This window comes from Aegilops tauschii, chromosome 6 (genome assembly GCF_002575655.3).
Source record: "Aegilops tauschii subsp. strangulata cultivar AL8/78 chromosome 6, Aet v6.0, whole genome shotgun sequence".
Taxonomy (NCBI): Eukaryota; Viridiplantae; Streptophyta; class Magnoliopsida; order Poales; family Poaceae; genus Aegilops; species Aegilops tauschii.
In genome coordinates this window covers 46,936,671-46,989,118 of record NC_053040.3, presented here as the reverse complement: position 1 = coordinate 46,989,118, position 52,448 = coordinate 46,936,671, and the positions used below count along the sequence as shown (strand labels likewise).

Sequence of the window (52,448 nt, the reverse complement as noted above, 5' to 3'; positions counted from 1 at the left end):
TCAATGCATAATGAAGCAGGCATGGCTTAGCGCGCCAGCTTGCCGTGGAAAACTAGAGAAACTGAAATTCTGACAGTGGCGTCCCGTCCCGTCCGTGCTGGGTCGCACGCCGGCATTACGGTCAAACGAGTGCACTCGAATCATCTCCCTCCTTGTCAATAATGATTCCACGGATTTAAAAGGCCCGCAACAATTAAAGCGCATCTTTTTTCGCATCAGTTAGCTGCCTTAATTATGGCCGGCTGCATGCGGGCACTGAAAATCGCTCGCAGCCAGTACGCGGAGCAGCATGCAACGAGTCGCAGCCGAGGGCATTAAATGATGAACTTTAGCTGGGAGATAAGGCATTTGCAGTTTCTTCAGATTCGCATGGCATTTTCTTCAGAGCAGCTTGTCAGTTTTTTAGAGGTAGGCATTTTTATTCCAAAAACTGCCACTTCGGATCTTGCGTCGCAACTAAAACAGCCAGGAGCGCATTAGTAGGCTAGGTAGTGATCGATCGGTAACTTGTAAACACTGAGCGAACTGATATAAGGAACTGTTAATGCATCTCAATGATTCACAGATCATATACAAATATGTAGCTCCAAAAGCAAAGATTAGCCACAACTAAAACCAACTAGTACGATTCCCATACATAAGATCAACATGTTAATGCATCTCAATGATTCACAGATCATATACAAATATGTAGCTCCAAAAGCAAAGATCTAGAAAAAACATATGTTCTTCCTACTAACATGGATGCTTCTCTTGGCCAACATTCAGTACAGACTGAATGACAAATTTGTTTGTGAAGTCTACAATTTCTCTTGCAAATGTAAGTGGTTTCACCAACAGCTGGAACCATGGGAATGAACCACACATGATGGAGGAACATCGACTGCAATATGATTTGGTCTTCTCTTGATCACACGGCGAGACTATTTTCGGAATACAAACTTTAACTTAGGCAAAATGATGCCCATTGTATAATCAGACCAAAGCAATGAAGCACCTAGTGTTGGCCAATAAATAGTACAGTACTACTTTTCTGCAGTCCATGAAGTGACTATCCAATCTTTCTGTGTCTATTTTCAAATGGCACTGCATGCAGTGACTATACTATTCTCTTGTGCAGTTCAACCAAAATTGCGGTCACTTTGTGTGTTTGCTAAATAGCAACGGGCAGACATCTCTGTCTGCACAAATATCAAGCAGCTAGTAAACATATACCCCACCTTGTATTTTCGGTTTAAACATGTCTCTTCCTCTTAGATCTGTCATGTTTTGCACTGGACAATTTGATACAGTCATGTTTTGCCCTGGACAATTTCATACTGAATTGATTTGCTTGTTCAGAGCAGAAATATAGCGCCTATTCTTCATCAGACCAAGGATATCCATGTTCGCAGTGATGGAAGAGGTGAAATCGATACAACCGAAATTGAGCATCCAGACATTGAATCATGTCCTGCACCTCCAATGTAGGTCCACCCTGCCAATAAATTCACATGCAAACCACTAGTATTACTATCTAATGACAGTACAAAAAGAGTAGCAAGATAGTAGCAAACCATGTACCTTCTTAATGAACAGCTCATAGTGCCACCAATTGGATATAAAGGTTTGGGAGAAAACATGCTCCTAATGTTGAACCAGTTGGACTTTTTGTGCAGTTCCACTAAACTCGAGCATCCCTATTTGCATAGATATTGAAAGTGTGATTACTATAAAAGTGGCACTAGTTGAAGCATAGACTCACAAATATAAGCATTCCAATTTCTTAATGGGAAAAGGTAGCAAGACTGTTTCTAACCACCTTTTTGAAGGAATAAATAAGGCAACAGAGGCTGATGTCAGAAAGGCATATATAGTTCTTTCTGAAAGAATGATCGATTCCTGACCTTTCCTCTTCTTTTAAGCATATTTTGTGCAGTTCAACTAAAATAAAATGCCATCACCGCCTTGACAATTCAGTGACACTGTACAAAAGGAAATGACTTAACATTACATCATGATGTCAGGTATGTAGTCGACAGGCATTAGAGACAAACTTACAGACCTCCTCCGATAACATAATGAACATTAATTTTAACAAAGGTGTGACTAGCTTTACCGGGATAATTTGAGTGAACTCTACACCCTCTGTTCCTTAATATAAGAGGTTTTTGCGGTTCAGTTTAAAGTACCCAAACGTCTAGTAGTATTTAGAAAAACAGGTAGTAGTTTTCTTGAGCACATATCTGGGAAAGCTTGCCAACCTTTATTTATGTCCATACGCTAATGCAACACCATTCGAAATTTCGAATACTACAAATATACACTAATCCAGTGGCTAGTGCAACAGTAGAGTAGTTATTTTATTAGAGGGTACAGTACAATGGTTTTACTGAACATATTTCAATAAACTCTGGCACTGGAAGATTTCTATAAGAATTAACAATACAAAATGTAAAGGTAACACGTTTCAGCATTGGTATACTAGCTGTGCATGAGCATTAAACCAAATACAAAAGTCTGAAGGTAACTAGCATTATTAACTAATGATAGTATAAAAAAATTGCAAACCATGTACCTCCAAGGTAAATATCATTTCGAACTCGGGGGGACCTTAAAAATTGCTATCCCAATCTTGATAATCGATCAAACATGAAAACTTGATCGAACGAATCAAGAGAACAGCCGGAGGAGGAGGTGCCCACTCTTAACCTTTCCTCTTGTCTTCATAATTTTTTGTGCAGTTTAACCAAAATAAAATGACATCAGCGCCTTGGCATTTTGGTGACATTGTACAAAAAAATTAACTTATCTCATGAAAGTGAGGTATGTAATCTATAAGCATTAACAGTGCAAAAATCTGAAGGTGGTAACAAGTTTCATCGTTGGTATACTGGCTGTGCAACATCATTAGAATGCCTTAGTTGAAAAATCTTGAATACATCCACAATCAACAGCTAACCCTAAAATAATCCAGTGACATTAAATGGCATTGCTTAAATTTATCGGTGGCATTAGACTGAGTGCGGCATTAGTTAAATGTGGCATCACTTTAGCAGTAGCATTGCTTGACTTGACTGCTGGTGTTATACTAACAGCAAAAAAGTTAGACTAAGAGCATGCGAGGCCCATTCGGACAGTGGGTGCACCAGTACGATGTACCTCCACGGACGCATAGAGTGGTGAGGGAGGTATGGTTGCCCAGAGCAACAAATATCCAGGCAGCATATGTGGATTACGTCCCATTTTTGTTATGTTTAGCCACCTTTTTCCTATGTGAGGACAACAAACCGATCGACCTGGTCATTCTCTATTGCGTTGTCATGCCTTTCTACCCTTCTTCAACCAAGAGACACGAGACTCGTTCCTTAGCTACTGATTTTCCCCTTCTCAACCTAGATGCGGGTTCGATGCCTACTCTCTTGGATAGTACAGTCTCCCTTCCTTTCCTTATTCAACCCAGACATGGATTAGTCTGCATGAAGTAGGGTTTCCTTTAATAGTGCAAATTAAGGTTTTCGTCTGCGTGACCAGCAGAGCAGAGGATAGAAAATTGGGAAGATGGTGGAGTGGAAAAAGATCCACATGCAGCGACATGGCAGATGGCGCAATAAAACAAGGGTATGGTTCGAAAAGAGGTAGCATACCTGAGGGTCGGCGGGAAGTGGCTTCGCTCGTGGTCATCATCCTCCACACGCACTACGACAGCGAGCTTGGGGACGGAGGCCATCCTGCGTGGGTGCTAGGTCTGAGAGGACGGCCTTGTCGTCAGTGCGTGACCTCGCTCGCTGACGACGCGTGCGTCAACACTGCACGTCCTTTTCTTCCCCGGCGGATCTGTGACCACCGGTGAGGAGGGAGAGAGAGGCCGTCTTTTTTAGATCTGGAGAGAGGGTGATAGTGTGAGAAGCAAGTGGGCAGCCCTTAGCAAGAAAGCTCTGAAGCTCCAGCCTATATATCTTTCTTAAACTACTAGTACTAGAGGTGGAGTAGTGGTAGAGTAGTTTATATTTTCTCTGCAAATAGTACCAGTTAGTCATGCTTCAAAACTGAACGGCACGCCATTAAAAAAATAAAGTCGAGAAATAATGCGGCACCTCGGGCCAACACGGCCAGATCGCATTTTGCACGAGAAATTACACACGATGTTTCGTTGACATGTGGTCCCGTTCCAACATGTCAGTGAGACGACGGCGAGTCCTTTTGTACAATTTCCGAAAGGACGTGTAGGCCGGGGCGCCTCTTCGTGTACCGTGGCAAACTGCAACCGTCCACTGACTCTTCGCCTTTCCCTCTCGATTTGGAACTGCTGTCGCACGCTCTTCCTCCCTCCTCCATTTGCCTTCACCCTTCCTTCTGCCATTGTTCGATCGTCTTCTCCATGGAGGGAACAAACCGGAAATGACCCCGTTATTCTTGCCCCGATCTGAAAGATGACGTGGTGGGGGAACTCATTGATCGGTGTGACATCATCACCTCGGCTAGCATGGTAGGTTCGTTCAAGACCATTCTCGACTGAACTAATAACATCATTACAAGGAACCCAAGGGTCCAGGAGTGGTTTGATCTCCCTTATCTTCTTCGCTATAAGCCTGTTCGCATGGGCGCGGACGACGGAGGCCTCGCCTTGTGCAAGTTGATGCCGCTTGATAATGATACGTGTGATGTCAAGATGCCATCGCTTAAGGGTAAGTCCTGGGCTGGCGCAAATGGAGATTGGGTTGTTTATATTGGGTACAATTGCGAGTGGGAACTTGTGAATGTGTACACTCGTCAGCGGATTCCACTTCCAAAAATCTCCGAGTGCCCTGAGGTTGAGCACACAGATGATCTACGTACGTTCAAATACGATCATGGTGAGTGTCATCTACTGAAGATAGCAATTTTTCGAGTTCCCAACCGCTCTTGGAATTACAGGAACTATCAAGTTGTCGCTATCTTCGACAAGCTTGTTGTCGTCCTTCGTGGTTCGACTGGATGGATATTGCTCAAAAATCAGTTTCTATACACGGATGTGTATTGTGATGCAATTGAATACGAGGATCTTGTGTTTGCTGCCACCACTCGTGGCACTGTTTTTGCGTGGGATCCTCGTAGTTTCGGTACGTTTGTCTGCCACCGTAATTATAATTGTTTCATCCACATGCATGCGGGTTAGCGAGTTTCCCTTTACTAATTAACCTTCTTCTTGTGTTTCCAAGTTCCTGTGAACATTCCACCACCTATACTTGAAAAAAATTATAAGCAAGGGGGAGATGACGATGGTGATGATCATGAGCATGAGGAGGAGCGGAACTTATATACTCAGTGGCGCCTGGCAACTAATTCCGATGGATCACCTCTTCTTGTCTGTATATAGTGCACTCAGACTGTTACTACTGAGGAAGCAGGTGTTGTCTCCCATGGTCGCCCTCTCCTGACCTATTCCAACACCCGTTGCATGGTATTCAGGACAGATACTAGTGTGCTAGCGCCAACACCTTCTCCCTGGTTTAGTATTGATAGTCTTGGAGCAAACTCGCTCTCCTTGGACCAAACTATCCAATGATGGTGAAAGGCGATCCAGCTGCTGTTGACACAATGTTACTACCATTTATGAGAAGCAAATGTATCTATACCTCAGACATTTCGGTGGTTCCCTACCCTGGTCCTGATATATGCCGCTTCAGCCTGGATGATCAGTCATGCGTTGCTCTCGATATTGACAATAGCTGGCCCTTCCCAGAGCACCTATGGTTCAAAGCAAGCGTTTCCAACGCCGAGGATTGGTTGAGTTGAAGTTCATTTCATTGCTTGTTATTTGTTGTGTGATGAAAACTTTAGTATTTGCTAGAATGTTTTGTTGGAAATAATCTATAATCCAACATGTATCCTCGTTGTCGTTGTGTGTTGATGACTTGTTGTATTTAATGAATGATACATTTCAGTTGCGAATGCATGTCATAGACTCAATTTATGAATGGTTTTCGAGTCACTTCTTGGAGTGTGAGTACCGTAGTAGTATAGCCAGCATCCGGTTAGTATATGAAGTTGCCACATCACATAGACCCAACCTAATATTGGAGTATGCTAGTCCTCCACCGGCGCACCGCTTCAAATGGCGGAGGAAGTGAGAGGTCGCGTCACCTTGTGTCCAGATCTGAGATGCCACGTGTACCAGATGAATGACTCCAAGTTCGACCACCGTGATGCTAGGTGCGAGCCCAAGAACACTGTTGGAGAGACCCCCTCATAATTTTCCTACATTGGTCGTTTGATTCATAGGATAGAATGCTATAGGATTTTTTTCTATGTAATCATGTTTTAATTGGCAATCTAGCATCCACTCCAACTTTTGTTTCACTTCCTTTGTTCCTACGAAGAGAGTACTTGCTCTAAATGATGTGCCGCTGCAAGAGCCGCCTATATTTATTAACCATGCTCTAAAAAGGTGGACCAGCTTTGGCTATAGTAGTACTGTACTAGGTTAGTAGGTGACCTTGCGCTTGGCTCTTCTCCTCTTCCGGAAGCCAAACAATAATTATGGTACTACAGTAATACTTTTGGCAATCTGACACCAAATGAACTACTGCGCGTCCACCGCTTGTAAGCAAAAGTTTCTCCTCGTGCTGCGAGCCACCGTGCACGCGTTGGCGAGGGAGAAGGCGTAGTAAGCAAGCTTCTCGTCGTTCTGCGAGTTGACGGGACACATCAAAGTTATTTATTAGTACTCTCTTCAAAAAGGGCCGACCATGTCCATGGCTACCATCCCGTGCTCTGTCATTGAGTACGTGCACTATTCACATGCCATCAAGGAGAAAAAATATTGCGTAGTACTAGGTGCCATCGAAGTGCACGACTCACTTACGCACTGCATATCTGCATTTTCTTGCATGACACGCCACCTTGATGCTAGAGTTCATTTGGTGTCACGCCACCTTACTCATTAAGTCGCCGGAGTTGGTTCCTCGGGCACCGAGCCTCTTAACGACGACATACGAACGGACGGCATGAATGCGGGCAGCTGGCGCCGGCTGGGAACGCACCGCGCGACGGTGCGAGGGACGAGGGTTTTGGTGTGCCAGGGTAGTCAGCTACGGTCGTGGCAACGTTGGAGATGCCCTTTGCTCACATGCGATCCCCGCATGTCATTGAAAAAGCAAGACGACCCGGCATGGTCTCAGGTCCAGAGGATGCAGTTGGCCGTGCTACACCACTCCGCGGACGCGTCGCGACGCCCCGTGCATCCTCGACGAGCCGGGTGTTGGGGTGTGTTTGGATTGTGGCCAAAGTGCACCTTACCAAAATTTTGGTCATGACCCAAAGATTGGTCTTTGTTTGGATGGTTGCCATTTTTATGGCATGCCAATGAACTCTAGCCAACTCTACTTCATTTTTCTTGCCAATGTCGGCCAAATCATGGGCAACCAATACCTCAACCAAAATTTTGGTCATGACCCAAAGATTAGTCTTTGTTTGGATGGTTGCCATTTCTTTGGCATGCCAATGAACTCTAGCCAACTCTAGTTCATTTTTCTTGCCAATGTCGGCCAAATCATGGGCAACCAATACCTCAACCAAAATTTTGGCTACCCGATGCTTTGGATGGGGCAACCTTGGGCACAAACCAAACATACCGTTGGTCGTGCCACAGCACTAACGCCACCCTCGGCACACTGAAACCGACGGTGTCTAGCGACGATATGAGCGTGTCTCTCACCGCGGTCGCCGTGTCCAGAGGCAGTGCTGGAGCTACGCCCCGTTGTTGGCCCCAACGACCCACATGAACGGTTGTCGGTGGCGAGGAGGTCGTGGGCCAGCTCCTCCATTGGACTAGTCTGCGCTACGTCGTCCCGACGGGTGTGCCCCACATGTCAGTTTCCCTTTTTTCCCGGTCATATTCGAGCGTCAGCGCTCCGCGTTGCGCATTAGGCCTTTCACTATGTAGGCCAAGCGAGACAACTTATTGTTTATTTGAGCCGTTCAAGAATAATCATGTGGCGTTTGCTTATTTCTCATTCCTCTCCAACCCTCTTCTCCATCGATCATGTCGCCCTCCAGTCGAGTCCATCCTCCCGCATGCCTCATTTTAACATTCCGCCGAGTATCATTCGCATGTACCCACCCTAGTCCACTTTCAATAGATCTCCGGACCCCGAGATGAAATCAAGAGGGAACGAGTGGGGGCACGTGATACCTAAGGCGGATTCAAATTTTTGAACCGGTGATCATAGCATGCGCAAATCATATATAAAGGGTATTCAATGTTCGTTTCATTTTTGAACGTACAATATACTCCCCCTATCCTTTCTAGTTTACATATAAGTTTTATGTGTAGTCAAAGTATCTCTACTTTGATCAAAAAGGTATCAACATTCAACAACGCCCAATCAATATTGCTAGATTCGTACGTACTCCTAGATTTGTACTCGAGATGGTTTCTAATTTGACTATTGACAAGATTAATAGTACATGAGATGTATAATGTGAAAATTATATCATTGGAAACTCCTTTCACATACAAATTTGACCGTATGCTTTGTGTAAGTTGCATGTCATATATTATTACTCTGACATTTGGTCAAAGTTAGCCTCGAAAAACGCATTAGACCCTGTATGCTTTGTGTAAGTTGCATGTCATATATTATTACTCAAACATTTGTGTAAGTTGCATGTCATATATTATTACTCTAACATTTGGTCAAAGTAGTATAGTGGAAGTGGATCCTCTGACGTAGGTATCCCTGCCTTACCCTCCCTTTCGGTTACTTACTGGCGGACCCCATGCTTGCTAGGCCCCGCATGTCAGTTACTCAATGGGTTCGTCCACGTTAGGGGATCCTCATCCGTAGTATACTCCCTGTGTTTTTATTTACTCCGCATAAAACGGAGGGAGTGGTGGTATAATAAATGACGCGGGCGGGGGAGGGGGAGGGACGTCGGTTTGCTCTCAACTGCGGTCCCACAAGCAAGCGAAAACGCAAGACGAAGCGCGTTCCATTCGGTGAGCGACGTGGAGGGTCCAGCATGCTGGGCTGCATCGCGAACGCGACAACAGCGATGTACAGTCAAAACCGATTGACCGGTCGTCACCGGAACCACTATTCACACCAGAACCTTCGCTGCTCGGCCTACGCCAGCCACTGCCCTAAAACCACACCAAATCTCCAGCCCATTCCCCCACCTTTCGATCCCCTAGCCCGCATCAAGCGTCCCCTAGTTCGCCGAAAAGCCATTGTGCGCCACAAGATCACTTACTACAAGATGCTGACGCCGGAGCGCCGCGCAGAAATCGCGGCGGCGGTCGGCGCCACAGACCTCCGTTCCCAAGCTCGCTTTGCGGCGGGCCAATCCCCGAGTTTTCTGGAGCCAAGCTACGAGGAGGAGGAAGCCGATCCAATGTTCATGGCGGAGGTCGCGGCGCAGAAGGCCCCCGATGGGTATGAGACGATGGACGTCGACTTCGTGCCGGCGTCCGAGTCCCCCATGGTGCAGGCGGACCAGCGGTTCAACATGGCGATACTAAAGGAGGACCGGGAGGCAGAGGCTCAACTCGACGCGGAGCGCGCGCATGCCGCTGCCATCGAGGCTCTCCTGCAGGCGGAACCGGATGTCGTGGATGTGAACCGGGCGGCGGAGGCTCAACTTGAGGCGGAGCGCGCGGATGCCGCTGCCATCGAGGCCCTCCTGCAGGCGGAACCGGACGTCCTGGACTTGAACCGGGTGGCAGAGGCTCGACTCGACGCAGAGCGCGCGGATGCCGCTCTCATCGACGCCCTCCTGCAGGCGGAACCGGACGTCCTGGACTTGAACCGGGCGGTGGAGGCTCGACTCAACGCGGAGCGCGCGGATGCCGCTGCCATCGAGGCCCTCCCGCAGGCGGAACCGGACGTCCTCGACTTGAACCGGGCTATGCTTCGTCCGTGCAGAGCGCCCGCACGCTCCGCTTGAACGAGTAGCTGGAGGCCGAGGACAACCACGGCGCGGAGACACACGTCGGCAGCGACGACTGGTTCGCGCCGGCAGCCAAAGACGACGAGGCCGTCTCTTTCCGCGAGCAGTGATAGTTTTTCTTTATGTTGTTGTTTTTATGGATCTTTTGCTGTGTAAAAACATATATTTGTTATGCAAGTCGCCTGACTTGGGTCAGTCTACCATTTCAGGCGGTTGGATGAATATCCTACGTCTCCTAACCCTTCTTTCCTTCTTCCTCACCTCTTCTTCTTCCCCAACAGACCACCGCACGGGTCGTACGGATACTCCCCAACATGCGGTTGGATAAACATACTCTATGAACGAAAATTATGTGTCAGCGATAGGATGGCTGAGTTTGGTTTGTTCACATGCGACATCACGTGTCAGTGAGGGTGCGTTCCCTTGGTTGGGTTTGCGGCGTGCAGGAGCGACTGTGTGAGGGTGCGGTGCGACCGCGGCGTGCAGGAGCGACCGTGTGAGGGTGCGGTGCGACCGCGACAGCCGTGCGCAAGTGTACCTCCTTCTCATTTTGAAAACTTTTGGCAAGCTTGGCAAAAATGTGTGGCGAAGTTTGGCGATGCAAGGCCTAGACCCAAACAGGATAAGTACGTACGTACTAGGAGTACTAGTGTTATAAAAGAAAGGCGGGGTTTTCCTTCGCGGGATTTAATCGATACAAATCCTCGTTTCACGTGTCAATTAATGCGTATTTTTTTCTCCAAAGACCAAAGAGCTAACCATCTCACTCCTCATCGCTTGATTAATGCAGCGCCATGCAAACCAACCTTCTCACTTCCGCATGCATGCAGGGGATATTAATGTCCTTGGTTGCTAACCCCATCAATTTTGCCTCGATTAGTGTTAGTGGCCCTTTGCAAATTGTAATTTTGATATACTGGCCTTGTGTACAAAAAAAATGGAGGTAGTAACTATATTTTACTTCCTTCCCCATTGCGGTGACGTTGACGATATCTTTTTTTGGGTGGTTTGGCGAAGTGCGTTCGACGGAGAACACCATTGAGGGAGACCACGGTAAGTCGTTCGCAAGTGCCGCCTGCAAGCCGAGACAACCGCCTTATTTGCATCCAGGAAGTCCTTTACTAGTACTACTAGGAGTACTAGTGCGGTGAGATGGTTTCTCGAAGAAGACGATGGAGAAGCGGAGTCAGCGAAGAGTGAAATGATGGTTGCTTCGTCCGTGCTTTTGTGATTTGACACCTCACTGCTTTGTGATTTGTGATAGAAGGGACAGTGGAGTAGACTCTGTGCTCTATACTTTACTACATGCGTCCAAGCATGGGAGAAAGAGGAGAGACGTTGCATTTTTCTATTCCTTCAATCAATCAATCAGGGAGCTTCGGTTCCATCTTTTTGGCTTTGGCAACACCGTCCACAATGGTTCCCACGAGGCCAAAAGCTATTTTCACATTTGGCTACACATTGTGGATGCCCTTAACCGTACCACTTGGTATTGCTCCTGTGTGCTATCTATACAAATCTCAATTATATTGATCTAAAAAATTATAGAATCAAGATTAGTAAAAAGGAGGTGATTTTGCCGTCCGGATGGCGGGGGAGGTTTCTTATTTGAGCAATGCAACATCCACGTAATGGTTTACGTAAAGTTACGAACTGATGTGATGTGGGACTATTTGATTGGATTAAAGGAGAGGATTAGGCCCACCCCACCTGAAAATCAGGGGGGCATATATAGATTAGATGGAAAGTATACGTAGCAGCTACGTAGCCCTTTGTAAGTCTAGGATTACGCTTCTTATTTTCGGAGGACGTTGTCCTGGCGGTTTGCTAACATGCGGTCCCACATGAGGCAGAACAACGGCAGAAGCAACACGTGGTTAAGTTGAAGAAGATGAGGGAGAAGCGGATTCAGCAACGAGTGAAATGATGGTTGCTTCGTCCCTGCAACTTAACTGCGGGAAAGGTGCAGCTTTGTGATTTGACGCCTCATTGCTCATTACTACGCCGGCGCCATGACTGGGGTGCTTCACCCCGGCTGCTCTGCACTGTACTCCGGTATGGCACGTGGACCCGGTAGCTTGATGTCCCACATGTCGGCGAAAGGGACTAGAAGATTTATGAAAGCGAGCGCTCCACTCTTACGACGGAGGAGTAGACGACACGACGGCCCAGTGAACTGTCACTTGTAGTACTGTATAGTACTATAGTTTTGATGTTTCGCACGATCCATCAATACAAACCCGATTAAACAGGAAAGGGCGGGATTTTTCCCACGCGGTAGATGATACTGGCCATACATTTCAAAGGCAATTTTAATGTATGCAAACTGAATAATTATAAGTAACAATATGATATCTAGTAAAACTAAAAACACATATGATTTATTGTGTTAGAGTGTAGTAGTAGTGCTGTATTGCATAATTGTTAGATGTAACATGCGAGAACGTGTAGAGATGTAGTTTTGGAGGGCCTACAGAGAGAAAAGCGTAATACGGTCACCGAACTTCAGAATAAGCTGATTACGGTCACTATATACGTTTTGCGGTGATTATACGGTCACTTGCTCACAGTTCAGCATCGGATTGCACTCTGTTGACCGGCCAAATAGTCTGCGTGGCGCCATGTTGACTAGTTAAATTGACCACGTTCCTTGTGGGTCCCACCTGTCAGTTCGCATAGGCAAAAGGTCAGATAAACACAAATTTACGCAGGCGCGACAAGGCTCCAACCCGTGCGCGGGAATCACCTGGTTGTGTATGTGTCTGTCAGGGCCTGATGTGTGCGCATGCACGTGTAGGTTGAGCACTTGAGCGTGAGAGTGTGTGTTGGTCGTGTGGTGTACTGGTGTGTGCATGCATGCGTGCGTGTGTGCGTGTGAGAGTTGCGTGCGTGCGTGTGAGTGTTGCGTGCGTGCGTGGCTGCGTGTGGATGTGTGAGTGTTGCGTGCGTGCGTGGGTGCATGTGTTTGTGTGAGTGTTGCGTGGATGCAGTTCGTGTGCATGCGTGCGTGTGTGTATAATCACCACACCAGCTCATGTGTGTTAAAACAGACGGCTCAGCATACCAATACAAGGCCACCTTGTCCGCTGTGCCCACGGTCATGACTTCGAACCACCGTCCAAATATTATTTTGTCGTTTGTTTTCATTCTTACTAGCAAGATGCTCGTGCGTTGCACGTAACATCAAGATGCATTTGTATGACTTGTTTATCTTGTGAGAGAAAAGGATGAACGAGGGAAGGCCTTATTTGCAAATGTGGAGAGGTGTGTTGGTACCTTTTTGCAAAATTGCCATAGTTTCTTTCCTATCCGTCAGATATAAATCGGACGGCCTATATTGCAGGATGGTAGGCACACCATCATCACCAACTCTATTTTTTATAAGAGTGTATTTTATGTATTTTATAAGAGTGTAGATGTAGAGTAGATACAAGTCGACAGGTGGGCACGATGGTAGTGAGATAATGTGATGCAACACTAGAGGTTCCACGTGGAGCGTTTAACTGGTCAACTAGTCATGTCATGAGCAAATACAGAGTTGTACGGTGAGCCCGTGACTGTATAATAACCACTAAACGTAAATGGTGACTGTAATGAGTGGATTTTGAAGTCCAATGTACGTATCGTGCTTTCGCTTCAAACCCAATGATCGTCATTGCATATATCGCGAGAGAAAGATGAAACATGCGTGAATTTTCTGGGGGCTTACTTTTAGAGGACCTGGAGATAGTTTTGTGTGCATACGTGAAAGGGGCGTACAGGGGGGGTATGCGATGGAGAGAGAGATGCTCTTCGTTTCTCTTTATTATAACTAACTTTGTATATAGTATAAAAATATACAAATTCACAGTGCGGAATAAATATCATTGTGGGCACCATGCAATGCAAATTAGCGTTCATACTCCTCCATATAACTTTGTAATGTTGTATATATGTAGAAACTCTAAAATAATTTTTTGGCCACACTTTATTCAAAAGGAGTGTTGTATGCGAAATAAACGTGAAGAGAGGGCTTTTTAGATCAATGGGGTACGTGATGTAACATGTGTGAATGTGTAGTTGATGCATTTGGCGGGGCCTAGAGAGGTATGTGTGTGTATTACATATTCGAGAGAGGCATGGATAGAGGGGCCGACGGGGGGTGTGGGAGAGATAGCACGAGAAATGAGAGTGGTCTAGAGAGAGAGAGAGACGAATATGACGTCACGACAAGAGATTCCATTCCCTTGAGTGTGTATATGCAAGGGGGGAGGGAATAGAGGCACCAGGAGAAATTTTCTGTGTGTGTGGTGTTTGTGTTGATATGTGTGGGTGTGAGAAGATAATGAGACGTGGGGGCAGAGGGTGTGTCACCGCGTGAGGTCCGGTGGGTCGAGGTGAGGCCCTTCGTTCGGTTCCGTCCTGCGCCACATTGGTCGGCCCGTGACGCATTTAGGAAGACCCATGGATGACTAGTCGTACAAGACAAAGATAGCAGAATTGTGAAGGACTCTGTGTCCACTGACAAAGCCGGCTAAGATTTGTAACCCTAGGTTATCGGACTAAGGTAACCCCTTTATCTCTGATATTACTATTCATCCAACCCAACTTTAAGGGGCATCCTACAGAATGCTATGTTAGAATCATACTCGTCGATTAGGAAGAGAGGTGTGAGACAATGCATGAGAGACAGGCGTAAAGATAATGTGCGTACATGAGACACGTAGGCAGGTCCATGTATATAGAAAGGGTCGATGAGGATTGTGCGTGTGTATGTTTGCGAGAGGAAGAGTGCTTGTGATAAAGGTTAGTGAAAACAGTTGTAAATGGTTACGAGAGGGAGGGAGGGTTATATCTAGAGCATGTGTGCGAGAAAGACACCTCGGGAGAGAGTGTGTGAGCATGTGTGAGAGACCACCGATGGAGAGTGAAACTACACGTAAAATACTGCTCTACACATTGCTTAAAGATATAAATTGTATCCAAATATTAGGATGGGATCATGACATTTGCAATTCGCGTAAGGAGCGGTCATTGATCCATCAGACATCTTGATTCTATCGAATTTGAGCATGACTATGTTATTATTCGACACAATTGATCCACATAGTTAGTATTTTGAACTCCAGACAATGCATCGCTTTAGCAATCGAATATAAAAGTGAGTATAGTTCATGTTGTGTGTGTAAAGCACATTATACATACGAAAGTTACACAATGGACATTATAAATAGCTACCTATGAACTAGCATACATTTGAATTCAACTTAAGGTGGTTTAAAAAAATCGAATTCAACATGAAGTCCATTCAATTATTTGAATTTGATATCATGGCATTTGTAAACCATACCTAAATTATGGGGGCACCAATCTTTGCTCTGATTTTGTACATAATAGCATATGTAGTCGTGTACAAAATAGATTCAAATTTAGCTCCTACATTCCAAAATAATTGTAGTTATAGGATTTTCAAGTGTCAAAATTTCAAAAAGAAGCGGATAATTTAATGAGGTTTTCAAACATACAAGGTCAAATATAACGTTGTCTATTTAGGTCAATCCTCGTAGTTCAAGAGTACTCTAAACGTGAATGCTTGTGTTTCAAAATTTTGAACGAAGCGCCAAAAGAGCCTCTACTCGCCCGAAACCGCGTGAGACCGATGTTTGGTAGTACAAGGAAATTACTTTTCTAATCACTCCGACCCGTGAAACCTACCGGCCCGACGTCCAAAGGTCTAAACCGGGGTAGGTTTGTAGCTTCATCTAGACGCCACGCAACCGCATCCGAGAAACATTCATACACAATGGCCGCCTAAGCACACATGCGCGCGGCCGAAATCGCTCCCGCCCACTATTTGGGACACCTGGGATTACCATCCTACCCCCGACCCGCAGTAGGTCCGAAATTTAAGAGGGGGGCAAAGTACTTTCCCCAAATTTCAAACAAGCGCGTCCCATCTTCTGTTCAAAAAAGCCAAAAACAAGCGCGTCCCAGACCGAAACATGGTTCCCCCCACCCATCCGATTCCCCGGCGTCCTCCGTCCGCCACCCCATCCCACCCATCAACCGCCCCCCTCCTCCATCAGGCCGGAGCCGATACCCCGACGTCGTCGTCCACCGCAACCTCAACTGCAACGCCCTCCACGGCTAGTAGTTGAAGCCGAGGCCGAGCCGTCCGTACCCGAGCCAGTTTAACCACGCTGTCCTGCGCCTCACCGCTACCGCTCCAACTTCGCCACCCTCCACCGCACCGGAGCTGTTCCTGCTACGCCGTCCTTCGCCGCCTCGGATCTGCTTCCCCTCTGCCGACATACGGCCACAGCAACACAGTCAACAATTTTTCCATGGGTTCGTCCAAGCTTGCACCCTCCAGAACATCGGTTTCCCCGGTAAAAAGAAGAAGATCGGCGCGACATGTGGAGGTGACCACACCGACAACCGAAAAAGGTACTCCTCTTCCCTTATTCGTGCAAATCTTACGTCTCTGCTTGCACGGTATTCATCCCACAGAAGACACTAGTTGACCGCTTCTTCTTGATACTAGACGTTCCTAGTAACTCGCGATGCACAAGGTTTCTCCTCATATACTATTTCACCTTAGCTAGAGGTCTGTCGCCCCCCTGAATTTCAATTTCTGGCCAGTTGATTCCCAATTAACGGAAGCGTTCCCCGGCGTAACAGGCGCTAGTATGCCTATTACGTCGGGGAAGCAGCGCCTTGGTGTTTATCTTAGGGGCGTGTGCGGCCTAGAGCTACTGGCGCCCGATCTGGAGGTCGGCCGGGATTAAAGGGATGGCCTGGGGGCGCTACCAAGCACGGCGGTGGTGTGAGGTCGATGGGAGGGCGGGGCGGCGCAGGCAGGGGTCTGGGCCGGTGGTCGCTCGCGGTTCGAGAAAGATCATCAACAGTGACTGGCGGGAGGTAGACGAAGGCCATCTGCCCGTTCCTTATAGATCGGACGGTTCATTAAAAAATCGACTGGCCTATTTATTTTCAGTCGAATGTTATCTTAGATATGACCACATGTGGTGGTGTGCTGGAGGAGTACCTGCATTTCCTGTGCTCATATATTACAAAATCATACGGAGTAGAATCTAATTTTGTTTGCCATGCAATGTTGTAGAGCTATCATATGTCTCCTGTCATTTATTTTTCAGCCACCTGCTATCTGCTACTTTTACAGTGCACTAGTTCTGCACACACTTCACCCTTACTCTCACTATTGTGTTTTTATGCAAGGGTATTTCAGACTCTGCTGCCATGAGAGAAGCCAAAAAGAAAAGAGAGAAGTCGCTCTAGCTTCGTATGCGGGTAGGCAAGACACGTTACAGTGCTATAAAGGGTGCAGTGTCAGCAGATGGAGACGGTAAACGTAGCTCTGGAGTTGATGACCTCGCTCACAATGAACCACCATCCTAGGTGCTTGCTTTAACTTCGCGGTGTCATATGTGGTTGCATGTTCCATATGGTGTCTAGCTTGTATTCGAAAGGCCGAAGTCCGTAAGATAAGGAAAGATATTTTTTTACATGAACTACCATCCCGTGAGCACCAGAAGACAAATAGCTAGTCAGGGCACTGGCCGAGCCAGTGACAAGCCCAGCAAAGATAGGCATCACCTGGAAGCCAACTAAAAAGCTGTGATGGTGGCGAAGCAGCCCGCCTCCCACCAGGCTCTCGGGTCCTAGATGATCATGCTCACCACTCCAGCCGGATGTCTAGCTTGTATTGCTTCCAATTTAGTTAAATTGCATCTCCTTAGCTTACACATTATACCTTTGAATATGACATGCCTTTCTATGTTTGGTACATACTAGTACATCTGTGTATTAACCATGTTCTTACATCAAACTAATGTTCTTGTGTATCCCTCATCAATCACTTATTACGAGGCAGGCAGGCAAGGGGACTACTCCTCATTTAAAGAATGCAGCGTCAGCCTCCCGACATGATTCTCAAGAAACAGAAATGCTAGATGAAGATAGTGAACGTAGCTCTGTAGTTGATTACAGCATTTCCCCTACACTAGCATCGCGGGTGCTTGCTCTAACTTGGCAGCGTGATATGTGGTTGCATGTTGCATATGGTGTCTAGATTGTAATTCTTCCAATCTGGTTAAACTGCATGTGCTAGTCTGCTTAGCTTATACATTATACCTGTTAATGTGACATGCCTTCCTGTATTTAGTACATAGTACATCTGTCTATTAAGCATGTCCTTACATAAAACTATTGTTTTTCTGTATCCCACATCAATCAACATGACGAGACACCTTTAGTATATGCAGTGCGATATTAGTTGCATCTTTCATATGATTTATAGCATGCGCTGCTTCTAATTTGTTGAAATTCCATTTATGATGGGACGCTTTTAACTTGGCAGAGTCATATTGGTTGCATCTTTCATGTGGTGTCTAGCTTGCATTGCTTGTTATTTGCTGGAATGGTTTCTGCTTAGTTTGCACAAACAGTTGTGAACATGCCATGCCGTCCTGTTTTTCATACATATTCCATCCTGGTATCATGTGTTTGCCTTACATCAAAGTAGTGATTATCAGTATCATGCATGAATGAGTTCTGAGGAGAGAATTTTATTGCTTTTTCTTGTCGGTTTTACTTGACAATTCAAAATCAATAAAGCGAAAGGAAGTTAGCAAGGCAGCGGATAAAGGTGCTCCTTCCGAACGGAGGGCCTCTACAGTTTCTACTCCTCCACACCCCCAAGATGATTTCCAAGACAACACATGCATAGACACTCAACAAAGATGTGTTTATGATGAGCACGTCTCCCCTAGTGCATCATCACTGGTGCTCCCTCTAACTTGGCACTATTATATGTGGTTGCATGTTATGTGTGATGTCTAGCTTGTATTGCTTCTAATTTTGTTGAATTCCATCTGCTTACTTTACACATTATACTTGAATAAGACACGTGTTCCTGTTTCTAGAACATACAATATCTGTCTATCACACCATGTTCTTACATCAAATTACTACTGTTGTGTAACCTGCAACAATCAATTATCATAAGACACGTTTGACTTCGGAGTGTGATATAGGTTACATCTCACATTCTTTTCTAGCTTGTACTACTAATTTGTTGAAATGGCACTTATGACGAGACAATTTTAACTTGGTAGAGTGATATTCGTTGCATCTTTCATATGGTGTCTAGCTTTCATTGCTTCTAATTTGTTGAAATGCCTTCTCCTTAGTTTACACATCATAAGCTGTGAATATACAATGCTGTGAATATGCAATGGCACTAATGACGAGAGACCTCTAACATGGTAGTGTGATGTTGTTTGCATCTTGCATATGATTTATTTCTTGTAGTGCTTCACATTTGTTTAAACGCCATTTATGATGAGACACTGTTAACTTGGCAGAGCGATATTTGTAGCATCTTTCATATGGTGTCTACCTTCCATTGCATTGCTTCTAATTTGGTGAAATGTCTTCTTCTTAGTTTACACATCATAGTTCTGGTTATCTCTTCCGTCCTGTTTTTCATACATATTACATCCTCCTATCATGTGGTTGTCTAACATCAAAGCTCAGTTCGTCTGCATCACGCATCAACTTGTTCTGAAGAACTAAATTGTTATTCGTTTTCCTTGTCGGCTTGACTTAACATGGCACAGACAAAGAGGAAGAAACACAGAATGGCAGGGAATGAGAAGCGGATGAATCCTGCAGATTCTGCTGGTACTGATAGTGCAATAGAAGGTCAAAGTCCAGCGGAAAATTCTACAAACACGGCATCCCATGCTACACGAGTTGCAAAAAAATCCAAACAAAAACAAATAGCTGCCACCAAACAAGCAGAGATAGCCCTAGTTCTTGCAACACCTACCACAGTACTACCAGCTGCACGACTTACTCGTGCGTCAACTGAGCTAGCAGCACGTTCCCAAGCTCCCTTACCACCTGACACTACTTCCCAAGCACTTTTGACACAAGATGAGTTGGCAATATCAGATGAACCTTGTGAGCTTCAACAGCAAGAAGGTAGTTGCTGGAGTCAAGTTATAGTTGCATGCTTCTTTATATGTAGTCTCACAGTTTGATGTACACTAAAACTTCCTATGTTCGTTGTTGGACTAGCACCTAGGCGCAAGAGGAAACAAACATCAGGGATAATGCTCGATAGGTTAACTAAATCTAGAGGAGGAAGAATGGAGATCCGTTTTGAGGCAGGTTTAAAAAGGCCACGTGATGCTATAGAGTCAGCCAAGTTAGTATCAGAGGCAGCGGTTGCCGTTAGGTGTCATGTACGTATCCTCCCAACATGGATTCAGTACAGGAATGACAAAGACGAAACCCAGTTCAACACCTTCCTCGACTATTTATCTGTAAGTATGGTTATGTATGGAAACTACTAATATCGTCTTGCTCTGTCCCATACTTTCTAGGTTGCTGATAATGAGACTCCCATAATTTTCAACAAATGAGGTTCAAGTTGGATAGCCAAGATGATGCAACCAGACAAGCTTGCACCCATGTTTTCAAGTCTGCTCTGCGACAGTATCGGTATAACTTGAGGAAAACTCACTTTGAAGGCAAGGCTAACAGTGAACTTTCCCAAACATCTCCAGTGGAAAATATATCGGATGAAGACTGGAGGGGCCTTGTTAAACACTGGTCTGATCCGAAGTATCAGGTACATTATATATATGTGATCAGATCACATGTTGAAGTCCTATTTACGCATGTGCCACACAAATCTATCTTCTTGTAGGTGAACTGTTCAAAGAACAAGGCCAACCGTACGAAAGTGAAATTCCAACAGACGACAGGATCTCGTAGCTATATTGCACACTACGAGGCTCTTGTAATTAGCTGTTGTTTCACTCTTTTCGCTGTACCATATTATCAGATCTATATTGACTTGTTCGAAATGCAGAGGAAAGTCCGCAAGGACCAAAAAGTACCTAAACCAAATGCTGTGGAAATCTTCAAGGACTGTCACACCAGCAAGAAGAAGGGCATGACTACACTAGTCAAAGCCACTGTTGTAAGTCCTTAATCCTCATGCCTTTTAACTACTACTTACTCTGACTTGTGCCTTGAACTGCATGGTTTGCAGCCAATGTCTATTACTCTTTTCAATTTTATACACAATTGTCTTAGCGTATCATTGCACCTTACAAGGTTTAAAAGAGAGGAGTGATGTTCCTTTGCTCTTGACCCGTAATCTAGTTCCGTGCTGGACTTGCCCACACAACGTTACAATTGCCTGTTTGTCTGTTCTCAGTTGTTTTGTGATATGAATGATGTCATACTATGCTTACCGTATTATAAACTTCGTCTTTTTATCCTTAGCCCTCAATACAATGTGAAGAAATAGACAATACATTAGCGATGGTACATGGTCATATGTTTAGAACCTGGTTTTATTATGTACTTTGCAATAAAACAACTAATATTTTACATGGGTTCACCAGAATAAGTTCTGTATATAGACCAAAGCTATTTTGTTTGGTTTTGCTGCCTCCTTAATATCTTCTGTTCTGGTACTACTAATGTAAAACCTCAACTTTTCAGCGAGCTATGGAAAAAATGGTGGAACCGCCACCTTCTGAAGGTGGCGAGGCAACTATAACCGCAATGTCAGCTCTTGCTACAGTGGGTCAGTACCTGTCCACTAACAGTGCCAAAAGCACGTTCCTGCATAATACTGGGTTGGTTGTTAAGGCAATATCGTCCAAACTGCCTCATGATCAAGATATGCAAGCTCAAAGCAATGTTGTATCTGCGCTCCAAACACAAGTCTATTCCCTAACAGAGACCCTTTGTGAAACAAGGAGAAACATTGCTCAATGTCGTCAAGATATGCATGGTTTTGAAACCAGACTATCAGACATTTGCTATGTTGTTCAGGAGCCTAGGGGAAATGAAGGCGAGGGTTATGGTTCTCCATCGGACAATACAACATGAAAACGTAACAGTCAGGTCAAATGAACTAAGCTTCTGAACTTCTGGTGGTGCATTTATCTGCTAGACTGTTAAGTTTTATGCCAACCTTCCTTTTGTTATATAGTTGTAATTTGTTTTGGTGCGATACAAAATTTTTCTTAACGTGCAGCCACCGGCTGAAGAAAACAGCAAGCCATTTTTGTATAGTGTAGGGTGTTCCCTATATTTGCACTGGTGGCGATCTTTGATGCCGAGTGGATGTAATCTGTGCAATCGCCTTAATAGCCTAGTGTTAGTTTCGGCCTTATTTATTTCCTAGTCTTCTTTTTCCCTGGTTTGCTAGTGGCCGCAACTACCATGGGCCATATACGGGCCGTAGGATCCATGGGTCTCCTACGGGCCGTCGATAAATGGGCCTGTAATCGGTGGGCCTCGGGCCGTCGGATAAATGGGTCTACATGGGCCGTAATCGGGCGTAATTGGTATCGCCCCAGCACGGTAACAGGCCGTTAACAGGCCGTAGGACAGCAAAAGCTTAATTCTGTTACAGGCATAACGGGTCGTTAATGGGCCAGAATATAGGACGAGCTGGAAACGGTGCAACGGGGTAACAGGCCAGAAACGGGCCAACTCTTGCATGGGCCGAATTTGGCCCATTAGGGTAACAGGCCATTAACGGGCCGACTCTTGCCATGGGCCGAATTTGGCCCATTAGGGGAACAGGCCAGTAACGGGCCGACTCTTGCCATGGCCGAATTTGGCCCATTAGGGGAACAGGCCAGTAACGGGCTGGAAGTAATCGAGGGCCGAAAAGGAGCCCAAGAACGTATGGGCCGTCAATAGGTCGAAAGCTAACACGGGCTGGAAACGGCCCATGTAAATCACGGGCCGTTAACGGGTATAAAGAAAATTACTGTTCATTATGGGCTAGAGTCACCCTGGGCCTATAAAGGGCCGAAAGATACGAAGGCCTCATATGGGCCGAAAGACGTCGTGGGCCATACATGGGCCGAAAGTGAAATGGGCTGGTGTTATATTCGACGGCCCACATGACGTTGTTGGGCCGATTTCCTTTAGGGCCTAACGGGCCGTGAGTTAATGGGCCGTAAAATGGGCTATTTGCGAAGAGGCCGTTAACAGGCTTTTCATGGGCCAGCCCATTAACTTTTGACCAAGTCAAACGGACCGGCTTTGTAAGCTAAATGGGCCAGTGGTGGGCCGTGGCACGTGTCGACATATCATAGGCGCCTATCTGACCCACTGACGAGTTGACACGTGTTTCGTCCGGCCAATATGAATTTTACACGTGGAAATTTCCCATTGGTCGGGGCTGTTAACGGGTTATCGGATCCAAAACCCGACCCGATAGCTTAACGGCGTTCCGTTACGGTGGATGCCATGTGTCGGTCACCCTTGACGAAAGCACTTCTGTGACGCGCGATTTATCGTCATGGAAGTGGACACTTCCGTGATGATAATTTTGGTAATGTCATGGAACACTTCTACGATAGCACAGGTATGACTATCTTGATTCTGTCATAAAATCGTCATGGATGTACATGCATGACAAAAAACGCGACCTACTGTGACAAACACGTATCATCACGGAAGTGTATTTTTTACAAGTGATGAGAAGTACCTAACCCACATAGACATAGAAAGCACATAACATGGGTTAGGTAACAAAGCACACCACTAGATCACTTGATCCCACGTGATACAAATATTGCACTTTGTGAGTTGACCATCTAGAGCTTCATCTTGGCCAACCAACATCTTTACTTCATGCCCCATCTTGGTTTGTTGAAAGCCACAATGAACTCTTCATTTCCCTTCATTGCTCCAAGACTATATCACCAAAGACACTCTTTCATGGCCGTATCAAGTTTCGCTATGAATATCATCTTGGTCACCACATGCTCTTCTAAATATACATCGTAATCTCTTGAGAGGCATAATGAATTATTCACTCTAGTTGCTTGCTTCAAGACTTCATCAACAGAAAACCCAACACATGAGATTACCATGATCTTGTCTTGAAACCATAACTTGAATTCTTCTATTTGATTATTCTCTCAAGCTCTTGAACCTTAAAAGCCCACATATGTCAATCTTTGAGATCCTCTAACGAACTCCACATTGAATATATTTGGTTAGACATTAAAATCAATCTTGATGGCTTCAACATAAATCCCCGAAGACCAACTTGAAACCTCACTGGATATGTGACCTCGAGTGCCAAAACCTAGGCCCCGTGTGCATGGGGGTCAGGGACCCCGTGGGCACGGGGTATCCAGAGAGTTGACACTCGACCCCGTGCGCACGGGGTCAGGAAGCCCGTGCGCACGGGGTATCCAGAGAGGGATATCATGAGGACTTCTTTGAATGTTTTGATGGCATTCTTCCCACATAAATCCAACATGCTTCATGCATCACTATGGAACATTTCTTCATATAGGGAATCTTCGGTCTTCGTCATCACCAATTCCATGGTGCTCCCCACCGGGAGTGAGTAATTCTTCGTAGGCTCGCTGGTCGGTGAAGAGTTGGATGAAAGTCATCATGTAATCGAGTTAGTTTTGTTAGGGCTTGATCCCTAGTATCCACTATATTCTGACATTGATGTTGTTATGACTTTGCTATGCTTAATGCTTGTCACTAGGGCCCGAGTGCCATGATTTCAGATCTGAACCATTTATGTTTTCACCATCATACCTATGTTTTAGATCCGATCTTGCAAGTCATATGCACCTGCTACGTGTTATGATCCGTAAACCCCAGGGTGAGAGTAATTGGGATACTTTCCCGTGATGACCGTAGTTTGAGGAGTTCATGTATTCACTATGTGTTAATGCTTTGTTTCGGTTCTCTATTAAAAGGAGTCCTAGACTAAGGGTTCCTCGGCCTGCCGGCCTATATCTCATGGGCCGGATAAGTGGGCCGCTCTGCAACTACTCAAAGGCCGAGCTATGAAGTGACTCCATGTCCGGACAGGAAACCTTTGAAGTCTTGGTGTGCCCTCCGAGTCAAGATAAGAGAATCGCCATGTTTATTCTTTCATGATAACCGACCATGTCTAAACCTAGTGCCCTTGGTGTCTATATAAACCAGAGGGTTTAGTCCGTAGAGGCTAGAACAAGAGAGAAACCGTCCAACTCATCTAGGGTTTAGCTCATCCGATCTCGTGGTAGATCAACTTTGTAATTGTCATACACTCATCAATACAATCAAGCAGGACGTAGGGTTTTACCTCTTCGAGAGGCTCTGAACCTGGGTAAACATCGTGTCCCTGGTTTCCTGTTACCCATCGATCCTAGATCCACAGTTCGGACCCCCTACCCGAGATCCGCCAGTTTTGACGCCGACATGGATAGTAACATATGTGTGTGTGCCATGCAATCTTTCATTTATTTGTACATAGACTTAATTTTGTCTTAGTGTGCGTTATGTTACCATAACATTTTTTTCAGAGATACTGTTACGGTAAAATTATGTTACCACAAACATCTCTCCTCATTGCTACTTGTCAAAATAAGCAAATTTGTGTGTTAAATTTCTTTTGCGAGAAAACACTGGAACTATTCATCATGCCATGGCAGTACATCGAACATAGAAATAACAAAAATTACACTCATGTCCGTAGACCATCTAGCGACGACTACGCACCGGAGCGAGCCGAAGCCGTGCCGTTGCCATCACCCCTCCCTCACAGGAGTCAACCCAAGCTTGTTGTAGTAGACAGTCGAGAAGTCGTCGTGCTAAGGTCAGAATAGCAGCCGGCACCGATGAAGAGAAGTCTAGATCGAAAGGATCCAACCTATAGACACATGAACAAAGATTGAATCTAAACTGATGCACCAACGACCAACACCGACCGAACCCCACAAGATTCACTAGAGACATGTCTCCACGCGTCCTTTGATGACACTAGATGCATCATCAAAACGGGGCTAGGCAGGGAGAATATTATTCCATCTTCAGGGAGTCACCACCACCTCGTCTTCCTAAGCAACCCTAAACGAACTCACAAAAACACTTAAACACGAAGCAAGATCCATCCCGCCTGCAAGGGCCAGGGTCCACCATCTCTCCATGGTCCTAAGGCCACTAGAGACGAGGCAGACCGGTGGCGGCATGAGGGAGGCAGAGGAACCCTGCCTCTTTTTTTTCTTGGAGGCGGCGGTTGTGTCTAGATTTGACTCTCAATTTGTGTGTTAAGTTACGTATCTAAGTTATTTCCACCGTGACCCGCCTTATTAGTAGGTACTCCCTCCGTTCCAAATTCGTCGTGGTTTTAGTTCCCTCCGTTCCAAATTACTCGTCGTGGTTTTAGTTCAATTGAACTAAAACCACGACGAGTAATTTGGAACGGAGGGAAACCACGACGAGTAATTTGGAACGTAGAGAGTATGAATTTACGCCAACCTCATAACCATGAAAAGAGAAATCTTACTCCCTCCGTCCCATAATATAAGAACGTTTTCGACACTATAAGAATTATGGGACGGAGAGGTACATTTTATGATTGCAAAAATAAAAAATGAGAACGAAAATGTCATCTAAATTTGGTAGGGCAAGAGGGAAAAGGAAAATCCCACTAGACGAACTAGTCGCTCGACTGGCTCTAGTCTGGTCGATTGTAGGCCACGACGAGAGGTGACTGACGCGTGGGGCCACCTTGTTGCTCGGTTGGAGCGAGCCAAATCCGGCGGTCGGCGGCCACAGTCGATCTCACTCTATCCCTTCCCCTCGTCTTCGTCGCCACCGCCGCCGCCGCCGCCGCCATGCTCCGCCTCCGAAGCCGCATCCTCGCCCACCTCCTCTTTTCTCCCGCCACCTCTCCCCACCGCTCCCCTCATCCAGCCGCCTCGCACTCCACACTCCGCCGCCTCCTCCTCTCCGCGGCCGTTCCCCCACGCACCGGATTCGCGGTACATGAGTACCTCGTCGAGACCTGCGGCCTCACCGAAGCCCAGGCACTCAAGGCCTCGGCGAAGCTCTCCCACCTCAAGTCCCCCTCCAAGCCAGACGCCGTCCCCGCCTTCCTCGCAGGCCTCGGCCTCTCCACCGCCGACATCGCCGCCGTCGTCCCCAGGGACCCGCGGTTTCTCTGCGCCGGCGTTGAGAGAACCCTGGCCCCCAACGTCCTAGGGCTCGCCGGCCTCGGCCTGTCACGCTCGCAGATCGCGCGCCTCGTCTCGCTCGTCCCCGGCGAATTCCGCCGTAGATCCATCGTCTCCAACCTACCATACTACCAGTCTCTCTTCGGCTCCTACGAGAACCTCCTCCGGGTGCTCAACCGGAACAACTCTCTCCTGGGATGCAGCCTCGACAAGGTGGTCAAGCCCAATGTCGCCTTCCTGCGGGAGTGCGGGCTAGGTGATTGTGATATCACCAAGCTGTGCTGCAAGAACACGGGGATTCTTAGCAATAACCCGGAGCGCGTCCAGGCGATGGCGGCACGTGCCGAAGGTTTAGGCGTGCCCCGCAGCTCTGGAATGTTCAGAGAAGCGCTGATGGCTGTTGCAACCATGAGTCAGGAGATGATTGCCGCCAAAGTGAATTACCTCAAGAACACATTCAGGTGGTCAGAAGCTGAGGTGTCCATTGCTGTTCATCGTTCTCCGATGGTGCTGGTGAGGTCTAAGAACATGCTGCAGAGCAAATCAGAGTTCCTTATCTCTGAGGTGAGATTGGAACCGGTAAACATTGCTCATCGACCAGTAATGCTTGGGCTCAGCCTGGAGGGCCGGCTCAGGCCCCGACACTATGTTATGAGGTTTCTTAAGGCAAATGGATTGCTAGACTGCGACAGGAGCTACTTTTCTGCAGTCATGGTGACCGAGAAGGTATTCGTGGAGAAGTACATATGCCCTCACAAGGAAGTGGCACCGCACCTTGCTGAAGACTATGCTGACGCTTGCAGAGGGCAAGTGCCAACTAGATTTAGAATTGCATGAACCAAGAATGGCCTATGAGAATCGGTAACTGTGTATGGTGCAAAAAAGTTTATGCTCTTAGTAGTGAGCTGGTAATTTCTGTCTCAGTGTTCTTTGCATCTCTGGATGTTAGTTATCTGCTATAGTATGTCTGGTACATGTTAATTTTATGTTGCTAATCGTGGATGAAACTGATAATATGATTGTGAGTCCTTGTATGCCCATTACATCATTCAGTAGAGAAGAAATCATCGCATTGTAATGAAATTGTCCATTCTCATCTCAAACCGTCTACGAGAGTGTGAGATCAGGGCACTCTGCAAATACTTTCCAAGTATCACTGAAGAGCTTATCTGCATGCTCTATAACTTTATTCTCTGTGACCATTGCAGCTTTCAATGCGCAGTATTATGATAGGAGATTAACCTCATTGGTTCTGAATGAGACGCAGATGAATTTTCATGGCTACGGGTGGACAGTGGCGAAGGGGGCAGGCCCGCGAGAGGGCAGGGTGGAGAGCGGGGTAGCCAGCTGAGCTGGGAAATCTTGCTGTCGCAGGTCGCCTTCTGTGGCTGCAGCCAAGGGTTGCCGTCGCCTTGGTGGCCGATGGGGAGCTCGACCAGTTCCCAGCAGGCAGGTAAGAGGTAAGCTCTAGTCTTTGTGATGGGTCAGTTTGATGGTTTGCCGCGGGGGCACTTTGTTCTGTTCAAGTCCTGTTTAGTTGGTTGTTAAACCATATATCACTTAAATATGCAAACATGCTACTTAAGCAAAAAAAAAAAGAGACTACTTTGTGTTATTTCATCAATTACTTCATTGCATTGTCTGTTAGTTTAGAAAGTGGAAAACTACATTGCGCCATTTTACAACTCCCTTCTTTTGTGGTGTTCTCTAATTGCCTTCCAATTTCCTAATGCTAGCCCAGTGCTGTTATTTACTCCCTCCGTCCCATAATATAAGAGTGTTTTGACACTACACTACACTAGTGTCAAAAATGCTCTTATATTATGGGACGGAAGGAGTAGCTTGCAATGCTGGTGGTCCTCGCCATGGAGAAATAAGGAACCTGAAAGAGCTGAACAATGTTTAATCTCTTCATATGTAAACATGGATATTGTAAGTTGTTCCCCTCATGTATGAAGACATTTCATGTGGCTAATGCCAGTAGCCCAATAGACTGTCACTATCTCAACTTAGATATTTCAGATATTTTTAGTAACCACACTATTCTGTAAGTACTTAATCACGACAGTTCCTCATGGTGCAATGTTACTGAGATGTTTTCTTGGTGTTTCACCCAACAATTAATTTATTGAACCTGTTAAGAAAATATTTATACGGCTTAACTGAACTCTAGGTAAAGTACCCTTAGGTGCGTATATTGTTCCATGATTGAAGGAAGTTAAACAACCAAATGTGCTCATGCAATTGCTATTCCTTTGGAGTCATCAGCAAATGTTCAGAGTTCAGACTAAATTTGATATGTCTTTTAGTTCTACTCGAAAAGATGAATAAGATACCCAGTCCATTCAAGGAACTGCAAATCGAAAACATACGTCGAGTGGACACACAAATATCTTAGTTGCAGTCAAAATCAGGGGCATCAGGCTCACAATTTTCTCCTTTTTCAGTAGTCAAAAGTGAAAGGGCATGTTACACCTATTTTGTCCATAGGTGTACTTGTTCTCGTAGAAAAAAGCTTGGGCATGTTGTATGTGCAAATATGAAATATGTAACATTGTCCCCGCTTAATTTGTTGCAGAATAGACGAGCAGATGCAAGGATATGATGCATGGAGGGCGTTGGCTAACCACAGTCGTGTTGGTATCGATTTGCTATGTTGTCTCAAGATGCCCCTGCCCCTTGTGTTAAGGTTTGGTTTCCTCAAAGATGATTATCAAATAATTATTGTTCTTGAAAATCGAGATTTTGAAGAAATTAATAAACATTATCCAAATGTGCTTTTGAGTTGGAAGTAGTATATATATTTATATATAAAACTCCTTCACCCAACTTGGAGTTTTTCTTACTCTCGTATTTGATTGTTGCACGCTTCCTGGGAGCTGTTTAGGAGATTTTGCATGCATTGGGAGTTGGGTTCTTTGCGCACTTTGTTATCGCGTTCGACCTGATCTTGTAATATCTTGAACATACCTGATAGTGTAGTGTTTCGGGATTCCTCTTTGCTGAGCAGTATTGTGCCCTTCAGAATTCTTGTTCTGGTCTTGGATCTTGAAGATGCTTAATCGATCAGTGTTTCTGTAAATGACGCATTCAGAATTCTGAAACTGCTATGCAGTATTATGTTGTATAATTATTTATGGATGGCAGTCGGGCACAATGGGCATGGGTGGAGCTTGAGCCCGCGAGTTCAAAATTGGCCTCTTCTAGGCAGAACATTTTGCCATGTGTAGAATTCCTATTGGTACATTCTTGACCAATATAGTTAAAAAGCTCAGAGCATTGTCATTTATTCTCAACCATCAGGCTGTCTCACACATGCATTCAGACTAGAAGATGCAATTGGAATTATTGGGGTTGCATGTCCCATCTGTTTATGTCAAGACATTTGATACTCAAAGTTTTTTTGTGCGGCAGTTTATAATGCCATTATTTTGATTTGTATTGCTTTGCTTTTCGATGCTGGTATGTCCAGATTTATAGTTGCACTCATCTTGTTCGTCGTACTAGCTAGCAGTGTGCTGTGGGGTGTGGGTGATGCAAATGGCATGCAATGCATATTTCAAACCGACCAAACTATACATACATAATAAACTAGTGCTCCCTCTGTAAACAAATATAAGACGTTTTAGATCAGTGACAGCACAGTTAATTTGAGGCTTCCTGAGATGCTTTCCCAAGTGTCTACTGATTGTCTGATTCATTCTACCAACTTTTGCAGGGTAGATATGCGATGAACCCACTGGTAAACTACCTGATCCTCAAGTTCTGGGAGGAGTCTACTCCTCTTGCGCATCAGTGTGATGAGTTTTCGTGAGCTCATGGGGGACCAAGGCGAGGTTGGCCTCCTGGAGTTCTTCCGGAGCGGGCGGGCGCATCTGTTTCCATGGCCAATAATCCATGGAAACAAGGCAAGGAAATCCTGGAAAATGGTTGTCCGTGGGAGTACCGGCCCTGCAGGGGGTGAAGTTTGCAACTTGAAACACGGGGCAGATGTCTCTTTCGATGGTCAGCTGAGCTTTGTTTCTGCGGAGAAGTGGATTGATTGTATTCTGATGCAAGCTGCGGTGTCTGTCTGACTCTGTTGCTGGCCGTTCCCTTGCGATGGTCTGTCAAATTTGAGGCCTAATCAGCTTGCCGTGTAACCTGCGTTATCAGTTTCCCTGTCCATCTACGGTCCTTGAACAACTTCATTTGCGGCAACATGTTTCATTGCTTTTCCATGTAAGATTTGCCTGCTGTATCTATCAGCAAACAAACTTGAATAAAATTCACCACTCGCCAGCAAAGTCAACAGCAATTACTGGCACTGGGTACAAGTAACACTGGCAATAAAAAGACGAACAGCAACACTATTTCACCAATCAGCACCAACGAGGCACTTTACCACTCACCAGCAACACAAATAACTTGATAAGACTATATGTCACAACAAAACAAACAGTTCAACACCAAATGTACACCAACACATGCACACATTGATGATCTCCATCTTAAAGAGTTGCCTGACATATGCTCCTGCTACGTTCTTGATTCTTTCTGGGCATCTTCGCTGGAGCGGGATCAGCCGCCCCAGCGACGACGAGTGCCGTTCGTTTTCGCCGTCGCGCGGGGCCGAACCAGCGGTAGGCGGCGGCTGCGGCGGCGACGACGGGTCTCCGTCACCAAAAGCGGCGGGGAGGGGGAGGACGATGGGCGACCTCGCGCGGCAGCTCTCGGGCGACCGCGGCGCCTTCGACGCCGCTGTTCCCGCCGGCGGCCCCCGCCCTGTCACCGCCTCCCTCCCGTCCTCCCCGGCGCGGCTCCCCCTGCTTCCCCCGCCTCCGCCGTCTCCTGCACCTCGCCTCGCCCCGGCTTGCACGGGCGGCCCGCGCTGGGCCGATGTGGCGGCGGAAGAGGACCTTGTCGATGCGGCGGCGGCTGCGGCCGGCGCTACCCGTCCTCCTTGATGCTTTGGCGACCGCTGTTGCCGGCTCCCTCCCCGCTGCGCCCCCGATCGATTCCTCCCCCCTTCCCCTCCCTCGTCCCTTGCAGCGCGGCTCTCTCCGCCCCGCTACACCACCTTCCCCACCTCACCTCGTCGCCGGCCGCGGTGCTAGTCGTCGGGTGAGGGAGTCCTGGACTAAGGGGTCCTCGGGCGTCTGGCCTGTTATCTATGGGCCGGACTGATGGGCTGTGAAGACATGAAGGTCGAAGACCGTACCCGTGTCCGGATTGGACTCTCCTTGGCGTGGAAGGCAAGCTTGGCGACCAACTATGAAGAGTCCTTCCTATGTAACTGTAAGTGCATCTAGTGCCCCCTAGTGATTTTGGTGTATTGAAGACTTATAGGTTAAGGGACTAATGTGTGTATGAGTGTACACAGGTCTATAAGTCTATGAGGAGTTTGATATTTAGAGAAAGTCGACCCCTAAAAATGAAGTTCTTCGACTGAAGACTTTGGATTTCTGAAGACTTTGAAAGTGAAGAAATTGGTGTGACCTTGAAGACTTGGCATTCATTCGAGGAACATGGAGCGTGAAGACTTTTGTTTTCGTAGTTTCATATTCTCTTTCTTGAGTCATAGGAAACACCGTACTGTTAAAGGGGGTCGAGAAAATACTAAGGAAAAATTTCCATGTGATGCTCAACTCAAAATCCTACACCTACCAATCCCTTCGAGTGAAGCCATTGGAAATCTCATACAGTTCAGTCATATCCTTTAGTGATAGAGACGAAGTTCTTCTGCTCTCTGAGGAATTTGTTCTGACTGAGGAGTTAGGAATTCGCCAGTGCGGATTGCCTACACAGTGAGGAACATGATAGCCCTGAGAAATTTGATACCCAAATTTCTGACCGTTGTTGTGCCTTGTGCCAGCTGTCCAAAAATATCTACCCACCTAACGGTCATATCATTGAAGGGCATTTATGTCTTATCATGTCGGGCTGCTCCCTAGGCTATAAATAGCCGCCCCCCTCAACCACTAGCTATTTGGCTGCTCCGAGAGAAACTAACACTTGTCATTTGAGAGCATCCCATCCTCCGAGGACTTTGAGCGAAAATCATCAAGTGTGGAAAACCCAAATCCAAACACCTACAAACCCAAAGTGATTGAGCATCACTGAAGAGATTGATCCTGCTTGGATCCGACGCTTGTTACCTTTGAAGATTGTGCTTCTTCCGGACGGTTAGGCGTCATGGTCTAGAGCATCCAAGAGGAATTGTGGATCGCCAAGTGACCGAGTTTGTGAAGGTTTGGAAGTCACCTGAAGACTTACCACGAGTGATTGGGCGAGGTCTGTGTGTCCTTAGCTCAAGGAGATTACGGTGAGGACTGTGTGTCCAGGACTATGTGTCCTTAGGTTTAAATACCTAGCCGCTCCAACCAGACGTACAAGTCAGACAACAGTTGGAACTGGTCTACCAAATCATTGTCTTCACCAAGCTTACTGGTTCTATTTCCTCAACTCATTCATTTCCTCATTACAGTTGTTGTGTGCTTGTTCATATCTGTTTGAAGACTTTGACTGAAGACTTTCTCAATTTCCTCAGTTCAATTTCTTCAGTCTGTTTGTCTTCATCCTGTGTTATCCTGTGTTTACGCTTTCTGTACTCAGTGCTTGTCTTCATTTCATCATTATGACCATGCTTGTGTTTTGCTATGTTTACTTCTGAGTACTTATTCCACTGCAAGTAGTTCTTCGCTAAGGAATTTCCTCACCCGCAAATTCCTCAGTGAAGAATTCATAAAAATCGCCTATTCACCCCCCTCTAGTCGATATAACGCACTTTCAGTAACCGACTCTATATAAACCCTAGACCCCCCCGGTGTCTATATAAACCGAAGGGGTTAGTCCGAAAAGCACATATACTCATTACCATAGTCATACAGGCTAGGCTTCTAGGGTTTAGCCATTACGATCTCGTGGTAGATCAACTCTTGTAATACTCATATTCATCAAGATCAATCAAGCAGGAAGTAGGGTATTACCTCCATAGAGAGGGTCCGAACCTGGGTAAACATCGTGTCCCCCGTCTCCTGTTACCATCGATCCTAGACGCACAATTCGGGACCCCCTACCCGAGATCCGCCGGTTTTGACACTTACATCGGGGTCATGGGCCCGGGCCTTGTCCTGGGGGTGGCCGGACGTGTGGATATCGGGACGGCGACGATCTCCTAGTGGCGCAACCTCGGGGATCGGCTGCCTCCGCCACTGGCCGTGGCTCTTCCACCCTCGGCTCCGTCCGGTGGGTCGTGTGGCGGCCCAAAGTTCCGCTCTTTCCGACCGTCCGGCGATGCGTCGAACGCGTCTCCGGCGGCGGCGGCGCTGCCGCCTCGGGTGACCAGGGAAACCCTTCCCCCCTCCCACGGCGCTCCGTGTGTTGGGCTGGGCCGACGTGGGCCACATGGGTGATGACCCACAAGTATAGGGGGTCTATCGTAGTCCTTTCGATAAGTAAGAGTGTCGAACCCAACGAGGAGCAGAAGGAAATGATAAGCGGTTTTCAGCAAGGTATTCTCTGCAAGCACTGAAATTATAGGTAACAGATAGTTTTGTGATAAGATAATTTGTAACGAGCAACAAGTAACAAAAGTAAATAAAGTGCAGCAAGGTGGCCCAATCCTTTTTGTAGCAAAGGACAAGCCTGGACAAACTCTTATATAAAGGAAAGTGCTCCCGAGGACACATGGGAATTATCGTCAAGCTAGTTTTCATCACGTTCATATGATTCGCATTCGGTACTTTGATAATTTGATATGTGGGTGGACCGGTGCTTGGGTGCTGTCCTTACTTGGACAAGCATCCCACTTATGATTAACTCCTATTGCAAGCATCCGCAACTACAAAAGAAGTATTAAGTTAAACCTAACCATAGCATGAAACATATGGATCCAAATCAGCCCCTTACGAAGCAACGCATAAACTAGGGTTTAAGCTTCTGTCACTCTAGCAACCCATCATCTACTTATTACTTCGCAATGCCTTCCTCTAGGCCCAAATAATGGTGAAGTGTCATGTAGTTGACGTTCACATAACACCACTAGAGGAGAGACAGCATACATCTCATCAAAATATCGAACGAATACCAAATTCACATGACTACTAATAGCAAGACTTCTCCCATGTCCTCAGGAACAAACGTAACTACTCACAAAGCATATTCATGTTCATAATCAGAGGAGTATTAATATGCATAAAGGATCTGAACATATGATCTTCCACCAAATAAACCAACTAGCATCAACTACAAGGAGTAATCAACACTACTAGCAACCTACAAGTACCAATCCCGGACTTAGAGACAAGAATTGGATACAAGAGATGAACTAGGGTTTGAGAGGAGATGGTGCTGGTGAAGATGTTGATGGAGATTGGCCCCCTCCCGATGAGAGGAGCGTTGGTGATGATGATGGCGATGATTTCCCCCTCCCGGAGGGACGTGTCCCCGACAGAACAGCTCTGCCGGAGCCCTAGATTGGTTCCGCCAAGGTTCCGCCTCGTGGCGGCGGAGTCTCGTCCCGAAAGCTTGCTTATGATTTTTCTTCGGACGAAAGACTTCATATAGCAGAAGATGGGCACCGGAGGGCCAACAGGGAGCCCACGAGGTAGGGGGGCGCGCCCAGGGAGGTAGGGCGCGCCCCCACCCTCGTGGCCAGGGTGTGGGCCCCCTCTGGTATTTCTTCCGCTCAATATTTTTTATTATTTCCAAAAATAACTTCCGTGGAGTTTGAGGGCTTTTGGAGTTGTGCAGAATAGGTCTCTAATATTTGCTCCTTTTCCAGCCTAGAATTCCAGCTGCCAGCATTCTCCCTCCTTATGTAAACCTTGTAAAATAAGAGAGAATAGGCATAAGTATTGTGACATAATGTTTAATAACAGCCCATAATGCAATAAATATCGATATAAAAGCATGATGCAAAATGGACGTATCAACTCCCCCAAGCTTAGACCTCGCTTGTCCTCAAGCGGAAGCCGATAACGATAAATATGACCACATGTTTAGAGGTAGAGGTATCGATAAAATAAAATACGGACATGAGGGCATCATGATTATTCTTATAACAGCAACATATATAGATATTGTCATACAATTTCTTATGCTCAAGTAATAATCCATTCACAATGTCAAGTATGAATCAGAAACTTTATTGAGAACTAACAAACTATAATCTCAGTCATTGAAGCAATTGCAATTTATCATAACATCAGAAAGAGTCTATGTAAGAGCTTTTCAGCAAGTCCACATACTCAACTATCATTTAGTCTTTCATAATTGCTAACACTCACGCAATACTTGTGGTTACGGAGTTTTAATCGGACACAGAGAAAGACAGGAGCTTATTGTTTCGCCTCCCAACCTTTTACCTCAAGGGTAATGTCAACAATAATAGTTCATGCTAACTTACATCCAATTGGATATATATATATATATCAGGATCTTTCCAACACAAGGTGTTTGCCAAAGGATAAAATGTAAAAAGGAAAGGTGAAGATCACCATGACTCTTGCATCAGGGTAAGAGATAAAAGTAAAAGATAGGCCCTTCATAGAGGGAAGCAGAGGTTGCCATGCGCTTTCACGGTTGGATGCACAAAATCTTAATGCGAAAGAACGTCACTTTATATTGCAACTTGTGATATGGACCTTTATTATGCAGTCCATCGCTTTTATTTCTTCCACATCACAAGATCGTATAAAGCTTATTTTCTCCCAAACTAATAAGTCATACATATTTAGAGAGCAATTTTTATTGCTTGCACGGATGACAACTTACTTGAAGGATGTTACTCAATCCATAGGTAGATATGGTGGACTGTCATGGCAAACTGGGTTTAAGGGTATTTGGAAGCACAAGTAGTATCTCTACTTGGTGCAAAGAATTTGGCTAGCATGAGGGGGAAAGGCAAGCTCAACATGTTGGATGATCCATGACAATATACTTTATCTCAGATATAAGAAAACATAACCCATTACGTTGTCTTCCTTGTCCAACATCAACTCCTTAGCATGTCATATTTTAATGAGTGCTCACAATCATAAAAGATGTCCAAGATAGTATATTTATATGTAAAACCTCTCTTTCTTTATTACTTCCTATTAATCGCAACGCTGACCAAAGCTATGTTTGTCAACTCTCAACAACTTTTAATCATCATACTCTTGTTATGGAAGTCATTACTCTCCATAAGATCAATATGATCTCTTTGTTTCTTTTTATTCTTTCTTTTTTATTTTTCCCTCAAGATCATAGCAAAATAATCAAGCCCTTGACTCAACACTAATCTTTATTATATAGCTCACGGACTCGATTACATAAAGGGATCATAAAGCAAAACTCAAAACTAAATCATACTAAAAACTTTATTCTACTAGATCAAGATACTACTAAAAGGATCGAACTAAGAAAAACGGTAAAGATAGAGATGTGATGGTGATACGATACCGGGGCACCTCCCCCAAGCTTGGCAGTTGCCAAGGGGAGTGCCCATACCCATATGATTATGTCTTCTTTGCTGGTGAAGGGGTTGTTGATGATGTAGACTTGTTCATCTTCCAAGGCATAGGCTCACCATCATAGAAGGATGATCGAGTCTCCGGGATCCTTAAATCTGCAGCCAAACTCATCCTCTTGAATCTATATTCATACTCACAGTTTTGGTTTTGCAGGTCATAGATTTGGGCTTGGAGGTGCTCGATTTTCTCGTGGAGCTTGAAGATGGCCTCCCCAATGTCCTTGGCATCCAGCTTGTGGTTGTTGGTGAACTCCGTGATCATTATGTGATTGGAGTCAAGTCCACGCTCCACCATCTCCCGGCACTTGAAAACTTGTTGCTCCATTGCCTCGAGCCTTGTCTCCACGCTTCCAGTCCTCCTTGGTCCCTCAACATCGCGGATGTGCATCACCCCCTCACGCATCTCAATAGTTTGAGGGTGTTGCAGCACCTCCGCGAGGTAGGGGTTGATGACCTTCTCGAAGAACTTGTCCTTGGGGGCACTTGGAGACGTCATGATGATCTAGATCTGTCAGAAAAACAGCTCGAAACAAGAACAGAGGACAATTGCGTGATACAGGAGCCAAAACCTTCGGGAGTTTATATAATGAATTTTTACCGACCAAAATATGTATCGTGCAAGAAAACGGAGTCCGGAGAGCGCACGAGGTGCCCATGAGGCAGGGGGGCGCGCCCTCCACCCTCGTGGAGGCCTCGTGTCCTTCCCGGAAAGCTTCGTATTTTTCTATTTTTCTAAATATTCCAAAACGGAGAAAAATTGCCATTAGAACTGTTTTGGAGTCGGTTTATTTACCGTACCACATACCTATTCCTTTCAGGAGTCTGAAATGTTATGGAAAGTGTCCCTTATGTATTCCTCCAGGGTTACGGTTTCAATAACATTGGTTTCAACATTTATAGGATTACCTGAGATTAAATGTTTGATTCTTTGACCGTTCACCACCTTCGGATTTGTGCCTTCGAAGTTGTTGATTTTTATGGCACCGGAACGATAGACCTCCTCGATAACGTAAGGACCTTCCCATTTAGAGAGAAGTTTTCATGCAAAAAATCTTAAACGAGAGTTGTATAATAATACATAATCACCTACATTAAACTCACGCTTTTGTATTCTTTTATCGTGCCATCTTTTAACTTTTTCTTTAAACAGTTTGGCACTCTCATAGGCTTGGGTTCTCCATTCATCAAGTGAGCTAATGTCAAATAACCTCTTCTCACCGGCAAGTTTGAAATCATAGTTGAGCTCTTTAATGGCCCAATATGCCTTATGTTCTAGTTCGAGAGGTAAGTGACATGGTTTTCCATAAACCATTTTATAAGGAGACATACCCATAGGATTTTTAGATGCAGTTCTATAGGCCCATAATGCATCATCAAGTTTCTTGGACCAATTCTTTCTAGATCTATTAACAGTCTTTTGCAAAATTAATTTGAGTTCTCTATTAGTCAATTCTACTTGACCACTAGACTGTGGGTGATAAGGAGATGCAATTCTATGATTGACATCATACTTAGCAAGCATTTTACGAAAAGCACCATGAATAAAATGTGAACCACCATCAGTCATTAAATATCTAGGGACTCCAAACCTCGGAAAAATAACTTCTCTAAGCATCTTAATAGAGGTGTTATGATCAGCACTACTAGTTGGAATAGCTTCTACCCACTTAGTAACGTAATCAACAACAACTAAAATATGTATATATCCATTAGAGGCAGGAAATTGCCCCATATAATCAAAGCCCCAAACATCAAATGGTTCAATAACAAGTGAATAATTCATAGGCATTTCTTGATGTCTACTAATATTACCAATTCTTTGACATTCATCACAAGATAAGACAAACTTACGGACATCCTTGAAGAGAGTAGGCCAATAAAAACCGGATTGCAATACCTTATGTGCAGTTCTATCTCCAGCGTGGTGTCCTCCATAGGCCTCGGAGTGACACTTGCGTAGGATCTGTTCCTGTTCATGCTCATGTACACAACGCCTAATAACACCATCTACTCCTTCTTTACAAAGATGTGGGTCATCCCAGAAGTAATGTCTTAAATCATAGAAAAACTTTTTCTTTTGCTGGTATGTGAAACTAGGTGGTATAAATTTAGCAACAATGTAATTAGCATAATCAACATACCATGGAGCAGTACGAGGAGCATTTATGACATTTAATTGTTCATCAGGAAAGCTATCATCAATAGGTAGTGGGTCATCAAGAACATTTTCTAACCTAGACAAGTTGTCAGCAACGGGGTTATCAGCTCCCTTTCTATCAATAATATGCAAATCAAATTCTTGTAGCAAGAGAACCCATCTAGTAAGTCTAGGTTTAGCATCTTTCTTTTCCATAATATATTTAATAGCAGCATGATCAACGTGAATAGTTACTTTAGAATCAACAATATAAGGTCTGAACTTATCACAAGCAAATACAACTGATAATAATTCTTTTTCAGTAGTGGCATGATTTCTCTAGGCATTGTCTAGAGTTTTACTAGCATATTGAATAACATTTAATTTCTTATCAACTCTTTGCCCTAGAACAGCACCTAAACATAATCGCTAGCATCACACATAATTTCAAAAGGTAAATTCCAATCAGGTGGCTGAACAATAGGTGCAAAAATCAATGCTTTCTTAAGTATTTCGAATGCTTCTACACAATCGTCATCAAAGACAAATGGTATATCTTTTTGTAAAAGATTAGTCAGAGGCTGAGAGATTTTTGAGAAGTCCTTAATGAACCTCCTATAAAAACCGGCACGACCAAGGAAACTTCTTATACCTTTGATGTTCTTGGGACATGGCATCTTTTCAATAGAATCAACCTTGGCTTTATCAACTTCAATGCCTCTTTCCGAAATTTTATGCCCCAAGACAATACCTTCATTAACCATAAAGTGGCACTTTTCCCAATTCAAGACAAGATTAGTTTCTTCACATCTCTGCAAAACTCGATCAAGGTTGCTCAAGCAATCATCAAAAGAGGATCCATAGACAGAGAAATCATCCATGAAAACCTCACAAATCTTTGCAGAAAAATCAGAGAATATAGCCATGATGCATCTTTGAAAGGTAGCAGGTGCATTACATAAACCAAAAGGCATACGTCTATAAGCAAAAGTACCGAAAGGGCAAGTAAAAGTGGTGTTGGCTTGATCATCAGCTGACACAGGTATTTGAGAGAAACCAGAATAACCATCTAGAAAGCAAAAATGTGTATGTTTGGATAATCTTTCTAGCATTTGATCAATGAATGGCAAGGGGTAATGATCTTTTCTGGTAGCTTTATTTAATTTGCGGAAATCAATTACCATCCTATAACCTGTAATAATTCTTTGAGGAATCAATTCATCTTTATCATTAGGAACGACAGTAATACCTCCCTTTTTAGGGACACAATGGACATGACTTACCCACTGACTATCGGCAACGGGATTGATTATACCTGCCTCAAGGAGCTTTAATATTTCCTTTCTTACCACTTCTTTCATCTTAGGATTCAGCCGTCGTTGGTGATCAATAACTGGTTTGGCATCTTTCTCCAAATTTATTTTATGTTGACATAGAGTGGGACTAATGCCCTTAAGATCATCCAGAGTATATCCAATAGCAGCACGGTGCTTCTTCAGAGTTTTCAATAATTTTTCTTCCTCCTTCTCTAAAAGGTTAGCACTAATAATAACAGGATATATCTTCTTTTCATCAAGATAAGCATATTTAAGAGTATCAGGCAATGGTTTAAGCTCAAACACGGGATCACCCTTGGGTGGAGGAGGATCCCCTAGGATTTCAACAGGCAAATTGTGTTTCAGAATAGGACCCTGTTTAAAGAACACTTCATCTATTTCCCTTCTTTCATTCATAAACATATCATTTTCATGGTCTAGCAAATATTGTTCTAAAGGATCACTAGGAGATACGGCAATAGAAGCAAGACCAATAATTTCAACCTTACTAGGTAATTCCTCTCCATGGTGTTGTCTACGAAATTTAGAAAAGTTAAACTCATGAGACATATCACCTAGACCAATGGTAACAACATCCTTTTTGCAGTCTATCTTAGCATTAACAGTGTTCAAGAAGGGTCCACCAAATATAATGGGACAAAAGCTATCTTGTGGGGAACCAAGAACAAGAAAATCAGCAGGATATTTAGTTTTCCCACACAAGACTTCAACATCTCTAACAATTCCAATCGGTGATATAGTGTCTCTATTGGCAAGTTTAATTGTGACATCAATTTCTTCTAACTCAGCGGGTGCAATATCATGCATAATTTCTTTGTATAAGTCAATAGGTATTGCACTAGCACTAGCACCCATGTCACATAAGCCATGATAACAATGATCTCCTATTTTAACAGAAATAACAGGCATGCCTACCACTGGTCTATGTTTATCTTTAGCACAAGGTTTAGCAATTCTAGTAGTCTCATCACAGAAATAAATAACATGCCCATCAATATTATCAGCCAAGAGATCTTTAACAATAGCAATATTAGGTTCAACTTTAACTTGCTCAGGAGGTGTATAAGTTCTAATATTGCTCTTACGAACCACAGTTGAAGCTTTAGCATGATCCTTTATTCTAACAGGGAAATGTGGTTTCTCAACATAAGCAGTAGGAATAATAGGATCATTATAAGTGATAGTCTTTTCTTTAACTTTAATAGGTGCAACTACTTTTACTTCTATGGGAGGATGATATTTAAACCACTTCTCCTTAGGGAGATCAACGTGAGCAGCAAAAGATTCACAAAAAGAAGCTACTATCTCAGAGTCAAGTCCATATTTAGTGCTAAATTTACGGAAAACATCGGTATCCATAAAAGATTTAACACAATCAAACTTAGGTGTTATACCTGACTCCTTACCTTCGTCGAGGTCCCAATCTTCAGAGTTGCGTTTAATTCTTTCCAATAAATCCCATTTGAATTCAATAGTCTTCATCATAAAAGACCCAGTACAAGAAGTATCGAGCATGGTGCGATTGTTGTCAGAAAGCCGAGCATAAAAATTTTGAATAATCATTTCTCTTGAGAGCTCATGATTGGGGCATGAATATAACATTGACTTAAGCCCCCCCCCCAAGCTTGAGCGATGCTTTATCCTTCGCGAGGCCAAAAATTATATATATAATTACGATCACGATGAACAAGATGCATAGGATAAAACTTCTCATGAAATTCCAATTTCAATCGCTTATAGTTCCATGATCCCATATCATCGCATAGCCTATACCATGTCAATGCATCTCCCTTCAAAGATAAAGGGAAGACCTTCTTCTTGATAACATCATCGGGCATACCTGCAAGCTTAAATAATCCACAAACTTCATCCACATAGATTAGTAGTTCATCAGGATGCAATGTTCGGTCTCCTGCAAAAGGATTAGCTAGCAGTTTTTCTATCATACCCGAAGGAATTTCAAAGTAGACATTTCCATTTTTAGTAGGTTCAGTAGGTTGAGGAGCAACTCTTTGCTCTACTGGTTGGGGTGAAGATACCCTGAACAAGCCCCTCAGAGGATTACTTTTCATAGTAACAAGTGGCAGTAAATTTCAGCACACTATATAAATTTTTCCTTACCAAATTCCACCTACCAAAGGCGCTTCACTCCCCGGCAACTGCGCCAGAAAAGAGTCTTGATGACCCACAAGTATAGGGGATCTATCATAGTCCTTTCGATAAGTAAGTGTGTCGAACCCAACGAGGAGCGAAGGAAATGATAAACGGTTTTCAGCAAGGTATTCTCTGCAAGCACTGAAATTATAGGTAACAGATAGTTTTGTGATAAGATAATTTGTAACGAGCAACAAGTAACAAAAGTAAATAAAGTGCAGCAAGGTGGCCCAATCCTTTTTGTAGCAAAGGACAAGCCTGGACAAACTCTTATATAAAGGAAAGCGCTCCCGAGGACACATGGGAATTATCGTCAAGCTAGTTTTCATCACGTTCATATGATTCACATTCGGTACTTTGATAATTTGATATGTGGGTGGACCGGTGCTTGGGTGCTGTCCTTACTTGGACAAGCATCCCACTTATGATTAACTCCTATTGCAAGCATCCACAACTACAAAAGAATTATTAAGGTAAACCTAACCATAGCATGAAACATATGGATCCAAATCAGCCCCTTACGAAGCAACGCATAAACTAGGGTTTAAGCTTCTGTCACTCTAGCAACCCATCATCTACTTATTACTTCGCAATGCCTTCCTCTAGGCCCAAATAATGGTGAAGTGTCATGTAGTTGACGTTCACATAACACCACTAGAGGAGAGACAGCATACATCTCATCAAAATATCGAACGAATACCAAATTCACATGACTACTAATAGCAAGACTTCTCCCATGTCCTCAGGAACAAACGTAACTACTCACAAAGCATATTAATGTTCATAATCAGGGGAGTATTAATATGCATAAAGGATCTGAACATATGATCTTCCACCAAATAAACCAACTAGCATCAACTACAAGGAGTAATCAACACTACTAGCAACCTACAAGTACCAATCCCAGACTTAGAGACAAGAATTGGATACAAGAGATGAACTAGGGTTTGAGAGGAGAAGGTGCTGGTGAAGATGTTGATGGAGATTGGCCCCCTCCCGATGAGAGGAGCGTTGGTGATGACGATGGCGATGATTGCCCCCTCCCGGAGGGAAGTGTCCCCGGCAGAACAGCTCTGCTGGAGCCCTAGATTGGTTCCGCCTCGTGGCGGCGGAGTCTCGTCCCGAAAGCTTGCTTATGATTTTTCTTCGGACGAAAGACTTCATATAGTAGAAGATGGGCACAGGAGGGCCAACAGGGGGCCCACGAGGCAGGCGGCGCGCCCCCCACCCTCGTGGGCAGGGTGTGGGCCCCCTCTGGTATTTCTTCCGCTCAATTTTTTTTATTATTTCCAAAAATAACTTTCGTGGAGTTTCAGGGCTTTTGGAGTTGTGCAGAATAGGTCTCTAATATTTGCCCCTTTTCCAGCCCAGAATTCCAGCTGCCGGCATTCTCCCTCCTTATGTAAACCTTGTAAAATAAGAGAGAATAGGTATAAGTATTGTGACATAATGTGTAATAACAGCCCATAATGCAATAAATATCAATATAAAAGCATGATGCAAAATGGACATATCATTGGGCCGGCCGCGTCGGGGGATCCCCCTCCTCCTCTAGGCATGCGACTGTTGGGCTGGCCCATTCTGGGCCGAGGGGTTTACTCCCCTCTCCCGGCCCATCCCGGCCGCTCGTCTTAGGGTTGACACCGAGCAAAGCCTCCTCGTCCTCGTCTTGTCCTCCTCCCCCCCGCCGCCGTCTCCCCCCGCTCGGCCGCCATCCCTCTCGCCGCGGTGCCCCTCTCCCGTCCCCGCCCGGTCGCCCCTGATGGCTCGCGAGTCCGGCGATGGGGAATCGTGACCCAAGCGCCGCGCGCCGGGCCGGGATGCTTCCTCGCGGCCGTCGCCGGAGGGCTCGTGGCGCGAAGCCGAACTCCGGGAGACAATGCTCCGCGGCAAATACCCTGTGGCGGCCGACGACGCCGATTGGCGGTCTGCCCGCCCCCGGGAGCGCTCCCCAAAATCGTGGCGTGGCCGTGGCCGGGATCGGGACCGCCGCTCCCCCTCCCGCCGTTCCCGCTCGCCTCCCTGCTCTGGACGCTCGGAGGCTTCCCCTCTCCGATGCTACGACCCACCCCGCGGCCAAGCTCAGTCCCCCCCCGGTTGGTCCCAACAACAACAATAACCGCAATGGTCGTGGGGCATTTGCCAAGAAGAAGAAGAAGAAGCGTGGAGCTCAGACCCAGCAGGGTGGCCCAGCTTCCGCGGTTACCCACCCCCCGGTTGCGGCTGCCCCCCCCCCCCATCGGCGGCGGCTGTGGCCACGTGCTTCAACCGTGGGGTGGCCACGCATTGCCAGGTGGACTGCACTCAGCCTCTGGCCTGCTTCCGTTGCAAGAGGATGGACCACCCCGCCGTGCTCGGCCCCGACCACCAGCCCATTGGGGTGCTTGGGCTGTTTGGGTATGCGCTCGACGACCTAGGCTTCTTCTAGATGGATCTCCCCGAGGCCCGTGCCACCCCACCCATGACCGCACTCATCTCGGTCCTGGATGGCAAGACGGTGTCTCCGGACATCATCTCTAAGGAGCTTCACCACCTGTTCAACCCGGACTGGGATTGGGAGGTGACCCCGATCTCAGACTGGGAGTTCATCACGGTCTTCCCCGACCCGGTCAGTCTTCGCTATGGCACCCACAGCACCAGACTCACGCTCGCCCTCAACCAGCTCTCCGTCCGCATCTCCGCCCCGTCAGTGGACCCGCTTGCGGTGGCCACCCTGTCCACGGTGTGGGTGCAGATCCCTGGGCTCCCACCACCGGCTAGGGACGAGTTGTCATCCGTGGCCTGTCCCGTTTATTGGGCAAGTTTGTGGCGGTCGACGCCGCTTCTCTGCCCAAGGGCCCTGCTGTGCGTGTGCAGATCAAGTCTCCAGACCTCGCCAAGCTCAAGACGACGATCAGGATGTTCTTCAACGACGTCGGTGTACGACCTGCGCATCTCGGTTGAGGGTGGGACTCCCACCGATCCCCTCAGCCTGGATGACGGGGGGGGGGTGCTGACCCCGAAGCGGGATCTGGCGGGGGGGCTGCCCCGCACGGCTCCCCCCGTCGCCCCCACAGCCGTTCACCCCGCTCCGAGGCCTCCGACTACGACTCAACTGATCCTGGGGATGATCACCCCCCAGCCGGTTCCTCCCACCCCTCGTCCGCCCACTGGTCAGGGCTCGGTTCCCACGAGGCCTACCCCGGGGTTGGGTCCCACGACGCCTGCCCGGGGGACGAGTCCGAGGACATCGAGGCCATTGCAGCCATGCTCGACAAGGCTGCCACCCTTCCTCTGGGCGCCACCCTCCCCCCTCCCTTCCTCCCTCCACTGATGTCCTTGTCTGAGGAGGAAGGGAGCGGAGACAGCCGGGGTAGCATGGAGGTCCGGCCCCTGTCCTCCCCGCAGCTCGTGTCTCCGATGCCTGTCCGGGAGGACCCCCCGGCGCCGGCGCTTCTGGAGTCCGGCCCCGCGGCTACCTCCTCTCCCACGTCGTCCAGGCCTCCCAAGTCCCGGGGCCGCCACCGCTCGGCCTCTACTCCGGCCTCGTCTGCCCGGAATAGTGCCCGGCTTGAGGTAGCTCCATGGCTGACCGGGGCTTCGCCGACCGCGGTCAAGAAGGCCTCCTGTCACGCCGCCATCTGCAACCTCGATACAGGTCTGTCCGACTCTCAAGCTCCGTGTTCTGATTCTGATGATATTTGCGACAATTCCTTTTCCGCTCTTGCTGGTGTCCCACTTGGTCATCTGGCCAAGGTCGCAGCTGACTCGGCTATAGTCTTCCGTTGCGAGAAGGGCCCGGTTTTGGAGCATCTTGTGTCCCTCCCGGCTAAGGAGGTTCTTGAGGGCCACCTCGCGGCCACTAGGGCTCGCGAGGCGGCAGCAGCTGCGGAGCTCCCACCCCCTACACCTCGCCAGGCTGGGGTTCAGAGCCGGCTTGCGGACGACCTGGGTGAGATCCGTGGTCGGACGCGTTCACGTACTGCCCAATTGCGCCATGCCCTTAGTGCTATGACTACTGTAGGGTCCCGGGAGGACCCGTTAGGCGAGTGATCATGCACGCATTATTTTGGAAGCTGCGGGGCTTCGGTCACAATGGCTGCCGCAGGCAGCTCATTGAATACATGCGCGATGAATCCATAGATGTGGTAGCAATCCAAGAAACTATGCGCACCGAGTTCTCTCTCGTAGAACTTGAGCGCCTTAGCAGACATCTTTTCGCATGGCACTGGCGGCCATCTATTCGAGTGACGGGTCACTCTAGTGGCATCCTTCTAGGTGTAAAGGATGCCACCTTTGAGGTGGGCTCCATGGACCGTGGATCCCACTTCGTTAGCATGGAGGTGTGGGAGCATGATATGAACTTCAAGTGGGAGATCATTGTGGTTTACGGCCCTACCGATCGTAGTCGGTCGGTTGCTTTCTTAGCCGAACTCCATACCAAGATCACCTCCGCGACCCTTCCCGTGGTAGTAGGGGGAGATTTCAACCTCCTCCGCTCTCCCAAGGAAAAGAGCAACTCGCGTGTTGACCTTGCGGAGATTCGTCGCTTCAACGACTGGGTTGCGGACCTAGGACTCCTTGAGCTGGACAGGGTCGGGGCACGATTTACCTGGACCAATAGACAGGTTTCCCCGAACCTTAGTGTGCTGGACCATGTGTTTGTTTTCTCCGACTAGGAGCTTCGATTCCCTTTGGCTTCTCTCCAGGCTATCACACACATAGGGTCCGATCATGTTCGCCTTCTCTTATCATCTAGGGATGAGAGACCATGCCCTCCTCCGCGGTTCCGTTTCGAAGCTTTCTGGCTCTGGCAACCAGGCTTTGTGGCTGCCGTCTAGGCTCACTGGGTCTCGGGGTCTGCCGAGCCCATAGGCAGATGTCGATGCTGGACGACTGACATCACTTGTCCAAGCGTTCCAGGCAGTTCATGAAGGGTTGGGGTGCTAACATTGGGAGGGATCTTCGGATCCAGAAGGCCTCCCTCCTCAAGGAGATCCGGGCCTTGGATCTCCGTGCAGATATTGCTGGGATTTTCGCGGAGGAATGGGCTCATAGGTACAATTTGGAAGACTCTCTCATGGAGATCTACTCCAAGGAGGAGGAATTTTGGCGCCAAAGTGGCTCTATGAATTGGGTGCTATTTGGGGACACCACCACTGCTTACTTCCAGGCCATCGCTAATGGCCGTAGGCGACGCTGCTCCATTCCCCTTTTATGGGAGGGAGGTCAGCTGGGACCCTCAGGCTATCCGCTTGTTGGTCGACGACTTTTACAAGTCGTTATTTCAGGGGCGTCCTCGGAGTGGTATCGCCCTTGCTGACCATATTTGGTCGCCCGACCAACAGATCTCCCCGGAGGAAAATGCAGCCCTGCTCACCCCTTTTGATGCCGTAGAAGTGGAGGCCTTTGTCAAAGCCATGAACCCGGGGTCGGCCCCAGGCCCCGATGGATTGCCGGTCCATTTTTTTCAGGCTTTCTGGCCAATGATCAAGGAGATCATCCTTGAATTATTCCGTGAGTTCTCTAGGGGAACATTAGACATGTCCCGGCTTAACTACGGGATCATCTCCCTGATCCCCAAGGTGCCGGGTGCGGCGGACATTAGGCAGTTCCGCCCTATCACAGTCCTCAATGTGATATTTCGTATTCTGGCAAAAGGGTACGCCACTAGGGCAGCCCTAATCGCTCCTCGGATCCATCACCCGAGCCAGTCGGCCTTCACGAAAGGAAGATTTATTCTGGATGGGATCCTCGTCCTTCACGAGGTGATCCATGAGGTCAAGGGCAAACACCTCCGCGCTGTGTTCTTCAAGATTGACTTCCATAAAGCTTATGACACCGTCCATGGTCCTTCCTTCGGGAGGTGTTGCTCAAACGTGGATTCGACCCCCACTGGGTTGCCCGAGTGATGCAGTTGGTAACGAGCGGTTCGCCGACGGTAAACATAAATGGGGAGGTCGGACCACACTTCATGACGGGCCAAGGGGTCCGGCAGGGAGATCCAATATCCCCATTTCTCTTCAACCTTGTGGTCGATGCCCTCGCCTCGATCCTTGACTTGGCCAAGTGCGCCAGCCACATTAGGGGGATTTGCCCCCATCTTGTGGCCAATGGAGGTCTGACCCACCTCCAATATGCTGACGACACCATTATGATGGTGGAAGGATCGGATGAGGATATTCAAAACCTCAAATTCCTCCTCCTTTGCTTTCAGGAAATGTCGGGCCTCACAAATAACTTCGCCAAAAGTGAGGTGATGGTCCTAGGATACTCCCAGATGGAAGCTCAACGAATTGCCAATCGCTTGAATTGCCGTTTGGGGGCATTCCCGACCACTTACCTTGGCATGCCACTTAGTGACACACGTCTACTAGAGAAGGACTTTCGTCCAATAATTGCCAAGCTCCAACCTAGGATGGAGCGCTAGCAGGGGAGATGGCTTTCCAAAGCCGCTCGAGTGATTCTGATGAACTCCTCCCTTATTAGCCTATTGATGTATGTCATGGGATTCTATAGTCTACATGAATCCCTTCATCAAGAGGTCACCAAACTCCTTTCCAGATTCTTCTGGGCTGGAGAGAACAATAAACAGAAGTACCACATGGTGAAATGGTCTGAGATCTGTAAGGCCTAAAGACCAAGGAGGCCTTGGGGTCATTTATTCCAAGCGGATGAATATTGCCCTCCTCTCCAAATGGCTTTGGCGGATTCAGACCGATGAGGGCGGCCTGCGGCTTGAGATTATCCACGCGAAGTACCTTCGCGGGCAGCCACTAGCATTCGCCCCTAGATCTGGTGGGTTCCAATTCAGGCAGTCGATGATCCGTCTGATGCCGATCTTGCGCATTGGGACCTCGATTAAAGTGGGTACCGGATCCGGCATCCTATTCTGGCTAGATAGATGGGCCGGGACCCGCCCCTTTGCGGAACGCATTTATGCATTGTTGTCGATCTGTGTCCGCCCACAGCTCTCTGTGGCTGTGGCCTTAGCTGACTTGGGCGCTATGCCTTCCGCCGTACCTTCGGGGCGGTGGAGCTCGATTAATGGGATGAATTGCTCGAGTGTATTGCCCTCCAATGCCCCTCCCTGGAGCCTGATTTGCTGTCTTGGCATCTCGAGCCAAGTGGTAGATTCTCAACTAGATCCCTATATCAGGCGATTGTTCCCACTCCTGGCCCGGTGGAACTATCGGTGCTTTGGGAGATCAAACTCCCCTTGAAAATCCGCATATTCCTCTGGCAATGGGTCTGAGGCCGCCTCCCTTCGGGTACGGAGGTCCGCAAAAGTAATGGCCATGGGGCTGGCCTCTGCCCCATTTTTTTGGTACCGGAAGACTGCAACCACATCTTCTTCCGGTGGCCTACGGCGCAGTTCCTATGGAGCTGCTTTCGGGAGGTGGTTGGCAGCAACTGGTGCCATGACAACCTCCCGGATTTGTTTGGGGAGGTTCTTAGGCTCCCTGGTACTAGCCGCCCCCACGTGGGTGGCTTTGGGTACCCTAGCGTGGACCCTCTGGTGTAACCGTATTAAACTAGTCATAGAACGCGTGATTCCATGCCGTGTGACTGATGCGATCTATAAAATGTGTGGCTTCTTACAACGCTGGGGACCGCTTAGCAAGCGGCGAGATCGAGAGGTCATCAACAACATCATAGCTGGTCTTCGTTCATCGGCGGCGGCCTTTGCTCCACCGCCGCCACCACCACCACTACCTCCCGAGCCGGATTAGCTTCTCTTTTTTTAGCTTTGTTTGGGGCTTGTCTTGCTGTGCCCCCAGCGTGACTTTATGACTTGATTGTACTCTGTACTATTGTGTTGGATGCTCGGTTCGTTGCTTTATAATATAAAGCGGGGGTTAACGCTTTTTCGTAAAGAGTTGCCTCTCAAGGGTCGCCGCTTCACTTGGTCAAATGAAAGAATCAACACCACCCACACCAAGATTGACAAGGTCCTGTTTACCGAGGAATGGGAAACCAAATTCCCCAATTTTCAGCTGCTGGCAAGATCAACTAAAATCTCTGACCATCGCCCTCTGCTCATGAAGAAATTCTCTTCGCACCGCTTCAAGGGCTTTCTCTTTGAATCCTGGTGGGTCTCGGCACCCTCATTTGAGCAAAATGTGCATGAAGCTTGGCTAAAACCCACTGGCTCCAGAGATTGCATGAGAATCCTGCACTAGCAAGAACAGCAAGGGACCTTCGGTTATGGAGCAAAGATCTGCACATACAAAGAAAGCTAAGCTCTGCAAATCGCTTCTAAAGTAATTTTTCAGTTGGATGTTGCTCAAGAAAGCCGCGGACTCTTGCCTGATGAGTTCAAATTCCCTAGATTACTTGCTCTTGCTGCAATTGACAGGATCAAGTGGCGGCAAAAATCCTGACTAGTCGGGATAAGGGCTGGAGATGCTACCACAAAGTTATTTTTTATCCGTGGCAAAGGCCGAAGACGAAAAAACCACATCCCATATCTTCACAAGGATGATGGTACTGTTGCTAGCGATCACAATGACAAAGCACGGATCCTGTTGCGACACTTCACCGACTTGCTGGGTTCCAGCAGCAACCCTACTCAGGTGCTGAATTGGAACTTCCTCGGCCTCCCCTACACCATCCTGAGCCACCTCGACTGCCCCTTTGATCTTGATGAATTGCAGGCAGCAATCAACAACATGGCCACTGAAAAAGCACAGGGACCAGATGGTTTCATTGGCCTCTTCTTCAGAAAGTGCTGGCACATCATCAAGATGGATTTGCTCAATGCCCTGAACCAACTATCCGCACTTGATGGGAAAACCTGGAGCCTGCTGAACTCGGCATTCATAGTGCTAATCCCAAAAAAAGATGCAACTCTTCGGCCCTCGGATTTCAGACCAATCAGCCTAACCCACAGTGTCGCCAAAATTCTTGGGAAGTTGCTGGCCATGCGTTTTGCACCAGAGCTGGACAACCTCATCTCCCATAGTCAAAGTGCTTTTCTCAAAGGCCGTTGCATTCAAGAAAATTTCCTCTATGTACAGGCTATCATCCAGCAGCCGCACCGTGAGAAGAAACCTTCAATTTTCCTGAAGTTGGATATAGCAAAATCTTTTGATTCGGTAAATTGGTACTACCTCCTCTCTGTTCTTGCTAAATATGGATTCAGACAGCACACCCGGGACTTGGTGGCGATCTCCCTGGCATCTACTTCCTCGCGCGTCATCCTCAATGGCTCGCCGGGCACACCTTTCTTTCACAAACAAGGTCTACGTCAGGGCGACCCACTGTATCCGCTGCTCTTCCTGCTTGCCATTGACCCCTTGCAGAAATTTTTGGAGAAAGCAACGGAAGCATGCATCTTGAGTCCCATCCCACATCGACATGCTTGCCTTCGCATCAGCCTGTACGTCGATGACGCAGCACTGTTCCTCAACCCA

At 46.6% G+C, this 52,448-nt stretch overlaps 1 protein-coding gene and 1 long non-coding RNA gene across 2 annotated transcripts; both read left to right on the top strand.

Annotated features, from left to right (window-relative positions):
• The first annotated feature begins 26,591 nt into the window (after positions 1–26,591).
• LOC120961894 (uncharacterized) lies at positions 26,592–28,281 on the top strand. The gene is made up of 3 exons (XM_040393358.1): positions 26,592–27,656; positions 27,880–27,961; positions 28,139–28,281. The coding sequence occupies exons 1-3, from the start codon at positions 26,592–26,594 to the stop codon at positions 28,279–28,281; spliced, it is 1,290 nt and encodes a 429-aa protein (XP_040249292.1).
• Positions 28,282–29,337: 1,056 nt separating this feature from the next.
• Positions 29,338–31,216, top strand: LOC109753525 (uncharacterized). Its single transcript, XR_005759256.3, has 2 exons — positions 29,338–29,619; positions 30,649–31,216. It is a non-coding gene; the product is annotated as an uncharacterized lncRNA (long non-coding RNA).
• The last annotated feature ends 21,232 nt before the right edge of the window (positions 31,217–52,448 follow it).

Excerpts from the sequence above, each read along its gene's own strand:
- LOC120961894 (XM_040393358.1), top strand. The coding sequence starts at position 26,592 with ATGCTCCGCCTCCGAAGCCGCATCCTCGCCCACCTCCTCTTTTCTCCC. Across the intron at positions 27,657-27,879 it reads CAGTCATGGTGACCGAGAAG|TTATCTGCTATAGTATGTCT; the intron begins GTATTCGTGGAG and ends TCTGGATGTTAG. Across the intron at positions 27,962-28,138 it reads TAATATGATTGTGAGTCCTT|CTTTCAATGCGCAGTATTAT; the intron begins GTATGCCCATTA and ends TGACCATTGCAG.